Below are 63779 nucleotides of genomic sequence, written 5' to 3'. Positions count from 1 at the left end.
CACGGCGTTCTTCTTCTGCTTGTGTAATTCCGGTAGTGTAGAAACCCGTCACTACATTGAATACCTACAAAGAAGAGGGACTAATATTAATAGTAATATACAGTCTCTGATTAGTCTTCTGGTTTATTAGAAGTAAGAAGAGAAGTGACATTTGGACAAATGAAGGAGCACACGTGTTATTTAGCACTAGAGCCGACAGCCAGACAGAGTCGGGACAGACAGCTGACGGCAGAAATCACGGATTTTGTGGATTTTCCCAGATGTTTTCAAAGCGGTGCTGAAGTTGTCTGTTTTCTGCTTGACAGGTAAACTTTGTTTGTCAGACTTTAGCGATGCAAATGAAAACGGTTGGTTGCGAGCTTTAGCTAGAAGCTGGCCATAATCACAGAAAGCCCTGACATGTTTCCCCTGTCAGTGGTGTGAAATATGGATTAATTTCATGGCGCCTACTTATTCTCCAGCCTGTGGTTTGGCTTTGCCGGTTATGTTAGCGAGACAATCAGCTGATCAGTACCGTAACGTTAGCTTAGAGCATGGAAGCATCAGCCAGCTAAACTTTTATTGACCGGTAGAAAAACATTTATTGTTAGTTGGATTGGTTTATTCTCCAGCGCTGTGCTTTGGCTTGTGGTGTTATGTTAGTTGGATTAATTTCATGTATTTATCTCTCTCTTTCTCTCCAGCGCTCTGTTTTGGCTTTGTATGTTATGTTCGTGAGAATCAGCTGATCGTTAATTGGCAATAAAACGGCAGCTTCCAGCATCTAAGCTCAGATCAGCCAGCTAAAATTTTACTGTGCTGGTAGAAAAAATATGTAGTTATTCTCCAGCCTCTGTTATGGCTTTGTTACGTGGACAGAAATGTGCCGTTACCTTCCTGAGACGAACAGCTGATGAATATTATTGGTAATGAAACGGTAACAGCAGGGAAGCTCAGATCAGCAGCTAAACTTCACATTTTACTGCCCTGGTGGAAAACATGTATGTTGTTTTGTTTTGTGCTAATGGTGATGTATAACAAGACCTGTGCCTATCAAGTGACCAAAAATGAATACTTTCAGAATTTGCATTAAAAAAACTTAATGGATATTGCGTCCCACTGTGCACACAAAGATGTAATTTGTGCTTTCACATGCTAAATGCCCATTAAAACGTTGCACCGTTTTACCACAAGTTGAAATTATGGCTGTCAGTACTACTTTGTGTTTCTGTTGTATTTCAAAAAATTAAAAAAGACATTTTAGTAATATTTGCATGCTTATCTAATTAAGCAAAGTGAGAGGAGCCTTGATCCTCACCAGCCAATGCCTTTGTAAATTTCATATATTATGTGGTTTATAATGGACTGTGATGCAGAAACAGTGAAGCTTACATTGTCCTGGTATCTGTCAGGTCATACTTGATGCACTAGATGTGATAGTGTTTGAGAATTTCGTCATTTACTTTGGTATGTTAGTCCAGATGAGCCAACCCTCCCAAGTTGTAAAATAATGTATTACAGGAGAATGAGACATCATGTTGCACTTCATTTCTTCATGTGGCTGTTGTTTATTAAAGAAAAAGTAACAATAATATTCAAAAAACATATGGTTTTACATAACTTATATAATTTCTTAATATATCTAAAAGAAACCGAATTTCTTGACTGGCAATCTCTTTCATTTCATAATTGACATCTTTGTTCTGTCTGAGGCACCGTAGCTATGCTGCTCGCTTGGGGGGTGCAACTCGCAACCCTCACCACTAGAACTTACACACTGAACCTTTGAGGGCGTACAGCTGAAATAAGTTGAATAATCAAATTTTGATAATCAGTTAACCATATAGTAGCTTAAGTAACTTTTTAAGCAACAAACCTACGAGTCTACAGCTATATTAGCCATGTGAGGGTGACCTGAGTCATAATGGTGATTTGAGCTAAATTCTAACGTCAGCATGTTAACATGCCCACAAAGGCATTGCTAAACCACGTTGATGTTTAGCAGGTACAATATTCCCCATATTACTTTCACGTGTTAGCAGGCTAAAATTTGCTAGACAAAACACCAAGTACAGCTGAGGCAGATGATAACGTCATTAGTTCTTTAGTCACAGTACTGTACCAATTAAAACTTTGACCCGATGGTGGCACTAGATGAAAAGTGGAGGCGCCACCACAGTGATTACAATTCATCCAGAGGGGTCCATAAATGTTTCAATCAAATGTCATGGAAATCCGAGTTGTCAATACACTCCAACTACAGATGTGACGCTACAGTAAAAACCAGTGTATCACCACAGTCGTCAGGATTCATAATTTAGGGAACATTAATGTCTGTACAAGATTTCATCACAATCCATCTCTTTTGTTGAGACATGTGGTGCTGACTGAACTACTATGAAACTATATTCATTGATATTTACTAGAAACGATCATGGTGCACTACAAGTTTAGTGGCTGACAGGACAAGAAGAAACACTCTGTTCCCTGCAGTGATACAGGTACGTGACAGCCCTGTAGGTGTGTCTCATCCAGACACAAAGGTAAACTGACAGAATGTGGGACATTTTGTGAAGAAGGGAATGTTGTTTTCCTTCATCTCAGCTGAACCGACAATAAGTAAACAGAGGGGGAAAATGGGTGTTTTCTCTCCCCGTTCCAATTCTTTTTACGAGGAGTTTGAATTTCAGGCCCGGGGGTCGCGGCCCCTCCGTTCCAATCCCACTGAGAGGAGGTGGGGCGGGAAACCTGTCGCAGAGAATAAAAGGCCCGCCGGCTGAAGAGGTGCAGGCGTGCTCATACCCCTGTCTGCCGGACGAACAGGAACGACCGCCTCCAGCCGGCCAGCCAGCTGCGTCGGGGAGATCCCAGGTGGCAAATATCCTTCTTCTGCGGGGAGGGAGCATTCAATTCCACCCTGTGGAGGTCGGGAAATCTGTTGAGTCAGAGTAGCCAGAGCGAGGTGGTTTTGGTGACCAGTGAGGCGTGACTTGTGGGGGCCGAAAGTTTTTGGCACCCCATTAACAGCAGAATGGGACGGACCAGCAGCGCTTTAAGGGCCCTGAGCGTCTTGTCCTCTTTCACCCCACACCAATACTGACTTACAGCAGCCACAGCTGGACGGCCTTCTCTCGCTCGTTCTCAGCAACTCTTCTCTGGTTTATGTTGATGTTGCGGTGTGTGAAAGTCAGTGAAAGTTTCACGGCTGCAGCTGAACTGTGATTATTGTGCGTGTGCGTGCGCAGCAGGTCTCCAATGGGTCCCTCATGGCTACAGCAATGAAACAAGATCTGCCTCAGAGTAGAGCAGGTGAAGAGAAAGAAATACATGACACAGGAACAGGAACAGACTGCAAAACAGAAAGAATATGGGGGAGGAGAGAAGGAGGGGATGAGGAAAGTCTGGGAGAAAAGTGAGTCAGAGAGGGACACAGAGTGGGACAGACATAAACACACAAGAGAAGAGAAGAGTACATTAGGGAGGAAGTCCGGTGGATGGAGGATTGAAAAATGATTTCCTCTGGCTCTGCAGGTAGGAGATACAGAGCACAGAGCAGGAGAGGAAATCCCCTTCTCCACGCTCCTCAGTTCAATCACTCCTTCATCTTTAATGTGAGCGTCCTGCAGTTTGTAACCTCTGAAACACAGTAAGTGACACACAGACAGCATACTACCTGATGTACAGTGCATAACATGAAGCCTACTCAGCCATAAGTATACGGGCTGTGGCAAAAAAGGCCACACTGTGCTTTGAAAAGCCATCTGCAAAGACGCTCAGGCCACCCGCTCTCACATTTTGACAAAAGCAAGAATAAAAAGTAGTGTATGTCTGTTGAGATTAAACAGAAAGACTACATGAAAAATATTTACTAAATATTCTGAAAATACAGTGTACAGAAATATGTATATACCAAAAAACAAAACAAAAAAAACTGTTGAGCTGTTTGGGGGAAAATATATCCAGTTGCTCCACAAAAGCAGTTAAAAGATGCAAACATGCACAGGCAAATATCCATTAGAAACATATTTATTGAGTTGCAGAAAGCCATTTAGAAGAATATATAAAAAAGAAACAGTAACCGTTTTGATCACTTTAGATTCCCCTTGATGATGGTGCAATGAAAAAAAAAAAGGTCTATAAATATGATGATGAAAGCGAATACATTCAGCTTTAAGAGAACAAGACAGCAAAAGAGGCAATTTGGATCAATTCATTGAAACTCTTCCAGCATTTGTAAAAGTCTGAAATAACCCCCCCCACAAAAAAAATGAAAAACTAAGGATCTGCTTAGTCTCAAAGTCTTAAAGACAATACTGGTGTTTTGGCAGGTTTTATTTTAGCCCGCTGACTACAAATTGCACATATTCTACTTTATTAATGATCATTTTCCAAAACATACAATCCTTCAAGCAGCCGCTGGTTCAAATGATTTCAGTACGCTATCTTCATTTAGCCAAATCTAAGCTGTTTGTTATACATAATCTTTCACTGTCTCCTTCATTTTTTGTCAAGTCCCATTAATATGACATGGCCCTGCGGCCGTCAGCGAGGACAACTTACAATCTCTCCTTGCTAGTGCATTTCAAGCGTTAATGTTGAAGTGTGTGACCACTGGTTCAACCATGTAAAGCACTGTAACTTTTTAAGTGCTTCATAAATATAGTTTATTATTATTAAAGAGGTACTCCAGTTTAGCACTGCACTCAAAAGACAGATTTAAAAAGGAACGGTCATAATCGTAGCAGCAAAGAAAAAAGATATCCTGACCTTTAGTCTCTAGAATGGGTCAAGCTCCAAAAACAGATTTATTTGTTTTTTTTTTTTACAAAAGCTCCCTCCAGTAACACATAAGACATTACACAACTATTCAACTCAGTAGTACTCTTCGTGAGGAGTAAACTGAACTTTGTATGCAATTGGAGGAGTGCCCCTTTAATAGTAAGCTTCCAAAAACCACTGTATTGATTAGGAATGTTGCACATCAATGCAAGACAAACGATTAGCTACCATGGATGAAGCAAAGTGTTTTTGGTCACTTCTTGCATTTAATTTGTTGCCGTTTAGTAGCCAATAATTTAAATTGTGAAAAAATACAATTGTGGTGAATATGTAGTTTGGGCTAAAACTACCAGTATGGAGGCTTCAATACTTCCTCGACTGTTAGCATACACACATACACACTATACTATACCCCCCCACACACACACACGATTGGCTGCTGCTACTTTCCCATGTCAAACTCCTCGCTACAGTTTCCAGGTGATGAGGTGTAAGGCACCAAGAGCGCCTAATGATAGTGCAATGGTCAGCTGCTCATTGTATCTTCGCTCTCAGAAAAAAAGTCCCAAAAAGGGCAGAGTTTCTAAAAAGTGCTCCAGTCCTTCAAGCCCAGCGGAGCCACTCTGAGGGGACTGGGTAGGACATGCTGCTGTGTGAAAACCAATCAAAAAAGGAGCAATGTGACAGATCCAACAAGAGCAGCTTACTGACAGAGTGATGGAAGTGAACCTGTGTGTGTGTGTGTGTGTGTGTGTGTGTGTGTGTGTGTGTGTGTGTGTGTGTGTGTGTGTGTGTGTGTGTGTGTGTGTGTGTGTGTGTGTGTGTGTGTGTGTATTTATAAAAAAAATGTACAGTAAATATGCACTCCCAAAGAAGAATTATAAACAGAAAACAGATCTAAACCCCACTGAACTGTAAAAACAACAAAACCCTGCTTTGGTGAAGCAGAATTTAAATGTACCATCACTATTATAAAGCTGTTTATCGCATTAATTTGATAAAATGACAAAAAGCACACAGATGTGACATGTTGACACATCATTTTTTGAGGGAGAATACTGAAATACTGAGAGGCATGGGGCAGAACCATCTCTGCAAAGTGCAAAGGCCTGATCAGACCATGTAATATTATGTATGCATGTATGTATGTAATTTGACAATGAGCATTGCAATTATAACATCATAGAATATCTCAGTTTTAAGAAACTGTGAATGCGTCCATCGTAGAAAAGAGCACAACAGTATTGTGCTAACATAAGCTGCATTAAGGACAGAAACAACATTTAACATTAAGCCAATTAAAAAACAGATTGATCCTTCAATCCCACCACTGCTTCTGCCACAAACTTAAAAGATGATGCAGTGTCTGTAGAAAAACATGGTGGGGAATTTTGAAAAGAAACACAAATTCAAAATTTTTGTGTTTTCTCTTAACTGAACAGAAAGTAGGCTTGTGACCAAAACACTGGGACTTTGTAAAATAAATAATTAAAAGTAACCTAAAAACAACCAAAGAAACTATATATATATATATATATATATATATATATATATATATATGTGTGTGTGTATATATATATATTTATCATCTACGATCTGAGATTTCACCATTTACTGAAGAACAAGAACATCTGCAGCAACAGGTGGTTGGAAAAGGAGATCGGACATACAGAATCTACTCTCTTTCCCCAGTACAAGTTACTGTACGTCTATGCTGTAGCTGATGAAATGGTGAAGACAATACCATGATGTGAATCAACCGAGAGGAAGAAGAATTTACAAAGACACAAAGAGGTGGAAGAGAGAGGTCGGTGTCCGAATTTAACTTCTGGGCTCACCTGCCAGAAACACAACAACAACAAAAAAAAAAGACCAAATAAAAAGAATTAAGACCAACGAATCCACACACTTAACAAAATTCTGTTTAGTGTAGAGATTCTGATTACTAAAATTATCATTAAAAAGCTGAAAATTGAAAACATTTAAATAATTTATCTGTAAACTTGTTTGTTTTAATCTATTTGGTGACCTTTGGTTACATGGGGATAACTGACCACCAGATATCAGAAACACACAACCATTCTGTAGAGCCAGCTTAACAACACAACCTGGTTTATAGTCACTAATATAACTCCCTTACAGAAAAAAAACTGAGGAAATTGAAACAAAAGTCTATATATTACGACAACACTCGATTGTGAGTGTCTCAAAAGTGTTACCAGTCCGAGTGGCAGGTGACCCTCTTTATCTACTATCTGACTTGGCAGGTGTTCATTTTGGACCCTGGACAGATGTGAATGAATGGACAGAGGGAAGGTGGGGGATGGGGGCTGCTGCATCTTGTTAAAAAGCAATGTAGAAATCTTTGATATTAACACTGAGTAAAGTGAATACATTCAGGCAGCAAAAGGAGAGAACTGCTCCCCTGTACGAGGTACATTTGGCACTGCTAATAATCAGCCCATCCCCGCACACGTTCTGTTACCGTCCTCTCTTTATTCCTTTATGTCCCTTCATCAAGTTGGCCAGCAAGTTCAGCGAAATCCTGACATGTGTATGTCAACAGGGCGGTGGGGTGGGGGGTAAGCATTGATGCGTGGGGCTGAAGAGCTTTCCTCCGACCGCCTCTTGATAAGTCCTCCCCATGACCCCCCATCCCCTGCTTCGATCAGCTGGAATCTTTGGTTCTGAAGGCACATGTGTGCATCTCTCCACAGAAAACCTCCTGTATCTTTAAAAAAAAAAAAAAGATCTCCTTTGATATGAAAACCCCGACAGTGTTCAGGCCACCCGGAATCTAAGGGTTCTTTTCTATCCGTTTCCCAGCTTCCTGTTTTGTAGTCCTTTGGGAAACGCAGAAGGAGACTGTAGGTGGGAGTAAACTCAGATACCGTGGGTCAGGTCTGTGATGACGTTGGCCTTCACCAGCTTGCGGAGGAACTCCTTCTCCTTGGATATGTTGTGTGTCCATGACTGTGGGGGAATCGCAAGGAAAAAAACAAAAAAAACAAATAAGCCACAAGCATTATGAGAATACTTCTACATTTGCACTGCTACATAGACTTTTAGATGTTTAGGGTTTCCGTATTGTCTATATGTGTGGGTGTGCATATATGTGTAAAGTCACACTGGATCAGTTTTCCTCCCTGCTGTGCTATGAGGATTCTGTCAAGTGGGCCAACATGTAACCAGAGCCGGTGGTTCCTGTGTGGTGCTTTGGGATGCAGAGACTAAGGAACAGCCAGAGAGCAGATGAAGGAGGCAAAGGGTGGAGGAAGAAAGATACAAGAGGGAATAGGAGGAAGAAAAAAAATATGTGGAGAGCTACAGGAGGTTGGGCTGCATCTGCTCTATCCTGCTGGTTTAAGACTCTCCTACAGATTCTAGGCCAGTCTGGGTCGAGCTTCCTACCACTACGTAAAGGATCACGACAGGACCACAAGGAACAATAAGATACAGTTGTACTGGAATTACATAAGAAACAGGGCTGTAAATTTTTAAGTCCAACTGATACATCAGAAGCCTGCAAGTCTTTGAGATGACAGGCTGGTGTTTGTGTTTGATTAAGAGCTGAGCTAACTGGGCACACAGACACAATATAAACAACTGAGTGGTGGTAAATATAGATGGGTTTCTTGTATACAACACTACTGGTTGCGCACACAGTCAGGGGGCAAAAACGCTTTGGTAGCCGGTCAGAAGACTGTAGTCAACCACTGCAATCAACATAGATTTTGTAAGTAAGTAAGTTTGTAAGTTCTTGTTGACTCTATAATAAACTATAATTTCAGAGTTGGATCTGTTTGTGTTTCATTTGCATATTACTCTAACATGTGCGACTTTGTGGCGAGTTAACGGCACCGGACCGGATGTTGTTCAAGTCAGCTGCTAAAAGGAAGAATGGAGAAGGAGGGAGAGAGGTGTTCTTTCCATATCTGTAAGTATTGCCATTGTAACAGCAAAAATCTTTATTTAAATGTATGTGCAGAACAGTAACGTTAGTTCGATAGTCGACAGAGACTTGCTTTATTTTTTTTATTTCAGCCAGTGGCATTAAGAAATGTGATGTTTTGTAAAAACCATAGGCTACTCCTTGCTGCTGTTATGAATATGCTATTAAGTTAGTTCAAAAGTCAGAAAAGACTTGCTTTGTGTTTTATTATTTCTAAATATATCCGTAGCCTAAAGCCTTCTCTACAGCATCATCTAGTCTGAGAGGCTGCAGCGTTTTTTTTTAAGCTAATTGTTGACTCCTCAGGTTAATTATTGTTCCGGCAAAGTGGATTAATTTCTAAAATGAGCTGCTGAACAGGTTTTCCATCAATTTTAAGGATGGGATGGTGTGGGGGTTTGAGAGTAATTACTTAATGAGTAACACAGCCTAACTAATATTAGGGGGCTTTCACATCTGAAAGTCCACACCAAGGTCCGAACTAAAGTTCATGTTTTGATACATTCGGTTAGTTTTGGTTTGGTTTCATACTGCAATTCTGCGACCGCACTAAAGGACTTTACATGAAAGACTTGCGTCCTGTCATCACCATCTATGTGGGCTGTGTCTCCCTATACTTGACATTGATTGGTTTATTAAACAGTTCAGCTGGTATCTTTGACAAGAATGAGTGAATAAAAAATGAGCATGTGCATATTTGCCACTATATTATTATTATGGCATTACTATCTGCAGCACCAACTATACTGAAGGCTAGTTCAAATTCGCAATTAAACATCCTCATTGTGCGAACATTATTACGTTGCCGACAGGAAAAGAGGAGAAGACAGCAAGCAATCCTTCTGCACCTCCATTTAAGGAGAAACCAAAGATGTATGTTGCAGTGTGCTTCTATAGTCGCTGTCTGTTTGAAAAGATGAGCTGTCACGGGAGATTTATAATTGTGTGCTTATTTCAATGCATTTCCCCATGCATTTGTTTGTTTCCGGTTGATACGTCAACTGCCAAAGTTCCTGTAAACAGTCTGAAAGTCAGAACCATCCAAAAAATGCTTTCACACCAGAAACTAACCGAACCATGGTTCAGTTTGATCCGGACCGAGACTACCTCTTTTTGTCGGACCAAATTTCGTCTGTTTGGTCTGGACCGTGGTCCGTGGGAGGTTTCACACCTGCAATTTTGTTCAGACCAAACTGAAAAGTCTGAGGGTCCAGACCAAACGAGGTAGGTGTGAAAGCCCCCCTTTAGTTAGCCTACTTTTAAGAACCAATAATGTAATAAAGTAATGTTATTACTTTTTAAAGGAGTACTAAGTAAGAAGTAACTCATTACAATTTCTGAGTAATTTGAACACTGCTGCCGCATAAACTGATTTGCCGCAAAGAGAGATTATTCTGCTTTCTGCCCCCTAATTGCACACTGCACAGAAACCTGTCTATAGCTTACAAGTCCAGTACAGAAAGTGTTCTTGCTAGCAGTGATGTTGAAGAACAAGATCCATCCAAACTGTGTTATGATAGCATTTGCAGGTTTTAAGCTGTTCAATATGTTCATTCTGGCTAAGTAATTAGTTACTTGCTGGCATTCTAAGCGGAGTTTTCCCTGGTGAATGCTTGTTTGGTTGCTAGCAAGCTAAGGTGCAACACAAGACATGTCCTTTTTTAAAGGAGGAGGAGGATGCATTAGCTGGAAAGTTAATGTGGTTAGACATAAACTCTCAACAGCAGCTATGGCATAACACAAAAAGAGCCACAGACTGAATCGGCATCAGCCAATGACAGAACAGTGAAGACAGATCGCTTGTTGTACATGTGTTTAAAATGAAATGGCATGAAGAAAAATAGCATTCTGACAGTATATATTATATATATATATATATATATATATATATATATATATATATTATATATATATATATATATATATATATATATATATATATATATATATATATATATATATATATATATATATGCACAGATGGGTGGCACTCTGAAAATGTAAAATATTTATTTTTCCTCGTTTGGGTTCAGATACTTTCTACAAAACAGATCTGCATGCTGTAGCAGTAAAAACATATTTAATTTGAGCTGGACCTCAAGAGTGTGCATATAGCTGTAAATGCAACACTGACATATTATCACCTGTAAAGGTGTTATGTCTAACAGCTGCTTATTTACAGATTTAGCAGACACTGAGCAGACACAGTGCAACATTAACATTAATTTGGAGTCATGTTTCTGGTCTCCTCATTCACTCCGTTTAGCTCTGCTTTCCTCTCCACTACTGAGGGAAATCTCTGGCTGTTTAGCTGTGAAATGCTCCACTGTGTTCACCAGCTACTGTGTCTGTCTGCTGACTGGTGCTGAGCAGGTACCGTACGGTGGATTTATTAGAGCTTTTGCTGGTTGAAAACAGCAGTGAGAGTGAATCAAAACAGTAATGTTGGGGGCTGTAAAACCAAAACAATGAAAGGACACCGATAAAATGTTTGTGTGCTCGTCACTACGAGTGAGTCCTTCACATACAAGTAGCCTTTTGATCCATTGTTAATATAAACATATTGATCATAGCAGCTTTAACTAAATCAATGTCAATGAGTTTGTTTAGCTCTGAGATAACATAATTGAGGACAAAAATGAAGTGTTTCATACACCAGCAGGTGACCTCACTAGCACTACATTGCCTAAAGTGATGTACGTGACTTCAACTTCTATGTATCTTGTTTATCATGATTTCCGTTGCGCTTCAAAGCATCCATCCAGATAGAAAACAGGCTCTTCCTCCAAAGTAGTGGAATAATGCGCAGATAATTTCACGGTTCAGCGTTCGTGCGGTTCCAGAAAATCAAACAACCCCAGTGAGTGGCGGTGGTTAAATGTTCCAAACAAAAAAGCCAGAAGTATTCCCATTAATTAACCATGTGTGGCTGATGATTACAATGTTGATGAAGATGATGATAATAAATGCCAAAGGTTCACTGGGAGTTTAGACAAAGGTTATCATCATACTGAGCTCATGGTTTACACACATCAGCATACGAGTGACATCTTTGATTCCACTGGGTTTAAGTGTAAACACTGAGAGGAAGACGTGACGGATGGAGTGGAGAGAGATCCGTCATGAGGGCGTTTAGAAAATGATTGTTCAAACGATGCGCTAACAGTTAGCATGTTGATACAGACCGATGAAAGACCAGTGCCATTTCACTTTGGGGAATTTACAGATTTAACCTTTTGATATTTTCATTCTTCAGTTTTAGTTTTTATTTTCTTGATGAAGTTTTTACTCTGTTTCAGTGTGATTTCTTCTTTTTGTCATTTTGGTTCTGGTCTCAGTAAAGAATAAGGTGTATTAACCAGTCACTTAGATTTTAGAAATATATACAAAACTCCTGATCCAATAGAAACATTCTGAGTACTGAAAGGCATCAAAGCATATTTTAACTTCAGATACAGTTATAGACATAGAAAATACAATCAATGCCACAGCCACACTGCATTACATTTTTCCCCCTCACACCTTCACAGTTTTAACAGAACCAAAGAGCCCGCAACTAAACCTTCATATCTGAATAACCTCAACTGTCAGAGGACAAGTAGCTGATCAGCATGAGTCCTGAACAATATCCAATTAGAGCAACTCCACACATTTTGCCACAGTGTTCATCAAGCTCAAAACTGTCACATCTTTGGATGCAAATACAAAATGCTGAGAGCAGTTCAGTTCATGCACAATTCATGGACTAATATTACCATCAGACTACAGAGTGAATGCTTTGTAGTGAATGTGTTTTGGCCTTAGGCCAGTTTACCTCCTCCCTAACCCTCTTCCACAGGAGTGGTGGTCTCTCTCATCAGAGATTACAGTCATTTGTTTCTTCAATTATTCTTTAGTGGCCAGAGCGGTTAGGGGTAAGTCAGAAATTATTATTCTCCTTAGCACGGACAGATTGTCAGATTGTTTCATTTAAAAATCTGGACATTAAAAAGCACCTTTACAAATGTGCCTTTTACGTTTTGATAGGCTCTCAACAAAACCCACTGATGATTTTTGTAGGGCAATAAGGGATGTACTCAGATGTTCCATAACTGACCTCTTTAATAGCAGACATCTTGACATTCTCGTAGTAGTGCAGAGGTGCATAGGGTGTGCTCATGTCGTAGCCAAAACCAGCCACTGCCACCTCATCACAGTTGTGCAGTGCCATCGTTATAGCAACTGTTCCCAAAGTTGGAATGTTCTGCAGGAAAAAAACGAAATGCAGGGTGTCAGACTCTTTATTTATTTCAAAGACAGATTAATATGTATAAAAACCATGTGCAGTACTCAAATTTTTGAAAACAGTCATGGTTTTTGACACTCATATATTTGCTTCACTCCCTCCTTTGTACCTCTGTCTTTGTTCTGTTTCACTTCTGCTAACTGGCTTTGAGCACTTGGTGATTAACTATTACCTTTAAGACATGACCCCTGCAGACCCCTGCAGCGACACAGTGATCTACAGGGTTGAACTGTGCTTCCTAACTGCCTTGGGCTGCCAGAGATCTGGGGGGTACAGGGGCTGTGTGTGTGTGTGTGTGTGTGTGTGTGTGTGTGTGTGTGTTGTGGGAGAACAACAGAGAGGAAAAATAAAATACTATGTGTGTTGGGGGGGGGGACAGAAGAAAGAGTGGAGGGAGGCCCCATTTAAATCATTATCCTGATTTGCAGCCCTCAGGGTAGGTGGAGCTGAACCAGCAGCTGGTCAACCCCCTACTGCGTGTTCTAATACAGATTAATTTACACACACACACACACACACACACACCATAGACACTAGCATAACAAATAGACCACCTCATTAATTTCCACATACATAAACAGTGATGGTCTAGAAGAAAGACAGCAACGTGTTCTAGGGAAAGAATGTGCCAAATCATAAAACTCTGCAGCCCGTATTGTATGAGACAGCCAGACAAATGACCAGCGCGCGCACACACACACACACACACACACACACACACACACACACACACACGCCAGAAGCCCACATGTTGAACACATGTTGCAGAGCGGAGTTCATGCAGGGGTGTTCTGGTGGCCCCAGAGGGCAGAGTTGGGGTGATACACCCTCATGTCCTCTCCAATTGTAACTTCTTCCCCTCAACCAGGTACACATTCACAATAGTATTTGATTTCAAATGCTCCATGATCATTACTTATATCTTTCTGCTCTGTTCTCTAGCAGGTGGTCACCAACTAACTTTGTTTACTTTTTTCTCCCACAAAATGTTCAAACCTGATACAGCAGATGTCCAGGCAAACATGATTCTTGAGCGGAGTGCATACATCATACGTCTATGTTGAATAAAAACAAGACAGTGCTGAAGAATTCAGACTGGATCAGGGTTGCAGCAGGTATTTTTTAAAATTATTGCAATTTCAACAATGAGAAAAGCAAAAGGCCTTAAATGACTCCAAAGACAGCAGGTTACGTAACATTTGAATTTTTCTTCAATCAACTTTGTAAAAATCCAATTGCACAATGCAGGGCACAATACTGTTGGCTTCAGTGTAGTGGTACTGATATGGTTATTAAAGTTTGTCCTGTTTTATAATGATAGTGTTCCTGAATCCATATTTCCATGAAAATGTGCAAATTCCAGGCAAATTTACATAATATTGGCAAAAAAAAAAATCATGATGTTTGTGAAGTGTGTGCCTGCTTGTTGCTTACCCCTTTGCCCATTAGGCCATGGTTTAACGGCAGGCCTATGAACTGGAAGGCAGCCTCCTGGATAAAGAAGGGATTGAGGATTCTTATTTCTTTTGGCTCGCGAGGCAATTTGCGAGCCACCGGCTTCCAAAAACCCTGTGTGCCCCTCTAAGGTAATGGCAAGAAAATAAGACAGGAACGCAGACAAGAACAAGGGAGGAAAAACAGAAGATTAGTAATAGTGAATTGTAATGAAAACTGGACTGTTCACATGAAAACACCACAGAGTGAACAGCCACCTGTAATTTACCATCCCAACATCAAAGTGAGATTATCCTCTGTAACGCTGACATAAAACACAGAAGCCAACCAAAAGCCAGATCCCTACTAGCACTGATTAGGGAAATGCCTTTTCTGCCTTTAATGGATGAAGTCAGGGCGAGGGGCTCGCGGGACATCAGTAATTACAGCCCCTGGTAGAAGACTCAGGCAGTGAGTGGGGGGTGCAGCTGCCGTGGACAGCTTTATAGTCGTTTTATTCCAATGCACCTTAACACACATTAAGTTTTTCAGTGTAGTATTTCTCATGCAGAAAAACTTAATTTTACTGTTTTACTGCATATTTAAAAAAAACAACAACAAAAAAAAAACGTTAAAATCTGCTGCTATTGTGCCGTTAGGGAATCACAAACCCCATAATAGTCTCCCTTGTCCAGCATCCAAAGTTATATCTGGCATTTCAAAGGAAATGGTTCATTTCACACACTGACCTGAGGATGTTCTGCGAGACCTCCGTGTTTTTGACACATCATCATCAGCCGCTAGAACCTCCTGAATAATATTATGTAATGTAATGCACTTGCTCAACTCATTCATACCAACAGAATAGCCGCTGAATATTAGGTACCACTGGAAACGAAAGAGTTTCTGCATCAAACAAATGACTACCTAATTTTGATTTAACAACATCTGTTGACCAATCAGTCCTCTTTACAGCATTACTTCAAATGATAAACCAAACGAACGTGCAACAAACTAGCAGTGTGTGATTGACTTGCCTGACAGTGTGACTTCCTAATAGGCATGAAGCCAGCAGTCAGCAGATGTAAATTGAAATCACCTGTTCAAATAGTCAAGCCCCCGCCCCGGCCGCCTTTGATACAAGCAATGCATGACTGTGTGTGTGTGTGTGTGTTGGCAGAGGCAGTAGCAACAAATCCGCTGGCTTTGTGGCTTGAACAGTGGCGGCTCTTTTTGAACGTGAGCCCGGCTCTGTGCCGTCGGCAAGCTGCAACAGGAACAGCAGCTCATCTCTCCTGTCAACACAGCTTGTGTTTGCCAGGAATCTATTTAGCGGGGCTGTTTGGATGTGTGTGTGTCTGTGTACGCTGAATAAAGAGAGCGATGCAGTTTTTTCTTTATTTCTAGGAAGGAGAGAAGCTAATGACACATACAACGCACACCCCTTGCTTTACACAGCAATGACCCGACAAGTACATAAGACACAAATTTCATAGGGTGGGGATCCCTTTGAAGATATTCAAACAAGTACAGGTGGCTTTGAGAAATGTAAAAGCAATTAGTATGTAAGCATTCAGGACTGTCAGGGGGGAGGGGGTTGTGGGGGCTGTTATGATTTTGGGAATGTGGTAAGTTGCTTACGTTAAAAGGTCAACTCCTCAAACCTTCACCAGTTAAGATGGACAGAAGAGGTGAAAGTTAATAACACTCCACCCTCGTTTAGCTCTAAAACTACTCCGAAGGGGATGTAAAGTGACAGCAATGAAGACTCTGTGGGTTGCTACAGGGAATGAATATTAAAACATGCAATGGCTATACAAGGTAAGTTTCAATATGATTTCACCAAGCAAAACGTGTACATCATGAGCGATAGTTGTGAAAATGCATTTAGGACTGTTAAATAACTACACTGCAGAAGAAGTACTCAAACATCTATGTGAATGTGTACTAGTGTGTTAAGAGAAACACAGCTGAGCCAGTGGCATTTGACCATAGACAGAGCAGGAAGCTGCACTGTGGTCCTACGTTTAGTACTCAACCAAGACCTGACACACATGCTCTAAGGTGAACAGAAGTGTGTAGCTTTAGTGTTTGGGCTGTCACTGGGCTGTGGTCAGAGAGGAAATGGCTGCTTCCCCTCTGCGACAGCTTTATAGTTAAATTGGTCAGCATTATTAGATTTAAGTGTGCGCACAGGGCTGTGTACTCCAATAAAGCACCTGTTAAAACAACCATGAACCATGAGTTAATTGCTTGCAATGCAAGATCGTCTGTAGAGAGCTCAACTTTATCCATTCTTATGGTCAACATATTCTTGCACTTTATACATTCTACTGGCATCATCATGATTCTATCTGCAGGTGATGATTCTTTATTTGCACCAAGTTGGGAATTGGTACTTTTTAGAGTCTTCCAGCCAAGTCATCTTCAATAGTGATTATGCTGTACCAAGGGGGGTTGAAGAGCTATCTACACTGGAGAAGATTCCAAAATGTTCAGCACCACTGCTGCATCAAAGCACATAACCTTAAGCTTACAGGCTTAAAACAACTGCGCCTCAGAGAAGCTGAGGTTAAAACTGGTTGGTAAACACTGAGGGGCTTTAAAAGTGTAACGAAAGCCAAATTTGTATAATCTGCAGTAAAGCTGCTTCATATCTGAGGGGCCAGTGGTCACCTGCTACAATTAGCAGTAGAAGAACTAACTGAAGTAAACATGGTTTTCCAAACAAAGCAACAACTTGCACATGTAAATAACGTGCTAAAACATTGGTGAGTCTGAAAGAGGGAATACTGAAGAAGTATTTTTGTACAACATATTTACTGTACATGTAGAGAAGAGTGTAAAATTTCAATTCAAGTGTTATTGACACAAAAGGAGGTGCCGGTAATGTATCCCTGAGACTAGACTAATTCCATGAAAGCACTCAGTTTCTATGTCAGTGTTGTTAATTGCAACAGAAGCTTTGTAAAAGCTAAGTGTATTTGTCTTGTAATTTCACAGCTGTAGGAAAGTCAGAGCTATACAAGCCATCAACAAAAGGAGCTTAAAGCACAGGATTAAAGTGAGACAATGTCAGAGGGTAAGGAGAAGAACGATTGTAAAGCAAGACCAGTGTGGGATCAAACAGATGGAAAAAGCCATGAGGACAGAGATACATGGGGTTAAGAACAATGATAAAAATGAGTGCTAAAATGGAAAATGTACAGCATCTGAAAATGCAAAAATAACTTCCTTAGATCTCCCTCACGTATCTGCACTTTAGGCGCAGAAAATTTCCTGTACAAAACTACTAAAATATCAGTAAGGTTATATTATATATTGGTTAGTGGCGGTGAAGACTTAAATTAGGCTGGGCATAAACATGATGACCTGCATCCTTATCGCATAAATCTGAAAAAAATACACCTCAGTTGCACAAATGTAAAATGCCCAAATAAGAAACAGCTTGGTTTAGAGCCTGCATTTACGGTTTTCACTGTGGTTTGGTTTCAGCGTTGCCAATGAAACTTAACTCACCTTTAAACTTAAATTTTTCTCTGTAGTGAATGAAGCAGATGGCTTAGTTTATAGTTCCAGAGGGAGCGCAAATGTGGAGCACTGAACAGAACTGTAATATGAGGGAAAAGCAAAGAGTTTCACATCTGCTGGGTTAATAAAGATGGCTTTAAAGCCCTTTAATGTAAACAAACACAAACAAACCTCAGCTTTCTGTCGGCCACAGGTAGGAAAGCCAGACCATCATGTCACCAGATACATTGCGTGTCTAATTTCAAAGTTTTGACCTATTCTTGTGTATTCTCCAGAATAATCTCATAATATGGTTGGAATGAGACAGATGTCCTTTCCTTCCTTGATAAGCAGCTATCACACAACTTGGCTCTATCTGGGTTCTTCGGTCTGAGGATGTGGTTGTGTTTGACGATTATGGAGAGGACAACTCAAACGCGGTGGACTGAATTCCGGAAGGTAGACTTAGAGCAATTTAGAAACAAAAACGGCGGCTCTGAACTGCTAACAATCACAATTAAGGCTGTCTGGAGGTCATTAGCACTGTGTACATGTCGGACCTTAGAGTTTACAAGTTGCAGTGTCTCACCACATAAGTGTTCCACTGAGTTTTTCCAAAGTAGTTGGTAAATGATGAGGTGCACAGCAGGGGATTACTGTTTCTGAAATCCAGAGAGGTAAAATTCTGGAGAGCTTTGGTAATTTTATTCCCTTTTGTTAGCCAGGAATCTGAAGCATTCGTCAACTTGCTTTTGCTTTTCTTGACACATACCAAGACCTCTGCCCTCATTGAAGTCTCAGTGTTTTTTCTTTTTCTGGCCTCTCTTAGGTTATCCACTGTGTGAAACCCTCATCTGCACACTCCCATGACGGCAAACATGAAAACAGTGCCAGCACATGACAGCACTGTGACCCTAAAGACCTGTATGTGGAACATGGTCTCTGGGTAGAAACAGATTGCTGATTTGGCCCACTGGCAGGAACCTGCTGGTATCTGACTAAATTCTGGATGCCTATTATGACATGTCAAAGATCTTCTTAAACTTGCATAAGTACTTACTTACCAAACATCCATTGCATCTGAACTCAACAGTAAAGGAACCCAGAGTACAGGTCTGAGTGTTAATCATCACAGGCTAGGTAGGTGACTCATTTTTGAAACACAACCCTCATGGTAATCAGTGACATCCGGAACCTATGTTAGTCACTTGTTTACAAGTATGTAAATGTTTATGAATGCATGTATGCATGCTACTTTGGGCTTCTGCACAGATGTTTGGGCTTTAAAAAAAACTGCCATATAGCCACTATTACCGTCCCACAGTGAGTCCTCAGTGACAGAGTTACAATAAAGGTTTCAGGTTAAAATGACAAACTGAAAAACACAGGCCGTTACCCAGAGATTAACAATAGGAAATGCTTCATAACAATATTCTAGGAAGACTGTGTATATAATGTGAAAACAAAATTCGTCCATATATAGAACAATAAAGAATTAATCTGAAGGAGTTCATTTTGAAATTTGTCGATGAACTGAAGCTTTCTGGCATTGCCTCAGAGATGTGCAATGTTATTAAAATACTATAATCACCACAATATTTTGATACCTCTGATTAAGAGCGCCTGGCTGCATTTCTATTAAAGGAGAAGTGCTCTCTTCCTCAAATTGTCTCCATCCATCATTTATCTCTCTGGCATGTAGAGAGCAAGAAGAGCTCCTGTAAACAAACAGGAGAGATAGAACACCGACACTCCACCTTCGAACCCTGTGTTTACCACCGGCTGTATATCCTTCACTGGATCTGTTTGAAAATATCCCTGCATATACAAACAACTGCGGCTCTGTGTGTGCACGAACCGTCAGTGTGCGCCGTGCATGAGAGCAAAATCAAAAACTAGACATATGAGGGGAAAGAAAAAAGATTATATCCGGAGTTGTGGAAATCATGTTTGAGCACATTTGTAAACAGCGTGTAACTGTGCAATCAACCAGGCTGTTGTGTATGTGGGGGGTCAGACTTTATAGCAGAGTGACAGAGTCATAATCACACAGACCCGCGGTAATGAGGGATTAGGGAAGTAGGGAGGGTTGTGATGCTGCGGCGATGTAATTGTATATGTAGTAAAGGGCTTTCCTGATCTAGTGTCTGCAAGCCTAGGCTCTGATCAGGACCTAAGGTCCAGTTTGCAAATCTGGACTTGGTCTGATTTTTGCCCTAAAGTTTAGGAGTCTGTGTGTGTGTGACTGAGTGGGAGTTTATGAGTGTGTGTTTGTAAGAGTGTACAAAACACTAAATAACAGATTGGGAAATTGCCTCACTAATATGTATTCTGTTCCAAGCCATCCAAGACAGCGCTGTAGGCATTTGAAAAGCCACAATAGTGTAGGATAGTCGAGCACGCTGAAAACCGGCTGGATGAGTCACTTGCGGCTGCTGTGTACCACCCACTAACATTTCAAAGAAGAAGAAATACACTCGCTTTCATTACCGCAGAAGGAGAGTGAAAAGGTTTTGCATCCCTTCCAGCTGTGAGTGTGCAGGTTACACAAAGAAATCTCCCTGCTGCACCAACAGACGTAAAAGCTCCTTGTTCTAAGTCACATTACGGCTCCCTCTGGGATGGACTAAATGGACACAGCAAAAGGAGGGATACTTGCTGCAACTTGGTGAGGATTTCTTGCTGCATATCCTAAAGCAGTTTTTTCGAACCTTTTTTGTTCAAAGTTTTGTCCCCCACAGCCCTGTTCAGATTGGTTTAAGTGCCACTTTTATCATTCGCCTTTAACAGAAGGGTGGCTTTATGGTATTGTTCAAAGCAATTTTTTTGTAGTTTTAGCCAAGTACGATTGTCATTTGGAGGGACAGAAACTGGACGTTAACAATTTAGGCAGTCTTAATCAACTTTACTTGACTGGGGTTGGTGGCCTGTCTTGCACATTCTACCATAGTTGAAAAGATCTATAATTATCAGCATTACACAAATTTGTAATCTTACTGACTTCTCTCCTGAACACAAGTATGTGGATATAAATGATCAAATCATGTGGTATGTGTCTGTATACACATACCACAAAAATACCCAGCATCACTATCTAAACTAAATGTCTCTTGAGAGTTGTTTTCTATTGTTTAGATACCTGTTGTGTGGTAATAAGTGGAGTAGAAAAGAAAAGAGAACATTTATGAGTCACTGTGTTTAGAAATGTGTTTTCACAGAAGGCACATGTACATACACACATAAACACCTCTCAGTGTTTATGTTTCCACTGCATTAGTCTACGCTGGGTGTGAGTCAGATACAATGAAGCTAGGATAACAGTCTTTTAACAGGACTTCAGTTTCTTTCATGTTGACTTAAGACTTAAGTCCACTTTCCATAGTAAACAAATACTGTTGCCCCATGTGTTATTTTTTTTTATTTTTTATTTTTAAAAAGGTCATTGTTTCAGCCTTTGTCACTGCTTTGCGGCTTATGTAGCTTGTTAGGTGCTAACACACTATATTTCATGAGACAACAAATGATTTTGATTGTATCTTTTTGTATTCTACTGAACGGATCATTTTTATTCAGCAGGAATTCAGTAAAATAACAGCAGAGGGCAAGCTGTGAATAATAACAAGCATTTAAATTGGCACATAAATGCTTTTTTTAACTGACCAACACTGCCACTCAGACTAAAAATGGTTTGGAGTCTTTTGAAATTTAATCCAATTTATTACTGTTTTTTGTGCAAAATATGTGCGATATTATATGTACGTATGTAGGTATTATATGTATGTATACGATTTTGCTGGTTGTGCGATTATTAATTTCAGTAACTGCACAGGAAACATGTGCATAGATACACTGCAGATGCATTAAAGAGACAATCCATAGGTCAAATATGAGTCTACACATCTGTCAGGTCACTTCTTCCATATTATCATTAAGGCTCAGACCAAAGAGATTTTTTTTTGTTCCCTGATTTTTAACCCATGAGAAACATTCTTCCTTCCTTGGCAGATCAAAGAGGGCTGAGTCGGATGCCAGGGGCCAGATCAATTATCCCAGGCAGCCATTTCCACTGTCCTCTCCTTCTGACACACCAGAAAAATCTGGGCCCTATCAAAGGCTAAAGGGGCCAGCAGCCAGCCAGGCAAGCTATTTTCCTCCTTTTTACTTTGCTGTTACCTTCCACTGCTCATTTTCTTTTCCCCAGCTATTATCCCTTTAACCTATTTCACTTTATCCTTTAATCCAACTTCACACCATTGCTCAGTTTTAGCTTGCCAACGTATGCCTTTTCCATCCCCTATTATAACAGCGCTTTTCTCGTTATTTTTTTCCCCCATTCCCTCACTCATGACTGTGCTATTCTGACAAATGTCACCTTGTAAAACATCCAGCTGGCAGCTGCTCCCTCAAAATCTCACAGCTGTGCTGGGAAATAAAACAGGTTTCCCCAGTGCTGGGTCGCCACATTGGACAGAAGCATCCCTCACAAAGAATGATATTTAAAAAGAAAAGGTTTAGCCATTCGGCCTGTGTACAACCTATGCCTTTAATGATGCTGTGGTGAATGCTTTTGTTTAAAACTTATGTACAGTATATTTCATATAATTAACTAAATTTGCAATGTCCGACCTTCTAGTGTTATTTTACAATACACTGCGTTAAAGTTTAATCTGTGAAACGTATGTATAATTTAAATGTAGTAATCTTAAAGTGCTATATAAAATAAAATGAAAAGAAAATAGTTTTTAGAAATCTGTAGGAAAAGTAGGAAAGATTTTATGTAAATTGGCTAAAACACATAAAAACACTGGTATGGTAAATTGCGACAAGCTTTATTTTATTGACTCAATGAAAAGCTTTTACTAAGTACTCCCACTGTCCAGGAGTTGAATGGACAATGGGGAATCTCAAAGAGATACTACAGACTGTTCAACAAGAACAAAATGAAAGTGCTTATGAAAGCTTTTTTAGTGACAATGGATATAAAAAGGACATAAGAGCCATACAAAATGACTGCCTTCTGTAATACTTAGATAAGGAAAAGCCAGTTCCAGCATTCAGTCTGACCCTTGTGATTCAGAAGCCAATTCATAGCCTGTGTTTTAACCATGGCAATCATACGCTTCCGAAGGACACCCAAAAGATCTGTTATAAGGTCAATTCCAATTTATTAGTACGGCACCATCCTAACGTGTGAGAAAACAGTTAAAGAGGGAAGCAACATGATTCATGAGTAAGTGGAAACGTAGCATGAAGAAAATTCACTACCAGACAAAGAGGAAAAAAATAGTGTGTAGTTATTGTTTTTTTCCAACTGTCCTTTCGAAAATAAACATTCAAACTATCTAAAACATCCCCATTATATAATAGAGATTAATTTTGTCCTCTTAACCCGTTTATGAAAACGGCTTACACTTCCACATGAAGGAATGTACAGAATGTGATCAGAGGTTAGACGGCTATGTTCTGCTACAAAAACACATAACTCAGATATTCAGACACATTTAGACACTCAGATAGGTAAATATTCTCTGCAGTATAATTCAGTGGGTGCAGGAAGAGGAAGTGAGCCTGATGAAACACATGCTGAATACAATTGCTCTTTTCAGTATTTGGAAAAAAATGTGGCCATTTTTTTGTTTTTATAAATCAAAAAACGTGTTTCTCATTTTGAATTTTATTTGAACACCCACTTAAACGGTTTTAGATTTGTCAGGAAATCTGTTAGCTGTGAGTCACCATTGCTAGTTCTTTCAGGGTTGCGTGCGTGTTTAATATGTGCAAGAATTTCATTCTCATTCCTTAATGATTTCAAAAAAATATATATTTATGTATCCTTACCAGATTCTCCTTGAAGACCATCTGTCTGAGCCACTTGAAATCCAGAGGTTTGAAAGCAGAAAAAACAAACAGTGAGTTTTTTTCATAAAGTTCAGCCTTCTGGAAAGCTCCCTCTGGGTAGGTTATCCTCATGGTGGTTTTGGTCCCGACGTCTTTGACATAACCAGTTATTGGGGCCTCATTCAACCTGCCAGCACAAAATGGAATTTGAATGTTCCATCCTGTTTGTACTGTATTGCCTTTTACATTAAATTATTATATCTTTTACACAACACTGTTGTTTTGAGTGACAAAAATCTGACATTTATATTCAGTGTTTTATTTTTTAATGGCGTCATCTTACCTTACTATAACATCATAGTCATCTATACGGGAGCCCAGAGACTTGTTGGAGAGGATGCCCCCGTTGCCCACAATGATGCATCTTTTACACCTGAGACTACAGGGCAGGAGTTTCAGCAGTTGGTAAAATTAACAACTAATGGAAGGAAACAGGACTTCCTTTTGATGTTGGTGAGTAGCAATAATTACCTGTCCAGCTCCTTTCCAAGTCCATAATATTTTGTGGCAGTTAAAATACTGTCTATGATTCTTTCTGCGGAGGAAAAACAAAATAACCATGAGAGCACAATTAAAGATACATTACACTGCAGTACACAACATGATAAGGCTGAATGATTTTGAAATTGCGATTATTTTGACTGATATTAAAATATGATTTGCGATACTAGAGGGAATGATAATCATTTCATCATTATTCTCATTTTCATTGAAAAACATATTAATGTATTATGGTGTGATTTTTGCGGGGATTTGTACCAAAACAAGATGTTTTTGTAAGTCTCTAGAATATGATGTGTAGGACAGGACTCAATACACAATATTTAATTTAAAATGGTATTTTGACACACGCATCACCTTTATCAAATACTGCGCCTCCTGCAGTTTGAAAATTGCAGTAGGCAATTAGTTTAAAATTCGCTACATACATACGGTATCTCATAATGTGACAGTGGAAAATGCAGTACCATCGTCAGGTCAGTAACTTTAAGCGTTCACCCCTTATGGAGCAGTGCATCAGCTTAACATCACAGATGAAGGGATGTTCTCTAATAATGAAAATGAAATATTTATAAGTCATAACGGAGGGTGTTCCCTCTTGAAAAGATTAACAAGCTGCCAAGGACTTCAACATACATACACTAGAGATAAAGCAGTCTAGGTGGTCTTAAGACAGTCGGAGGAGAGAACACCTCTCTCTGTTTACTCAGTCACAGATAAGGAGTGACCAATCAGCCCCCAGAAATAGTGGCGATGGGATTATGGAGGGAAAAAAGCTGTTGTGTTCCTGAAAGGAGTGGATCTGGGAGATACAGACATACAGGGTTCAGGATGGTATGCGTGTGTATGTAGAAACTCTCCCATAAAAGCACTCAGAGAGGAATGCTGTTTTCAAACAAGCACATTCTCCTAGTTAAGTAGGCTCATCTCCCTGCGTGGCTAGCACCCCTCCGATCGCAGGGTGAGAAACTGGGATGTTTAGCCATAGCGCACATTCCTACCATGTTCTACGGGGCATTCTGCTGGAGTCAGTCTTCCAGGCCTTAGATGTTACATATATTTCTCTCTTCTCCTGACCATTTTTAGGCCTCTCATACTTGTAATACACCCGTCATAACATCCCAAATGTGCAGATTTCATAACAGTTGTTGCTATCTTTGATTCACATTTGTAGTAATGTGGAAGCACCATAGAAGGACTTCTTGGACTTAACTATTATGATGGCAGTTAATCAGCTTTCCCTTATTTGCATCCTGCCTGGGGGGAAAAAAGTCACATTGCTAAAAATGAGAGACATTTTCATTGCCCCTTCTACTTCACTTAATATAATCATCATATAGCACATAGTTTGCCAAGGGAGGGAGCAAGAGAAACAACAAAAGTGAGAGTAAAGTGAGAGTGAGAACAAGAGAGTTTAGACTGGGGCCTCAAAGCAGTTTGTAAGACATATTACAGCCCCATTCACCCTGGCTAACGATCCTAATGATTAACCTGCTGAGGAGAGGCGAGCAGAGCAACGGCCCATTGTTTGGATGTGGTGTCGATGTCTGGCGTCAAGCATCACCCCGAGCAGCATAAACACATGGCCAAGGACCACACCTGGATCCAAGCGGGTGAAAAGTGAAAAATCACAATGGGCAGGACTCTCTTCCAGAGGACGACATGGAAGCTAATTGTTATAAGTACCCGGGGTAAACACTTCAGCAAAGTATGTCTTATGGTAGAGCCAAAGACGGCCAAAGACGAATGGCTGTAGGTTCAGACAGTGGTCCAACATGGAACTCTTGAAATGACAAAAATCTTTGCTGGTAACATAGGGGAATGGCGGAAGAATCACATAACACATAAACAGACACATTGTTGGGAAGAGTGTAGCCTAAACAATATAGAGCATCATGTGACGAGAGAGTGCTGTTTATTAGGCCTGCACATTAGTAGGCTTTTGACTCAACATCAACTGCCATTGTAAAAAAGACAAAATGAGTATTTGATTGCAGTGTGATGACTAATTTATCAAGTATATTGAGTGAACAATCCTGAGAAATAGCTTTATGGCCCAAAGCGGTACCATATTTATTTCCATGTTGTAGACTGAGAGGTGTTCAAATCTTTGGCTGCTACGTCTTTCTGGCTCATAATGTACACACAGATATATCCACAGTGAAAACCCTATGGCACAGTGATAGAATTTATCAATCTTTATGGAAACAACTTCATTCATTTGCTTCACAATTCAGGAAGTTCAATCCTTAAAAAAAAAAAAAAAGGTTTTGCTGTGTTCTGTGTATTGTGCTTATGTGGTGCTAACTAGCAGTTTCATGAGCAGGACCACACATCAACCACATTCTCACCAGCATTGCCATAAATACCCATATGTCCCAACTCCTCCTCCCCGCCTCCTGATCTCCTTCTTCCTCTCTATGCCCGGGTGCTACGGCGGATTTCCCTATCGTAGTTTCCCCACAACTCTTCGAATGTCTATTCAGCAACTACACGCCTCATACATCTTTGTCGTTTCGATCATCAATAAATCACTTAATTGTACCTGCTGATTGTGTGGTCCTTGCTAGTGAAGAATGTACTCATACACTTGTGCACCTGTTCTTGTCTCATGTTACAAAGAAGACAAAGCAGTGAATTACCTCGAACATCAAGAGTGTGACCATGTGACTAAGGCAGAGCTAGTGTAAACATCACACTCTGATTGGGATCATAACTGCATTAACATAACCACACTTAATAACACATTAGCCTAATCACCACTCTAAATTAAGATATGATTTCAGTAAATATATGTAAACAACTGATAGTAGGAAATATCATATGAAGGCCTCTTTCAGTTTGCTAAATCCTTTTAGTCAGTACCTTTAAGGGTTAATTTTGAAAGCACTGTGCCATTCAGGGCAGTACTGTGATGTGTACTGGTTATTTAAAAAGTCAACATTATTTTACAGAGATACTTAAACGACTGTCTTGAGTACACTAAATTTGATGATGTTCTGCACATCTTCCAAATATAACAAACGACTGCTTCTCCTATTATCACAGGAGCTAAAGACAAATTATAAGAAGCTTGAAGATATTTAACACAGCAGCTGAAACAAGTCCACTCTAAAGTCGTCTCTTTAATGCACTGGGTCTTCCTGCCCAACAGGGTTCCCAAATAAAACACATGAAGCATTGTAAGGCTACAACTAACGGTTTATTTGAATTTCTTTTTTTGATGAATCATGATCAACATAAAATCTCAAACAATAGTGAAAAAATGCCAAGTCCAAGGTGACGTCTTCAAATGACTTGTTTTGCTTGACCAACACCCCAAAATCCAAAGACATTCAGTTTACAGTGAAGTAAGGCAAAGTCTGACAAATGTCAGTGGTGTTGCCTGTAAAACGATTGAAACGATTCATTATCTTATTTATTATGATTGAATAACCAATTAATCAACTTATTGTTTCAGTTCTGAGGAGTTTTCCTTCGCACCTTATATTGCAAAATTCACACACACTTTATAAACAGTTCAGTTTATTAACAAATTACTGTAGCTCATGTATATTCAACCTTACTGTAACAAAAAAAAACAGAAGGCTGATATAAACTCAACACTATTGAAGGAATTAAACATTGAAACGCTTTCATACAAAACATTTTTAAGAAGTGTTGATTTTCTCCAGATTTGTCATAGCTACCTTTTGAAAAATACCTCTTTAACTGTATAAGCCTCTGGCTTGATGAATATCATTTAAAAAAGCTTTACTTATTCAATTTGGACTGCAGAAAGATATAATTTCCAGAAAATAAAATTTCATTTACTGTGAGAATATCCAACAATAAATGCAAAACATAGCCTATTATTTAAATTGACCATTCAGTGGCTGACTGGCATCCTGCAGTGCTGAAAAATATGTTTTGTGTCTGAGGCCGAATCAACACAGCTTTACTGTTCTCAAGCTATGGTTGATGTGTGCCAAAGATACCTCTTGCCAGAATAAAAAGTAAAAATACAACTCCCGCCCACCACCACCTCTCTGTGTTCCTAATTTGGAATCCTTTGTGGCCTTCTATTCAAGATCCACACGTATCATCTCTCCACATGAGTACCATTAAAAAGGGAAACCCCACTGCATCACAGTCCGTGGAGAAAACAGAAACCAGGTGTGACACTCACACAGGGAGTGCTCTTTTGAAAGCGACTGTGTGTGTGTGTGTGTGTGTGTGTGTGTGTGTGTGTGTGTGTGTGTGTGTGTGTGTGTGTGTGTGTGTGTGTGTGTGTGTGTGTTTTCATATGACAGCAGAGATCTTGTAGGAGCACAAAGGTAACATTCACTGTACCTTCTGCTTGTAAGTATTGGAAAATATGTGATGTGATATGAGCATGTCACTGAAGCCAGGTTAATGTTATCTCTTCACTTCCCATGGAACCATTTACTGGTTTGATGTCTGAAGAGTTGGTGTGTGTTGAGGTCAGGGAACAAGGACAAGCACTGTGTGTGAAGGCATTCAAGTCGGAGGGTTGGGAGACTTGAGTTCCTCAGTCCCAAGATAGAACTCATCTAGCAAACAAATGAACTTCACTGATGAGGTTATTATGACAGCTTACAATGAATAGACTGTAAATACATGACCAGGAAATAGGGCTGGATGATTTCACCTAAAATCATAATCACGATTAAAATTTCTCCTCCATTACTATTATTTTGTTTTTTTTGCCCTCATATTTCACTGACAAGATTTGTACTGTAAATATGCTCAACTATTAAAGCTGGGGGGTTTTTTATTCACAGTTTCACAAATCCATTATATAAATGTTGATTAATAAGGTAATGTTGACGTGCACATTACAGACATGGTTCCCATATATTCGGCGCATCACCGCTGTGGAATTATGACCGCTGCTACTTTCACTCAGTTATTTAATATAAATGCGGAACAAATGATTTTCACCCGCACACTGTGTGAGCACGGTAAATCACGCTTTGCTAGCTTCCTCTCTTTATTTATCAAAGCACAGCTACGTGACAGGTGCTGTTATAAGAGCAGTGGATTTAGGTATTTTAACTGCAGTGCAATGTGTTTGCGTAGCGAGTGAGTGGACGAGCGAATGAGAGAGAGCGGCAGAAAGTGACGCTGAAAGCGAGCAAGTAATATGTTGTCAGTCTGGCAGTGCAGGTCACAGTGTGTCCGTTATTAAAAGTAGGTATGTTGTTTCTACAACTGCTGGAAAGTGCAGCCGGTTAGCGCTAGCCTCCCCGTGCTTCAGACTTCGGTCTGAAGGTTGAACCGGACTGGACAGGGCGGAGATGTGTTCGGGGCGTAACTGTGTTATCAAGCACGTAAAGTTTGGTGCAGGCCGGGACTCTTGTCAAACCTGTAAAATTTTGTACAGATCTGAGCATGTACAGTCAAGTTACAACAACTTCCTGTGTCATGGCGAAGCGTGGAACTTCGCCGCCACGCCACCGCCCGCCGTTAACTGCAAACTCAGACGTTTTACAACATCGCTTCATCAATTTGTTAAGGGTTTTCTGGGACAGTTTTGAAGTTGATATGTCCAACCTGCTAGGAGTAGTACATTACAACGTAAAACGTGTCATTTCCTGTTGCCAGAAGGTGGCGCTATGACTTTGAGACTTTAATGCTGCGCTGCGCTGCAGTGATGCATGCTGGACTTAAAACAAGCCATGCTGGTTAGAAATTGTGTCCGACTTTCGCCGGCGCTGCAAAACGACACCGTGTCACATGACATTAAAACCTTGTGTGAGCAAGGCGGCTGCAGGCGCCAAGTCCAGCGGCCGCAGTTGCTTTTCCCCAACTGCACTAGGTTGGAACCACACTATTGCCTGGTATCGCGGTATTTTTCTAAGCAAATGCCGCGAGATCAGTTATTGATCTCAGTTTACAGTAAGCTGATGCAGGTAGAATGTGTCCGACTTGACAGCGCCGTTTTTATACCCCGCCCTTGCAGTCACCTGCAGCTCACGTTAGACTATCAAGTCGGCAAAAGTCAGCCGCCGTCATCTCAAACGACACCTATTGGAATATGGATGTATTCAGGGTGAGACTCTTATTTACATTTACTCATTTAGCAGACGCTTTTATCCAAAGCGACTTACATTTGAGGAACAACATACAAGCATCAACAGAGCATCAAATACAGATCTACAACTGACAATACATACTAGTAAGAGCAGCAATAAATACTAGTAACAGCTCATAGTTCATATGACATCAGTGGGGTAAATACCTAGGGAAGGAAGTAAGAGTTAACAAAAAGTGCAATCAATACAAGATAATTGTAGGGGATAGAAGAAGAAGAGCGCAGGAAGTGCATGTTAGAGATTAGGAGTTAGAGGTGTTATAAGAGGAAGTGTTCTCAGAAGAGATGAGTTTTCAAGAGTTTCTTGAAGTTAGAGAGGGACGCCCCTGCTCTGATAGTGTGTGGTAGCTCGTTCCACCATCGTGGTGTCTTATTGTACATGTAAAAACTGGTGCAGATGTGAGCATGTGTACTGAAATTATAACTACTATGTTTCATGGCGAATAATCGTTTTTCAACAGCACGGGCAAATTGGTCGACTGGTAATAACTGTTTGCACAACCTTTAATTGTCAATGGGTTACGACAACGACAGCAGCTGTGATGCTTGTATCCCTAAAAACAAAAACAAACCCCCTTCAGTTTCAATAGGGACCTTGCACGTTTCGCACTCGGGCCCTAATTACCAGGGGCCGTTTCAGAGTATGTTAAGCCTGAGATGAGGGAAACTATGGGTTTTCTGTTTCAGAGAGCGAGATCATATAAACCCTATATCTGTAACTCCGGCAACCGAGGAGGCTAGGTTCACAGGATAAGTTGGAGAACCGTCAGTTTCTCTTTAACTCCCCTCCTGCGGAGCCTGAGGCGGCTGTCTGGCACAACGTTTAATTTCCCCTTACATACTGTCGATATCAAAGCACATATCTGAACGCATTTACATCTTTAAAAACTTTAACATCCCAGTTGGATAGGCTATTAGTTTTTCATCCAAGCCCTGAACGTGACCGCTTTTATGATACATCTGTCATCGATGTAGGGCCCATGGACAGATCTCCGCACATCGTGAATTAAAATCTGTGTCCATCTTTACCTATAACACTGTGATAGTTGCACTGAAAACACTGTGGGCTACATTACTGAAGTAATCGCTGTTTAAACTAATCTGTAACCTAGAAAACTGATCAATGAACACTTCTGAGTCAGAATGACTGTAGCAGCTGAAACTAAGTTTCAAGAGTTTTTCATTATTAGCTGCATACATTCTGAACGTGTTTTGACAGCATTAATAAAATACGAAATTAGCAAGGTTTTATTAATGTAAAATAGACGTCTAAAACTTTAGTCAGTTTGAACCCATAGACACATTTTCCATAGCAAAAAATAAAAAATGAATAGGCTAACCTACTGGGTGTGACTTTACAATCACAGGTTCATGAGTAAACTGCGTCTTTTATTTGATCTATAGCCTACCTACTTTCATAATCAGGTAGCCGATTACACCTTAATAAATATAGCCTTCCTATTTAAAATCAAATGTAATGGACTGCAGGAGAATTCCAGCACTTTATCATTCATTAAGGAAATTCCAATCTGGTAAATGATGAATGAGCAACGCAATATAAAAAAAAGTACCAATGTTAAAAGTATTGATCCTTCCTCCACTCCTGCGTTTTAGAGCCAATCATGGTCCGCGTTGGTATGCATTCACATTTCTAGCTCCACCCGATTAAAATGAAGGCTTTGCCTTTATTTATCCGTTGCCAACTAAGTCTGATCAGAATTTCTCACCTGAAGTAGTCAACTCAGAGCTCATGGATAAACTCAGAGTTTGTTAAGCCTGCTTTATGAAACAGGGCCCTGGATTAATGAACCGAAATAACCGACATGGGGAATTTACGTCGGTTACAGGCTCTGAATTTTAGTTTTGATTACTTTTCAATTAATTGTTCAGCCCTACTAGGAAATATAAATATGTTTTGACTTATCGGCAGGGTCCAATAAGAGTGTTATGAAGTTAAAAAGGGTTTGAGGCTGAAAACTGGCCACATGTAAAAATGTATTTAATGTACCATTTAGCAGGTTAGTTTCATGGCATTTTGCCACAGTAACACATTCTGCCTTGAGGAATTCCAGTTTTTGAATGACGTCCCCATGTTTAAAAATTTAAATACAGGATTATTTTGATCTTACACTCTCGCAAATCCTGCTTTCTGAAATATCCAGCTCCAAACAGGGACTGTTTTCAAAAACTGTTATAGTGATGGCTCTCAAAAAGCATTTCTTAAATGAGCTATGACTTTTGAAAATAAAACCCAGAAGCAGGGGTGAGTTCAATAGGTTAATTTTCAAATCTAGTATAAAATCCAAATTACTCAGGGAATCCTTTATTTGCAAGAAACGAAAGCCTAAAATTACAGCACAAAAGGTGGCACAAATGCATCACTGTTTAGCAACCTGGACCTGCAACCTGAAAATGAGATGAGCAGCAGAATATATGAAATGTTCATTAAGCATATCTGACACATTCAACGAACAGCTGCTTACTCCAAATACTAAAGGTCCTGATCCAGAGTCATTTAGTTGATCAGATTAAAATGTGAATATGATATCAAATCAAAGGTTAACTAGGAGATTCTTAAATTGATGTGAGGAGATCAAGTAAATAATTGAAACACACTCGTATCCAGTGGTGCTACAGAGTGAGGTGCTTTTTCACTCAAACAATCTCTGCAAAGAAAGGGGAGAGATAAAAGGTTTGATATGCGATTTTTAAGCATCAGCGATTTAAAAAAAGATCTAGGTATTTTACCAACCAGGACCAGATTCAAAATGGAACCAGTTATCCAGCCCTATCCATAAGTTAAACAACAGCTAACCATAGATGATGTGAGATAGAGATTAAGTAATTTATTTAATTAAAAAGGGTGCTGTTTAGCAATTCTCTGATGTTGGACTGTCCATAAATAAAATAGCAGGACAACATTCCCTGCTTGCACCACCATTTCATGATAGCATAAATTTGGCAAAGACTAAAGGTGACTAAATGTACAATGTGATGGATTACCTAACTCACTTTGTCTCAACTCAGGACAAAGGCAGAGTAACAAACCTGAGGCAGAGTATATTCTGCCAAAAACAGCAGCCTTGCAACAATGACAAATGGTGAAAAGTGCAAAGTGGCAGAACATTGGCATTCACTACCACTGAACCATCAGAGTGAAACCTTGATGAAGAAAAGAGCTTAAAAAGGTTGGTTTCATGCCTCTGCTCACATCCCTGATTTTTTCAGCAATTTTAAAAGGACCATTCTGAATATCAGGCTACAGAATAACTTGTTACATCACTGATGCCCCATGTAGTTGTCATATAAGCAGCCAACTGATGCCTGACGATTAGGTAAGACATTTGCACTTTTATTTCATAACCTATTCAGACCCGAGTTTAATGTCGTCAACTCAGAACAAAACTATAATCCTCTGGACAACATTGACTCAAATCCAAGCCTGATACCAATTCCGTCAGACCGTTTATTACGCCGAGATAAAAATACTGTACCATGCAGCTGCTGTCAAGCTCAAATACAGCATCTAAACCTCAGAGAAACAGTAGCACTGAAAACACAGACTCAGTGTCAGCAACAACACAAGCGTATCTACAGAGCAGAGCAAACATTTTCCTAGTATTTATGTTTTTATGGGCACCATCCATGAAGAAATTATTAAAGATGTCAGTAGTAGCAGGTAAGTGATGGAATGAACCTTTCTTACCTTGCGTTCTGAATCCAAAGGGAGGTAAGTAACTGTTGACTTTTCCTAGACGTCTGAAGTTCTGATCAAGAAACATGGGTGCTGGTTTTATGAACCTGCAATGAGGCACAGGAGAGAACAGAAGGAATAAGAGGGAGAAAATTTTGATCAGATGAGCACAAAGAACAAGAAAAAATGTCCCATGTTGTAATAATGACTTTTCTTAGTAGCCTATAGCCACTTTTGTAACAAACCCCATATGATTAAGAATGATTTATTTTGTTGTGTATTCCCTCACCACACCTTTTCTCTTCTCCATAGAGACCTTGTGACTTCCCATAATCCTTGCTCCACTTGGAATAGCAGTGTTAATGAACTCGGCAAGTTTAAGCTACAAAGTAATAACATTCACTTGTTCTACTGTTAAGCAAGTAACAGCATCCCTACGTCCCCTGTAAAAGCCCTCCAAAAGAATCAAAGCCTGCACACGTTAGCAAAGTAGCTATGAACTAAGCTGGTAATAAAAACTGAGAGGCAGCGGGAGACACGGAAGGCGGCTGCAGTGTGTAACCTAACAACATGACCTCTCCGCCGCGGCCTAAATCACAGATGACACACGGTTTTGATAAATCTGCTGAGACAGCATACTCATGCAAACATGCTTTCCCTCATAGGATCTGGGGAAAGACTGTTTCCACAAACTGAATTAGAGTGGAGGAAGTTGTTCTCACCGTTGCCCCAGTTTAAGGAAATACACACAATAAAAACAACAAGTATCCAGGAAATTCACACATATTTGAGCCTGACATACCCGTTTGCCCATGACAGAACAGACAAGCTAACCTACTCCAGCGAGCAGCAAGTCATCCTGCCACATTAAAAAAACAAATTGAGTTTGATATTGAAAAACACGTCCAGGCCCAATGTTTTTAATGCCCCATGAACTGCTACTTCCAGCATCGCCTCTTCCTTATCCTGTGTGCCTGTATAAGTGTGTGTGTGTGTGTGTGTGTGTGTGTGTGTGTGTGTGTGCGCGCGCGCATCCCTCGTTGATTAATTGCAGCTCTAAAATCAAAAGAAGCCATTTCCTCTTAGTCACGCCTGCGACCCGAGTGTGGCTTCAGGATGGATGTGTGTTTTCATGACCTGCTGTCAAGCCAGGCGGACACAAGAGGAGAGGGGGGCAACTGCTTTCGCTGTCTTTTTTCTGACAGTCACATGCATGGCGCTACATGCTTTTCCATGTCATACCTAAATGATCAATCAGGACACGCACCCACAGAAAAGACAGTGCCAAGCGCCTTGGAGAGATCTACTGAGCTTGTGTGAATTATGGTGTTAATAAAAGAAGACAGCTGCAGAGATTGTTGTCTCATTACCGGACACCAGACCACCAGCAATATGCTGAAGCATGATGCTGATGGGCGCCGCTCCCCTCACACACGTTCTTTCTCACCAGTGATATATTATGGCTCCCACAGCCTGACAGACTACACTAACTGGCAAAGGTATTTTAAACTGGAGCCACACTACCTTGTTTCTCAGCAGGAATTTTGGGATAGCTTGTTTCAATAACACTGCCATGGGTTCATAAGAAAAATGTGAAGCTCTGAGGCACAATGACCAAACATGGCCGACATTAATTGGAAGCCTTCCGGTTAGCTTGAACATCTTCCATGCACCCTAATCGGTCTTCGATACCCTTATTATCCTACAGTTTTAAAGCATGAAAGCAGAGGGACTCAAGAGGAGAGGCTGTTATGTATGACTCCCCTGGTCCTCACATCACCTGACGGGGGCTTACACACACACACACACACACACACACACACACACAGACTTCTGTCCTGCCAAAACAAATGGAGATTCATTAAACCCAAGACTCAAAATAACACAGGACCACTGCAAGTCACCAAGCCCTGACCGACAGTCACTGACATCCTGACAAAGCAGATCGACAGGGGGCTGCTTGTTGTTAAATAAAAAGTGAGGGCTCCCAAAACAGCCAATGTGCAGGGATGCATTGTACTCATTTCCTTTGCGAGGTCCATCTCTCACGTGGAAATATTTTCATAACCGCGCGGCTTCAAGTTCACTGCCAACACTTGATTTAGGGCTTCAATACAAACAGTTTTGGGTAAAGCGGAGAGGAGGGGAGGTGTGGAAAATAAATTGGATTCTGCAAGGCAGGGGCTTCAGAGAAGACAAACATGGAGGAAGCGGGAGATGATTAGAGGGAGAGCCACAGGACCTCACTACTCAAGGTTAAGTAGGTTTTCTCTAACAGCTGAACAGTAGGCCACACGTATTTAAACAAAATGCTAACAAGGACTTTCAAATTGATTTGTTTTTGGGTGGTAAACATTCAAAGCAGACCGAGCTAAAGAAAGAAGAGTTTACAAACAACATATTAATTGGTTGACTCCCTTTCACACTGGAAACGATTGATACTAACATACAATGCGATTGTATAGGTTCAACCCAACCATACACTTGCACTCGCGCATTCCAACAAACATGTACACACACACACACACACACACACACACACACACACACACACACACACACACACTCTAACGCAAAGTGTGGCGTTAATTGTGCTCATTGACCTGTGTGTGACTGGGCTGAAGGTGGTAGTAATCAGTGGGCTCCCGGAGGGGGTTCCGTGTTTTACAGAACTTTGATCCGACACGTGCGGCTGATTAGAGGAAGTCATTACAAGGGAGGACATGGTTAACACGTAGCCGCTCAGATAGGTAGAGAGCAGTTCCACGAAAACTGCTTCACCTCTCTTGTTAAGCAGCAGCGGAATTTATAGCTGATGATGTTGGTTTGTCAATTCATCCAACATAGGCTGTATATTTTATGCAATATGCTTTGGATATCTTCAATTAAACACTTCATTTTAAGTGGTTCCTTTATAAACAGAATACTAGGACACAATATCACACATGCCACTTAGAGTGGAAGGTTGGTAGCAGGATTGTGTAAAATAGTGAAAGTGAAATATGTGATTTTTTAAAAATACTGGAATTTATTGTTGAACTGGTATACTATAAACTTAATTGTGCATCGTGAGACAATAGATAATCTGGTTCCATTCTTGGAAATGGATTGGTAAATAACACCATAATAATCCCACAACTAGATGTTGAAGTGCCACCGGCTATTGTTCAGCAATGCTGCAAATTGCTCCTCTATTAGCTTAGCTCCAGGAATGCTGATAGGACAATGCCCTATAGATCGAGCTGAGATGGGCAGCAAATGGAGGCAAAGAGAAAAATCAAAAGAGCCAATGACATCAGAGAGGACCGTGGAGGACTGTGTGGGCTGGGTACCAGGAAGCGTGATGAGTCAGGACAGGAAGTCAGTTGGTGTCGTTCATAGAGAAAGCCTCTAAGGCTCTAGGATACGATAGGAGAAAGATGGGAGACCTTGTACTCGGGTGACAAAGGTTCTTTTGTGTAACAGGGGGATCACAAGGACACAGTCGTGGTTTTGTGGTGGGGGAGAAGATGATAGAAACATGATTGAAACTGGGGAAGATTGGATAGGAATGTGGGGGTTTCTCTGTTTCTGACTCAAACCCCTTAAGGCCAAGCTGGCTTGACGAGTGACATCATGCATCTCGGTATGTACCAGTGGCAGTTTTTGCTTTTCTCCTGCTGATATTCAATTTAAGTGATTCATTTGTGAAGCTCCTGATTGCGAAATGGTGTGTAAAAGAATGAAAGAGCAATGCTTCTCACTTAGGATAGATGTTGGTCATCTTGGCTGCTGCATATCCTGGCTTGCACTCCTCTTCGCTGAGGTTGTCATACTTGTATGCCAACTCTGGTGGCCTGTGCATTAATAAATCAGAGGGAGCGATTAATCAGACACATCATGATAACTAATTATCCATTATACTGACATATTTCCAAGCTTCAAAAACTGAGCTTGTCAAACAATTTGCTTGAAAGATAGGAGAAAAAGGGGTTGCGTAGGAAGTGAGAGAACTCAGGAACAGATCAGCATATCACCTGTGTGTGGCAAGACAAAGCAGAGGGGCCTTGTTCAAATAATCACACTGGCAGTGCTAAAACTAGAAGGTCCAGATTACTAGCATGATCATTAATAACCTGATGCATGCCATGAATCTAGTTCAAATAAACAGGGAAAATGGGAGAGAGGCCCAAGTCTTTGCACTACATGAGGCCTGAAAGTCAGAGATGGCAGGAGAAGGGGCTTGGACTCGGGCATGCATGTGCACAATTTCAAGCTCTTTTAGGCTAATATATTATATTTGAGTAAGCTAGATCACTTGCAGCTTTGCTTTAACTGGCCTCAAGATGATAAGCAATTTGGTGAGAATGAAATCTATCTTTTTCCATAAGCAGGACCACCAGCAGGAATAAATGATCCCAAGTCACAAAACAAATTAGTAGCTTTAAGATGAATTGCACTATTGTATGCATGTGCTCTAATGGAGTAATTAATGGCACTGAAGATATAATGTAAGGAGCTATATTAGACAAATTGAACCCATGTGAGAACCACCTTAAAGTGTGTGCTGACATAATGCTTACAGTGTGTGCACATAGTGTGGACAGACGCGCCCTGTGAGGGTGGTGATGGCAGCATATGATTATTGCCTATATTGTAGAGGCGAGGCTAGAGACCTTATCATGGCAGTTTAGAGCAAGAGTGTCAAACCAATTCAGGGAATTATACACATATCAGAAGACGCGCTGACATAATGACAGCTTTATAATGACTCAATGTAGCATGTTCTCACCCTGACAAACCACAGCCGCTCTGGAATCGATGGGAAAACAGACTACATTTCAATTCACACAATTCTCTTAATGTATTACTCAGACCACCAATCAATTCTGTGCATTTGTCATCAGGTTTTGGTTAGGACTCCAATGAGATGCTATGTGTTTGTTTAAAAAAAAAAAAAATCAAGTGAAGTTAATTGGTCAAAGGTTTACGTTTTCATGATTCCCCATTGATCAACCAGAACCTGTGTGAATAAGTATCAAGTGGAACATGCTGTAAAACATATCTAAACGAATGGAAGCAACGTCTAACTGGGAATTCAGCTGTTCAAATATAACAAAAAGGTAGAAATATCCCATGTCGTCCACAATGGGGAATTGAAAACACGTTTACTAGGAGAGATGTACTCACAGTTTTTTGTCCAGATTCAGGGAAAAGCCCTGTGTATCATACACTGGAAAAGAAAGACAAAAACAGAGATGGAAAACAATCTATTACTATGCAGGTCACAAAACATGTCAATAGAAAGTGTGGCATCTTTGGGGTTGAAACTTTAAATATTGGATTATTACCTCAGGTCATCCAATCTACTTAATTTCAACTATCAGCTCATTAGCTGTAGTTGTGAACAACCTGTGGATCTTTCACAAGAAAAACAATATGGCCAATGTAAACAAAAATAAGCATTAGGATTTGTGAAAAACAAGCGAGGTTAGGGAGAAGCCAGCCAAAACAATCTGTTGAGTTTATAAAATATATAAAAAGTTAGAAAAAAAAGTTAGAGATCACCTATGGACAACCACAAAGGCAGCCAATAGATGCCTGGTGAAGTGTTGAGGAAGAAGACAGAAGCACAGAAAACTAGGATATGGAAAAATGAGAACTTTATATCAATGATGTCATCTGAATATCTACTGTTGCCTTGGGTCTATAAAACTTAATATATAATTCTCATTTCTGTCTGTAAAATGCTGTGCTATGTTTAACATGAGCATTATTTGAAAGTATGAAGTGCGTGGTGTTACTCCTGTGGTTGCGGATCTGGTCTTCACAGAGAAGCTGAAGGAGAAAGATAAAGAAAAGGACAATGGGAATGCGTGACGGCTGGCTAGGGAAGGATCTAAGCACTGCCCCAGAGGATTTGCCATGGAAGCCAAGATGAGTGAATGTGAGTGTGCGTGTGCATTATGTTTCTGTTAAGAAGCATAAAGCAGCCAGGGGGACAAGTCGAGGCAACAGCTTGAGAGAAATTAAAGTGGCAGGGTCCTACCAGGAAGACAAATGCAGGTCTGTGGAACCTTACAGTATTGTGCACAAAAACTCCTGCTGACTGCTTCACTTGTTAAGTATCTGTTACTAAGCCATGACAAGAGGGGGCAGTGTTGTATCACACAGCAGCATCATGTGGCCAACAATGGCTGAACAGAGGTTTTCACTAGTTGTCATGTGTAGCAAATTCAATATTTTATGAACTTGTAACAACTTTAAAAACACGTTCCCGGTTAGTAACAGATCTGGTTGGACATTTGAAAGTGTTGTTAGCTTCCCAACCCAAATGTGGCTGCTGAAGGACTGCGGGGTTTTAAATGGTTCCATCTATTTGTTATTAATGGCAGAGGAATAGCAAGGATGGCTAGGGGTTCGTTCGGTGGGGCTGCAGATGTACCTGGTGTACCTACTATTCGTCCCACGTTGTTGTCTGTTTTCAACTCTGAAACACAAAATGGTCAGTTAGCACCGTTTGATGCCTGTCTGTTATGGCAGTATTGGACTTGAAAATGAAGCCAACTTCAAAATGTCAGACATTACAGAGTAAGAAGAGGAGAAGGAGGATAGGTTAGTAGCTTTAATCCCAGTAGGCAGAATGAAAGTCTCAATCTTTATTCAAAGACAGAAAGCCCAATGAAGTGGAAAATGAACTGCAAAAAGCCCCCATTGTGTTTTTGCGATTATTATGGCAGTGGCATACTGAAAGTTACCCATAAGGTCTGAATGAGTGAATGAGCACAAACACTGTTGGTAATAAAGTGAAAAAAAATTACGATAGGTAGATGAAAGTGGAAAGCATTCATTGTTGAGTTAGCAGAGATTTATATTTCAGGGGGGAAAGAAGTCAGCCCAGTTTAAAATCCCCCATTTCACAATAGTGTGACAGTCACCCAGTATAAAGGGGCAGAGTCTCAGTGCCTCTACCTGTAATTCTTTTCACTTCTGTCAGGACTACAGTTGTCTCTTCTGCAATCCTCTCTGAAAACAAAAGGGGGTTAAGACACTGAATCATCACTATAGAGCTGTGGAACCAACTATTAACCCAGGCAATAGCACTAAAATAAATAAATAAATAAATAAATAAATAAATAAATGTGGCTAGGTACAAAAACAGATAAACACAAGGCAGACACAGAAAGAAACCAAACATCAGAGGGTTGTAAAGCTGATCCTCCTATGTGTATCTACAGTCACAGAAGTGACATTCGGAGTACAGTAACAACACAGTATAAATGTTAAAGAATGACTTATTAGTGTCCAAGTCTGTCGTATTACAGAACAATGTGAAAGATTCTCACAATTTCTGTAAAAAGATGTGTTAACAGAAGTGACAGATCCACAGTAAATGGCTGTGGCCTACTCTGAACATGATTAAAGCCATGTTCATAATGCTTCCTCTTTCAAATTAATCAGTATAATTTGTTTAAAACACATAGATAAAGACTGAGGACTTTTAAATTAGAAGAAAGTTAGCTTTAAACAAAAACCCACATGGTGTTTTGGAGAAGAAATTGAAATTGTTGCTTCTATCAAAATAATCAGAGGACAGCTGCCATGTCATTCCATCCAAATGCCTATGATTAACATGACAGAACAACAAAGCTCTCTTCAAAACAAAACAAGAACAAGTGCTCCTTGTGACAAAGGACAGCAAATGTAAAAATGCTGTACAAAAATGTTATAATTGGCTACAAAGAAAATGCAGCCTCTCCATGTGAAGGCTTCTGGTAGATCAAATTCCCCAATTAGTAAACCTCAAACTCTGTGCCAAATGAAACTGTATAGGCGTATCACTGATGACCACTTCAGCTCCCCAAGACAAGAAGATGTTGAAAACCAAGCTGGGGTCAGGAACATTTGAAGCACACTCCTTGAGCAACTGCTGACCTTATCTATAGATTTATGAGTCTAGAAATATTCTAAATATACTTTAGACACGCACAGAGAATCATAAGTAAACAACTGGATTTATAGCATAAAAACAACATTTGCCATGAGCCATTTGAGTATTTTATTTAAGAAAAGCAGTTTAGGGGTGAAATCAACAACAATGTAATTTGTGGCTTGTTGGCTACCGTTGCAATATTAGCAGTTTTCACACAGTTTTTCAATTTCTACATCATTGATCACAAGGGTTTCTTCAGATTCAAAATTTGGTTTAAATTAGATTTAATGACAATTTATTAGTATCCACCTCTTCAGGGTTTCTAATTCCCCTTCATCTGTATCCAGAAATAACTGCACATTTTTCCCTGAGCAAAATAATTGTTTCATGAGTAAATATAACAATTTTCAGTACAAAGAGCTTTGGATCCAGAACAGAGCCTTGCGAAACTACACAAGTGACCTAAGCTCTGAAATTATGTATTTGAACATCTATTCTCAAAGTAGCTTCTCAACCAGGAAAATGGAATCAAACATTTTTTACACTGTATAATTTTTTATTGTCTATTGCAGCTGAAATATTCTCTACTTATTCCATTACCTCTAGTGATGTAGACCACTTAGCTAAAATTCCAAACCATCAGCACAGGAAACCTGTTGCTGCTCTGAACTCAAAAGAAAGTTGGCTGCATCTATATTATACAAAGTTTGAAGAGGACACGTCTTACACAAGAGTTTGCCCATTGATTTGAAACAGCTGCGTTACGCCATGTGACAGACTCCCAACAGAAAACAGTCTTGATGGTGTAATCTTGTCGGAGCCATGTGTAGAAGTGGTTAGATACAGTGCATGTTAAGCCACGTCCACTTTAAAAGGTAGATAAAAGATCTCCATCCACAATGCACTGAGAAAATGGTTTTAAAAACGCCTTGTCCAACCATATACAACCAATATACAATAAATTCCCCTTATGCTGCCAAGACTGTATATTCTAGGGCTGCAGCTAACGTTGATTGCAGCAGTCGAATTAATCGATGAATCGTTTCAGCCCTATTATATTTCCGTATATTTCCAAAATGCCATGACAACTAAGCAAACTCCATTTGTTGATGAAGGCCATGACATGTGGCTGCAAGTTCTGGAAAATGTCTAATCAGTGGACCCTGTTTAAAATTGTTCATTACAGCAATTATCTGGTAAGCATGATTGTCCTACTTTATTCATCAGTTTTAAACCTTACTTATAGAGTATGCTACATCAAAACACACAAATCAAGGCCAAAATAAATATTCAATAAAGCTGTCTCACAACATCAATACCGATCAATGACAACAGCGGTGACAAAACAAGCTGAAGGCTATTGAAAGTTTGCTTCATTAAAAACCCGATCATGTCTGGCAAACAGGCAACATCATCGCATTAGTTGTACTGTATTTCATCATAGCTGCACAGCCTTTAATTACAGTGTCAGAGTTGAACGTGACAGAAAATAAAACAGCCAGAGATACAAGTGGCAGCTAACAGGCCCTTGTGTGTCAGCCACAGCCATTCTTGACCATGATAACTGAGAGCATTGCTGGAGCAGCTATAAAGAGTCAAACATTCACTCCAGCTGACAGAAATGACAATGGTCACTCCAACGTAGCTTAGCAGGCAGAGAGTCACAAGACAGCATTAAACAAATGCCAAGGGAAATGCTGCATCTGGCCATTGGTTTAGTAATGGAAAACAATTCTACACAAATAACTACACTCATAACACAGTGGCTAAAGAAGAACAGGACCGGGCACAAATTTACACTACAGGAAGCCAGCTTGAAAATTTGACTAATACGAGTCTTTATTAATAAGGCTCATCCTTTTCATTTTGTCATCACTTTTCAATGGAGATAGGTCATGTGGATTTTGGTGGGTCTCAAACCTGCGTTTTGGAAGTAAAACAGAGACTTTTTGCTACGTTTGCACCTCCCGTCCAGACTAAAATGGCAAAAACGAAGACCTAAAACGGAGAAGTTTGGAAATGCTGCCGACCCAGTTTTGCGTTTCAAAACTCCGGAGGGAGTTTTAGTGAAGACGGGCCAAAATGGACGACTTTAGAAACGATGACGCAGCCGCTCAAGCTCGGCTCTCTGATTGGGTCTTATAAGTTATGCAAAGCAGAAACACAAGTTTTAGTTTTGGTATTTTTATTAAAATATTCTGTACCCAGTGCAAATAACACTTAGGCCTATCTGCCTACAATTGTAGGCTACTGTGCATATCACCGTTTCCTTTGAAACGACTCCCAGTCTGTTTTCCGCCACCACAGTACCGTGTTACATTCAGTAAAAGTCCCTGCTTGTTATTGGTGCATGCAAAAAAAAAAAAAATATTCTTTTGACATATTCTTTTGCAAAATCTTCTGTAACTACGGAATAGACCATCTGCTTCACGTTTACACCGGCACGCACATGCCCAGTGTACCTGAACAGGCACTAAATATGCGTTTTCAGACATTTTAATGTAGACGAGATCAACTCCGATACGCAGCTAAAACGCTTGTTTGGACAGAGATCGTATTTGTTTTAATTCTCCGTTTGTAAATTAAAACGGAGTAGTGTGGATGGGGCCAAACCCTATAAAACAAGAATTCATTGGTGCTATCAATCAAAGAATAACAGGTGGTAAAACAAGTACAGAACAACTACAAAGATGCTCTTAATGGCAGTGAACAGGACATAAGCCTTTGCATGTTCCATTTGTCTCAGTGGAGCAGTGAGTAAATCAAGAATGGGAAGAAGAGATTATCCAGATTTGATCCTCTCAGTGAGACCGCATAGCTTAGCTGACCAGGGCAGAGGGCAGGAGAGACCATCCACATGCTCATCTTTCCCTTTTGACCATCTTTAAGCCAAACATCTGGCACCACAGTAATGCAGAAAGCCAATATTTGTCACTGCAGCCAAAGCGGCTCTCCTTTTGCGTTTCTGCTTTGAAACACAGCTTGAGAAATCACTGGAATATGGATCACAGCCTAGGTCATCTGTTGATCAAGCATGCTGTCTGTGATGCAACATGGGATGTTTCAGAAATATAGAAACATTTCCATCCAATCTGCAGGTAAATGAAAGCCACCTATAGCAACGATAACATCTACAGATAAAAAAGTATATATATATATATATATATATATATATATATATATATATATATATATATATATATATATATATATATATATATATATATATATATATATATATATATATATATATATATATATATATATATATATATATATATATATATATATATATATATATATATATATATATATATATATATATATATATATATCCCTTTGACTGTGAGCCTGCTAATGAGTTAAAATACAGGGGGCATGGCAAGAAATTAAATTGTGGTATATGAAGAACTTGAGTAAAACTACTAACCTATTTCACAATGAAATAAGCAAACATTAGCAGCAAAGACTTATTTGACACACATTTATTTATACAGTCATATTACTGTTATTGTATGCTGTCCACATTATATTTTGATGCTTTGGCAACACTGTTCTCAAAACATTCATGCCAATAAAATAGATTTTTTTTTTATTGCATTACAGCGTATTCAGTTGGCTTCACAGCCCTTTCAGACTCAGATATGATTAGGTAATGTCTTTTGAATTTCACACAGTTCTTTCACGGTAGAGCTCAGTGTTCAAATAAGAGAGATAAAAAAAAATGCTTGCACCACTGGCACATAAGACAAGTAAAACTTTAAGTCCTATTTCTCCTCACAGTGGGGGCCACACTGGAGAAGAGTGACAAGTTGAGAAGAAAATAGGCTTTCTAAATGATTGACGTTATTAATGTTTATTGCCATGGCTTGACAGCTTCAGAAACCCCTCAGCTGTTTAAGCTCCAGCACATTTCCTCATCAGTTTCATAATTTACAACGTATATTCGCATATTTAGATGTTACAGATTTTAAAACATTTGAGGAGTGAGAGATGTGTCAGAATGGACCTTTTGACAAAAGAATCCTGATTATAGTAAAAGCAGAGGCAGATGCTGATAATCGGCACAGAGGATAGAGCGGTGTGAATTGACGGGCCCACAACAGACCATCAATCCCAGCTTTAACATGTCAACATGAATCAGCATACCACAAACATAACCTTCTACCTAAGATCACTGATGCATAAGACTGTACTCTTGCATCACACAAACAACAGTTGGGGAAAATGTGGATACGACAGGAATGGGCACATTCCTCTATCAGCCTATCCTGTCCCTCTGGGTAGGCTCTCAATCTGGTTCAAAACACTGACATTTGGGGTTTCTGTAGCAAAATGTAACTGAGAATGTTTCCCCTAGAAAATATACTCTGTACGGGGCACAGGCAAGGAAGTTTCAAAATTGTTAAAGAGAAATCTTCTAGCCCCATCTGCTGGATTTTGACAGCGGTTTCAGGCCACTCTCCCCAACATCAGCTCAATTCTGCAACATCACTTCTCTAAATACAGACTCAGAAACTCCAATCCAACTTTACAAGGAGGCATAGTCATACCCGGGTTTACCAGGGTAAAGTGGAAGACATGCCTCCTGGCAGGTGACAATTCAAAATATAAAAATATAATGAATATAATGCAGTAATCAGGAGCTTGTTGTTTTGGCTTAAGTTACTTTGTGGTCCAATGCACATTTGTTTCTTCTATACTTCAATTCCATTTCATGTTTTCTTATTGTGCATTGTTTCATTTGTTATTTAACAACCTTGCAAGCTGTTTTTCCCGGGAACATTTTTAACAAAAGCTTTTAAAAAGTGATGGAAACTTCTGATTCTGACATGTCCCCAGTTTAAATGACACATTTCTGGCAAGATTTTTCAATGTCCAGCCCCATCCAGGCTGTGATTGGACAGTTCATGAAAACTGACACTGACAAGCTACATTCTGCACACAGCTGATTGAAAGTGCAGGTGAGCAGGTGAGCGGCACATAGTGCCCAGAGAACCTGATATGGAGAGGGCAGAGGAGAGTACCGGCAGTTTGAGAAGTAACAGTACGCAAGAAAAAGTCCCGGTACGCCAACTTCAAGCACTGACAGTATATGAGTAAAAAAGCTGAGCTTGAGATGACAGACGTCACTGCAGCATGCTGACATGTCCCTTTTTGAAATGGCACAGGTTTTCTAACCTTTACAGTACTGGTTTAGCAGCAGTCGGAACAACAACTCAGAAGTCTGCAATACTGGAAATAGCTGTGAACATGTTTAAACGCTCTGAGTAATAAAGTACAGCACATCATCTTTGTAGCGTCCATTTAAAAAAACAAAAACAAAAAAAAACACACATTAGGACTTAAAGCTCAACACGCCAAAGTCGATAGATCAATTTCCCAACATGGGAAATGGGTTCATCCGAGGAGTATGTGAATGCAGCATGCGATACGCATATCCTGTGTGATACAGGTGAGACAAGACGACTGAAAACTAAAGGGGACAGAGCGTTTGCTGTCAGGGCCCAGAGGCTCTGGAACAGCCTGCCCGAGGAAATCAGGTCGGCTGAGTCAGTGAACTCTTTTAAGTCCCTTCTTAAAACATACTTTTATAGGAGAGCCTTTCCCGATCTTATTGGACTTTATTTTATCCCTTTTATTTTATTTTACTTATTTAATATTTATCTTAAACGTGTATTTTCGTCTTTTCAATGTTTTCTTGCTTTTATCTTGTATTGTTTTTGTATTATTGTCTTTTGGTTATTATTGTCTTTACAATTGTTAAAATACTTTGTAACTTGTTTTTGAAAAGTGCTCAACAAATAAAGATTATTATTAATAATAATATTATACCAGAAAGAGGAGCGTCTGCGTTTGACTGTATTGAAAATCACACCTTCAAGATATTATAATACCCTGATACCGCCACGCATACTTCTCCTCATGTTATATGTATTCTGTATTCATCAAAGTGTGGAAATCTCAAAATGCCATTTCATTCCATTTGCAAAAGTAGAAGAGAAAGTAAGTATGCTGTTTAACACATAGGTATAGTTAAAGTAGCCATGGTAGAGGGCTGTCAATAGATTTCCATCTGTGAGGCAATCCACATGGGCTGGTTTTAAGATGTCCAAGAATCAGATTAACTCTCCCCATAATATCTGGTGCTCTGGTAAAGTGAATGAAAAAGTTTTGAGACCCCAACACACAGTCTGACATACTAACGGTTCAAAAGAGAGCCTAAAAAATAAAATTTAAAATAGACAGCACAGAGAGGCAAATAGCAAAACAGAAACAGATTTCAAAACAGATAAAACACGTGTAGGTTTCAAAAGGACTATGGGTTATGACAGATGGATGATCAGGGGATGAATAAATGTAAAAATAGTCAACACAGGAAATGTTACTTACGAGGCGTCTGACCCCATACGTATAGATGTAGCTTCCAGGAGGCGTAGTAAATAAAGCCCAGTACCAGGATGAAGCACACAATAAACAGCAGCTTTTGTGTGTGCTTCATGGTATTCAGTCATTCACACGGCACAATCCAGGTCATCACCTGAAATGACAACAGGGGACAGGTACATAGTATTTACACATCCCAAAAGAGAAATTCACCTGTCAACAGCAAAGGAAACAAAAGCAAGGCGTAACTGTTAACAAACATTGACAGCAAAGAGAAACACACACGAAGGGAGGGCAGAAAATCTTCTCCCTTGGCTACATAAACCATCCTCTCTCCATGATGACTATTCAATCATGTCTGGAGGACAGTCTCCAAAGGCAATAAAAAGTACAACAAGAAAATGTTTTCAACAAGAAGCACTGCTGACTATAATTCTGTTTTTGTGATCATTAGGTTTTCTTGAAACAGTGGATATGACACTGAGCAATGATGACAGCGATACACACGGCTACTTATCAGTTGTCAAAGCATACGTTAAAAGGATCAGTGTGGCTATTCTGGGCTACTGTAGAAACATGACGGACTCTGTGGATGTGAAACACTGATGTATTATTAGATCTGGATACCTGACCCAAAGATGCAGTCTGTTCAGTCCAATGAGAATTGCTTGCCTGATGCATACAAAAAATCTAATCACAAAGACTTGGGGCAAAGTAGCCGGAGGACATCAAAAGGGAAAACCAGAAAATATTTGATAAAATATAATCCAGTTTCCCCAAAATCAGCTAATAAAATTATAATAATGTTGTGTTTTTGTACAGTAATCAGCGAGGCCCAGCGCTCTGGCGACGTCTATTGTTTTTCCGACCTAATTCTTGTCTCATCTGTGGTCTGAGAAACAGTAAATTTATCAAATGCAGGTTAAAAACAAAAACACTTTTGGTCTTTGCAAAAAGAAATGATGTACCTGTTCATTTGCATATATTGAATTAAGATCTGGTCACAAGTGGTCATTCGAGACGCATTCTAATCCCAGGTAAGAACTGATGTACTTGGAGCTTTCCACTTGTGATCTGATCCCCCAAGATGGGGGCCTCTGTTGTAGGGCTCTAATGTAATGAATACACAACTATTCTTATTGGTGAAAAGATGAAGGAGGTAATTATATACTAATAAAAAAAAACTATGAAAGTTATATTCAATTTCTGCCGTATTCTGCCAGTAGATCCTACTTAATCTTATACACTAGTCATTCTGTAAAACCAGTAGTGTTCCTACTAGCTTATAAGAAACCACACCCTCAGTGTTGCATTATGATTATTAATCTTAGCATGATCTACCACTGTCATTGACCCTGCTGTAACAAAAAATGTTGTGGAAAATGACGACAGATGTGTTTAAAAGATATAAATGCAACTCCATCTCTGGCTATTATGTTTCATCCTGAAAACTGCTAGACGGAAGTGGAAAGGAGGGTGGTCGGAGCAGAGTTGAGCTAAGATAAGAGTGTAATAGCCTACTTCTGCAAAACCATGCATTTCAAAATAGCAGTTGAGAGCAGCTCATAATCCTAACAATGTGTATATACTAATGGTTCCCTAAAATAAAAAGCAACCTGTTGATACGATATGGCTCAACTTACATAAAATACAACATATCAACCAATACTGCTATGGGTTAAATAAATAACATGCAAATTGTTAACACTAAAGTTACCAATACTTCACAAACTGCCAGGAGGTCAGATAAATCACTGTTATTGACAAGTTTTGAAAACCATTAATTCAAATGTGCAGCACATTCAACAGCATTAACTGTATATGTCCAGTGCAACTCTTGGAAGTCCAGTCAAAACATTTCAGATATCACATTTCTAGATTAACTGCCGAACAGTGTCCAACATTATGCAACTAAAATGGAACTTACATTCAGACAGGAAAAGAGCAAACAAAGTCATTCAGCGGGTGAAATAATGGTTAACCCTGACCTTCCAGTCCCACAGTGTGATGTTTTGAGGCACCACATCAAGGGGAAGCGGGTTCCAGTAGCAGCATTACACTCATTTGTTATGCACAGTTGCAAAGTTGTTGTATGTTCAGGACATGTCGAAGGTTAGGTGTCTAACTTTCACTTGCAAGCCGTGTAGCTTACATTACCCACGACTCGTTCACAACAAAGTTCAGAGGCCGTCATGGAAAAGTGGTCCCATGATTCAACGTTGTAACTAGCTCAGTCTCTCTATATAACAATGTGTACATAAAGATTACCTGTGAGTGTGTCATACTTTATAGGGTGTCGTTAACGCTGGAGTTGTAAAAGGAATCCACAGACAGAACTAACTTTCACCAGATATTTACAAACAAAGTAAAAACTGTTTGAAAGACGAATATCCACCAGCGGACCGTTAGCTTCGCTTAGCCATTCGCTAACAACGCTCCGTTGGCACAGTGGGGAATCTTGATCCAGGCAGGCCTGTAATGTAACAGCACAGCACTGGTTGGGAAATTGTGTGTCCAGACGTGGGCTTAGGCTTTGCAGCAAGCCCAAACAGTCCCTACATGTAGGATAAGTAATGGTATGTAAAAACACCGACTGTAAATTCTGATAAGCGAACAATGCCGAGGTAACGTTAATCCTACTGACTGGACCAACAGTTTGGGGGAAAGATCTACCACCACCGTCATTTTGGGGTAAAACACGGCGTAGCAGCGTCTCCTACACATTCCCTATTGAGTGAGTTAATTGTACACAGTACCTTTTCCTTTCCGCTGAATCCTCTGTACAGAAACAACACTGGCCTTAGGGTAAATAATGAATTGGTCGACAAAACGACCGTGTTCTCGCGCCCCTCCAAGCCATCGTAATGAAATCCGTGGAAGTATCCCAGCTCCGTGAGCACAAGACGACCTGTCTGACTGCGTGCTTCCCTACTGTCTCACGAGTTTTTGCTCGCTTTAATACTGGCCCAGTGAAGACGCATACCCTCCATCAGCCGTATCATCATCACCAGAAGCGCTAGTTCACTGATCTACAGCTACACAGCTCGTCTCCGTCACATGAGCACACGAGGGACCTCTGAAGAAGTATGCCGCTGTTTTCAACAGAGTTAAAGAGGAACCTTTTCATCTGTTTCTTCAGGCGGTGTTCGCGGCACGTCAGCTATTTACATCGCAATGTAGCTGGGTTTGCTTTTGCACGTATACAAGACACATCGACCCCCAACCAACTCCAACTCTTACCTTGCCCAGCAACAATAATAGAGATGCGATAACAAAGATCCCCACACTTTAATGGCATGTGTTTGTTCAGAGCTATTTTTGATTGATTGGTGCAGGGGAGGGCCATGTCTGTTGAAACCCAAAGATGGTGTAAAAGTAGTCCAGAAAATTTCCCTGGGGTGGCCAGATGGGGCCACTGAAAATTTCCCAAAGGTTTCCCAAAAGCCATAACTGAATTTCAGGAATTGTATTATGCAGTATATAGATTAGTTGAATACTACATAAAAATACGAGTTAAGGAATCACAGACTGAATTACTTTGGTTTCTTATTTTACAGTTAAAATTGTCTAATGTTCATGGACTAAAACCAGTTCAGTTAACATTCCATAAAAATCCTGTTATCTGTATGTGTTAGGCAATTAATTGTTCTTTAAATAGGCAAGTTAACCTTTTCCTTAAAAAAGACAAATACAGCTTTTATTTGTAGGAGTGCATTGATGGGGAGGAACAAAACATTTACTGGGAACAAGCCTACTCAAGATTAAAGACATCATGGAGCATAAATATTTTTCTTTAAATTCAAATTGAAATATACAACATGTGTCCTATAGAGTTGTGTAATTATTTGTTTACATACTAAGTTTGGTGTTATTCTTGTTACAAACAGCTAGGATAATTATTCTTGAAATACCCCACTTTTTAACAACCGATTTGACCAGTGTCATATTTATTTGTAAAACTGGTGGGGCACCAACCATTTTAAAACATAAATATCAGTAAAACTACAACACTCTCTCTTGCTTCTGTGTTTTTTAACATGTCAACAAACAGCATGGCTCCACAAAACACTTAACATGAGATAGTGAGAGAGATAGAGACAGAGAGAGAGAGAGAGGAGTGCATTGACACAACTTACTGTACCACTGTAATAAACCTAGATTAAGAATGCAATATTTAAGCAGACACAGCCAAGCTCAGAACAAATGAGCCTACAGGGCCATAAGCAAAGAGCAGTAAGCCCAACACCAATGAAGTCAACGACGCGCACAGACAAGGTTTTAGGGATCCAGTGCCTTTCTATAGCCGCTTTCCACAGAGATCCTGCAATCAAAACGGAAAGAATTTCCCCCAATATATATCCCATTCCAGCTCCGTACCTTTCATACAGCGCAGCGAGCCAGAAAACTGGCCTAATAATCCCAAATAATAAACCACTATGAAAGTGACTATATGACAACAACATCATGACAACAACAGTAATCCGTAGCCTAGTCTCAACCGATCCTGCACAACAATTTGCCCATGCAGGGACCAGTAGCAGAGTCAGGATGATAAAAGACACTTTCACACACTAGCTAAGGCCTCACGTGAGGAGAAAGTCGGCCCGGCGGTTTTTCCTCTGGGCAAACTTTTGGATGACTCAGACAGACTGCCAAGTAAGTAATTTTGAGCTCAGTTTCACAGCATCGTCCAGGTGACTCCCGCTGTTCTCATGATTTGCAATCCTCTCACTAAGATGAAGATGAAAACAGGTTGGTCTCCTTTGAAGCATAACGTTAACAGCCGGTCACACACCGCGCTGTCAGGGCTTCAGTGTTCATACCACGTTAGCTTGCTGTTAGCGATGGTGCTAACCTGTTGCTATCTGCTGACTATTAGCTCTCACACACAGTAAATAAACAAAACTGTGGAGCAGTGTGAAAAACTTATTATAAACTAGCCACGCTACTAACTGTTTCTGTAGATTAATTAAATTAGACTTTTCTTTCTTCTGCAGCTTGTCGCTGCCTCCATAGAAAACACACACATTTGGCACAACACCGGTGTACTCCGATCCGCTCTGCTTGTTAGTCCCCCCCCTTAACCAGTAACAATTTTAGGAGGCCTCTCCTAAAATAAACATCACAGTCGGTCACACCTCAGGGTCAGAGGTTACCCTCTTAAGTGACAGAGCCTAATCTGAGAACACTTGTATACTGCTATTCACCTTTTAACTCAAACCAAGATGTTACATAATATAAACAGTATTTTATGCATATGCTCCTTGCCAGGGGTGGCCACTGGGGTGGCCACCCATTTTCTTAGGGTGGCCGTGGCCCCCCCGGCCCTCCCCTGGTGGCGCCATTGTCTATAGTCTGATCAGTTCTCAGTAAAACAGGCTATGCCTTTGTGTGGACTAACTTGGCAGCAAATAGGCTATTTGAAGTAAAAACATTCCTCCAGACAGTCCTTCCTATCTAAAAACACAGGTCAGTATTTATCTAAATCCATATACAACACACCTTTAATATACCACCATCAAGTCTACCATCAGTGACTGACTGTCTTTTGTGACTGTGCACTGGTTTGGGGTGCTTTTTGTTTTAGCTCTAATTATGCCTTAAAGGACTATAAATAATCATTTCACAAGTGTACACCCCTTTGCTCCATGATTCAATCCAGTAGCTTCCAGGATGATGATATCTCTAGTAAAAGCCATAAGTACTCACCAAGCTGTGTGTCATAAGCTGTTTTGTCTACTGTATCCAAGGAGGCCATTTGTCATCATGAAGTCAGAGGACCAAGGTGATCAACTGGAAAAAAACTACAACCCATAAACCATAAACTGGAATTTGCCAAGTTAAACCACAATCTGCCATCACTGATATTATTTCAAAGGATAATAATATTGGTAGTCCTCTGCAATAAATATTTGCACATGAAATATGAGTTGATCCTGTGCACACATGGTGGAATACATGGTGGAATGTAACTTTACTACTGTACTTATTGAGGTAGGCCTAAATGTAGGCTACTTGAGTACTTCCATTTAATGCAACTTTATACTTCTACTCCACAACATTTCATGGGCAAATATTGTACTTTTTTACTTTAATTACTAGTTACATTTCATATTACAATTTTTAATTCCCTTTCTGTCCAGTAAAAAAAACATGTATCTCCAAATTTGGTGAATTAGAATTTTTCTGATGAACTGAATGATTAAATGTTCCTTTATGGGTTGAACAAATTAGCCTACATCTTACACGAAATAAACCATATTAAACAAAAAACTGGATTAGCTTGAAAATGAAAGCTGAAAACGGCTGTTGTTCTCAGTTCATGAAAAGTTAACTTCTTAGAGACATGTAATTCTCACAGAACAGCCATGATTTGATGCACTGCTGTAGATTACCTAACAGTATATTGATCATTCCCTCTTGAAGTGTGATAAACAAATGGTCCTTGTGCTAAAGGCCATGAAGGGCTGCCAGCTCAGCCGGACCTTTGAAAATAGCTAATAGTCATGGAACACAAGTCTTGTTTATTTGTGTGCGTGTGTGTGCGTGCGTGTGTGTGTCCATGTCTCGGTGTTTGCTTGTGTATGTATTTTATTTCTGACCCCATATGGAGAACAGTGGGTGAGCAGATTGTATTTCCTGCCTGATTTAATATTAATAGATCAGTATGTCCACTGTCACCCCCCACCCAGCTTCTTCAACCTTGGCTATCAGCCCAAAAACTACTTATGAATGATAGGAGACCTCAGGGAGCAAATAAGAAGCAAAGATCTGAGGGGAAAACTGAATTAACACAGTAACCTGAGCAGGTGTGAAACACTGGATCTGTAAAAATATTCCACTACAAGTAAAAGTCCAGGATTCAGAAGCTCACTTAAGTAAAAGTAGGCCTTTGTAAGTATTATCAGCAAAATGTAGCCTACCTAAAGTTCTAAAAGGAAAAAGGTTCCTTTCAGAGTTCACTATTAGGTGTGATGTTTTCATTAAAATTACTGCATTACTGCAATACTGCATTAATGTGTATGTTGCATTTTACTGCTGTAGTTATTAAAGTTGCGCTCTTTTTAAACAGAAAACAATGCAAGGAAGTGAAATATCCCATTGTCTAACCATGTCTGGGAAGTAGGGATGGGAGATGCCGTGCAGTCCTTTCTTCCATACATAAAACTTGGGTGGTTGCATCATTTCCAAACGTTTCATAGGCTATTTTGTTGTAACGTCTGTGTCACTAAACAGCACTATTTAACTGGCCCATGTCACAGGATTGTGGAAACTTGTGTGATGTGAGAACCGAGGGCTAAGCATTTTTAGCTTTATTTCAAACCTTCAACAAACCATAGGCCTACATAGAGATAAAGCATCAAGAAAACAAAAGGAAAATCAGTGTCAAGCAACCACGCAAAGTCACACACCTCTGCATCAAACTAGTGAGAGAAAGTCAGAGAGCAAATATAGCTTTTCGCCTGAAAAAAACAACAAGATTTGTGATAAGAAAGTGCATACTGGAAAGTGCAATAGTTGCTCTGGAAAAATCATGGCTTGTTTAAGAAGATGAAGAAATATTTAATTTATTTTATTAACATTATGAATCCAATTATTCTGAATTATTATTAATCTTATTATTGTATTGTATACTTGCTTTTGTAAAAAAAAAAAAAAAAAAAAAATGAATGGCCGGTATGTGTGCTGTGGTATACCAAGATGAAGCCACATCCAAAGTAGAAAATATAAAGAAATATAAAAGGAGTTTGGATATGGACAGTATTTTACAGTATTAAAAGAAGTGTAATGATAGTAGTGAATAAAAAGTAGTTGTAGCCTACTAATAAGTACTGGTAGTGTTGATGTGGAATGGATTACAAATTGAATCCTTATAAACTACAGTATTAGGACAGAGTAACCAAAATATCCAAGCAGAGACTATTGCACACTGAATATTAAAACAGAGAATATTGTACATTATTTATTAAAAAGGATAATGCAATGTATGTGAAGTATTGCACTACAAGGTCCAGGTAAATAACTTAGAGTCTGTGATTCTTGGAGGGAAAAGTTAAATAATTTGATGGCCACAGGCAGGAATGACTTCCTGTGGCACTCTGTGGTGCATTTTGGAGGGATGAGTCTTGCACTAATAGAGACATTATCAAAAGATGACATGTAGCATCCTCCTCTCTGACACCACTGACAGTCCAGTTCCACCTCCCCACCCCCAACATCACTGGCCTTGCAGATCAGTTTGTTGAGTCTGTTAGCGTCCGCTAACCTGCTGCCCCGGCAAACAACAGCAAAGAGTAAAGAGCTTTAGTATTCTCGGCTTAGTCAAGTTTATTATCAATGTACAGTAAACTGGACTGGGCCATTTTAATTAACAAGGGCAGTAGCCATATCATCAAGTCCATCACTGGATTTAGCATTTCATCTTTGAGTGTACTTAGGCAGTTTCCATTGTGCACAAGCTTCTAATTATAAGCTCAGTCCAGGAACAACAGATTAGTGGGTGGTGGAAACAGTAAAATGGTGTTAAGGAAAATGTAATTCCATTCATAGGCTTTTCTGAGGGCAATTTCTATCTTTCAGACCCTAATAACAGTGCGTAGTTTGCATTTAAGTGATAACACTGGAAGATAACAGCTTGCAAAAGGTCAACAGAGATTGTACGCTGGACTTGATGAAATCTGTTCCCGCATCTAACCCTTACTACTACTAAGACTGAGTAATAAATCTCTCTTTTAAGGGACTCAATCCTTTCACCACTGTTAAAATCTACGGCACATCATCTAAGTGAGCCATACCATTCACAAGATTTTTTTTATCCCCATCAAAAATATTATGTAGAATGTATTCACTAGTGAACAGAATAACTAATCTTTAAACAGACTATGTTTGATCACATCATCTCATTGAGTGAAATTCCTAGAGTCAGACTTTACTGTAGCAAAATGAATAATTGATTGTTGCATCATCTGAATCATAGATGAACTATCTGCTCAATGGTGTTGCTTTTGCTCTACTGGGCAGGCAGCAGGAAATAAACGTGCCAATGGGATATTAATAGATACCATACACACAAGGGCATTTTGTATCTCACTTCTTTTATTTATATACTAGGCACCATCTTGAATACAGCCATTGTCCAAAGACAAAGCCATGAATAGCTAAGTCTTCTTTTTCTTCAGTCAGAAGAAACAAAAGTGCATATTATTGTTTTAGTGCAATAATTAAGGTAAAGGCCTCTCAGACAAGAAAAAAAGTAGTTTCATTTTCTTTAATGACTGATATGTGTATCAATAACTTGCTCATAAGTTTGCATACCCTGGCAGAATTTTTTTAATTTTGGCATTAATTTTGAAAATGTGACTCATCATGCACAATAACTGTCTTTGATTCAGGGATAGTGATCATATGAAGACTTATCTTTTTACATATTTGTTTGGCTGCTTTTTAAACAATAATGATAACTGAAATCACCCAAATGGCCTGATCAAAAGTATATATACCCTGGAATGTCAGGGCTTGTTACAGACACACGCAGTGACACACACAAGTGAAAATGGCAATTAAAGGTTATTTCCCGCACCTGTGGCTTTGTAAATTGCAATTAGTGTTGTGTATAAATAGTCCATGAGTTTGTAAGATCTCATGTGGATGCACTGAGCAGGCTAGATACTGAGCCATGGGGAGCAGAAATGAACTGTCAAAAGACCTGCGTAACAAGGTATTGGAACTTCCTAAAGATGGGAAAGGATATAAAAAGATATCCAAAGCCTTGCAAATGCCAGTCAGTACTGTTCAATCACTTATTGAGAAGTGGAAAATTATTGGATCTCTTGATACCAAGCCAAGGTCAGGTAGATCAAGAAAGATTTCAGTGTGCAAAAGTGCAAGAAGAATTGTTCGGGATACAAAGAAGAACCCACAGGTAACATCAAGATAAATACAGGCTGCTCTGGAAAAAGATGGTGTGGTTGTTGCAAGGAGCACAATATGACGGTACTTGAACAAAAATGAGCTGCATGGTCGAGTTGTCAGAAAGAAGCCTTTTACTGCGCCAATGCCACAAAAAAATCCGGTTACAATATGCCCGAAAACACCTTGACATGCCTCACAGCTTCTGGCACACTGTAATTTGGAGTGACGAGACCAAAATACGCTTTATGGTGACAACAATAGGTGCTATGTTTGGAGAGGGGTCAACAATGACTATAGTGAACAGAATACCATCCCCACTGTGAAGCATGGTGGTGGCTCACTGATGTTTTGGGGGTGTGTGAGCTCTAACGGCACAGGGAATCATGTGAAAACTAATGGCAAGATGAATGCAGCATGTTATCAATAATTTGCATTATTCTGCACAGAAGCTGCGCATGGGACGGTCTTGAACTTTCCAGCATGATAACGACCCCAAGCACAAGGCCAAGTTAACCTTCCAGGGGTCACAGCAGAAAAAGGTGAAGGTTCTTGAGTGGCCATCACAGTCTCCTGACCTTAATGTCATCAAGCCACTCTGGGGAGATCTCAAACGTGCGGTTCATGCAAGATGACCAAAGACTTTGCGTGAACTGGAGGTATTTTGCCAAGATGAATGGGCAGCTCTACCACCTGCAAGAATTTGGGGCCTCATAGACAACTATTACAAAAGACTGCACACTGTCATAGATGCTAAAGGTGGCAATACACAGTATTAAGAACTAAGGGTATGTAGACTTTTGAACAGGGGTTTTACTACATTTTTTTCCTTTGTTGCCATGTTTTGTTGTTGAATCCCATAAGAGATGGGTTTTGCCTGCTCACTCATGTTTTCTTTACACATGGTATATATATATATATATATATATATATATTACCAATTCTTCAAGGGTATGCAAAGTTTTGAGCACAACTGTATTTGCTTGACCCCCATCACTGGAGTTTCATACCAGAGTAAGATAACAGATTAAATTCAAGTGTACGAGTCCCGAGTTTTATATTAGATTTGTTTTTCTGATTCACCATCTAGTTCATTGTAGCTTTAAACAACAAAATTTTTCTTTCTTCATTTATCAGAAAGATTTCATGATCTCACCCCGTCCAGGGATGAGATCGGCCTCGGGGGCTGCTGGCACTGCCTGCACTCTGGGGAGGGATGCCTCTGGCTGGGCTTCGGGAACCGTTGGCCTGGTTTTCCTGCGTTTTCGCTCCCTGGCGGCAGGGAGCTTCCCGGCACGGCTTTCTGCTGTTCTTCCTAGGGGCGGGGTACAGCTTCCCCCCGGGACATGCGGTCTGGGGTCCTTTGCGCTTTGGGGCGTCGCGGGGTGCCCTGGCTTCTGGTGTTGGGGGTCTCTGCGCGGGTTGATCCGGTTGCGGTTTGGAGGGCTGTGGTGGGATTGTTAGGCGATTGTCGATGCATCTTGATGCATTGTGCTTTTTCCCTGGGCAGGGTCTCTGAATGGCTGCTGGGCATTTAGTTTGTGCATTGGAGTCCGGGGGGAGGCATTTCCTCGTTGGCTTGGAGGGACCAGTTTGCGTCCCTGTTTTGCTTCGTTGGCTTCGGATCCATGCTTCCCCATTTCTCTGTCGGCCAGTTGTTGGACCCCTCTGGATACTGAGGTATATAGTTAGTTTTCGGGATGTGCAGTGTGGGTGAGGGGCAGGGCTGTGCTCCGGTTTGTTCTGGGCTTATGCCTGGAGTTCTCGGCCCTTGACGGGTGGGTGGGTTGGTATGCAAATGAGCTGGTTGATTTTGCCTCGTTGCTGGTTTGGCTGGTGTTACACGGCGGCCGCTGGGCGTGCTGGGCATGGGGGATGTCGTCTGGCACCGGCGGCCTTGGTTTTTTCTGGTGGTTGGGGGGGACGGTGGACTTTTATTGGCGGGTGCACGGTGATCTGTGCGGCGCGTTTGCTGCCGGGCTGGGACTTGCTGCTGGTGTTTCTCTCCGCTGGCTTTCGCTGTCGTGTTATTCCGCTTGCTCTCTCTGGTTTGCCCGACCTCGCACGCGGGATTCGCAGGGAGCTGCTGGGCATTGGGTGTCACCGTGCTTGCGCAGTGTGCGCGTTGGGCTCGTCACTTGTGCATTGGTGTTGATGATTGCGTGGCATTTGGGCGTTTTGGTTGTTCGCTGTGTTGCATCGCGGTGCATCTGAGAGTCTTTGTTTTTTTGATTGATTTTTAATTTTTTTTCTTTCTCCCACCCCTATTGGCTACTGGGGTTCTTGCCTGCCTGTTGCTGGGGTAGGTGTGGCACAGTCGTGGCTTCCGAATCTCACTAACAACTACATTCTCTAACAGGCTTATGCGCACACACATGTACACACACACATACAGACACATTCACCCACACGCACACAGACACAATCAGTCTCACACATAGACACAAACAAATTTAGGTTGTCCCTGGTAGAATTATTCCTGATGCTTTTCTTTCAGTTACTTATTTAAATTAATTGTTATTATTCCAGCTCTCGTGGCTGTGCTGTGTTGCTTATTTAGTGTGCTGGACTGTTTCTTGTTTTCATTTTTCTTACTATGTCAGCTGTTTATTGCTGCTGTTCGGCTGGTTGTCTTTTACTATTATTATTATTTTTATTGTTTGTTTTTGATTGTGTTTGTTTGTTGTTGTTTTTCTCCTCCCCAAGACCCCCCCTCTCTGTTCTATTGCAGGTTTCGTTGCTTTCCGCAATTGGTGTTTCCCACTGCTTTTCCCTTTTGTCCCCACCTTCATCCTCCTTCTCTTACAGGTCTTGTCCTTTCTATGTGCTGTCTGTTTGTGCCCCCCTATCCCCGTGTCTGCCCCCCTGTCCGGCGACAAATCAATACATAATTAAATAAATAATAAAACAGAGTATTTTAATGCTCTCTTGTTAAAGTAAAATCTGTCTGGCACAATATGGTATCCAGGTCATCATACTCTATACCAGGCTGCTGGGCAGGACAGGTTAAAACAAAAAAACTGAGTTGTTAACAGTCATAGATGTTCAGGATGAGTGATGTATAAATGTGCATCAAGATCTGGTATGAATTGGTTTTGAATCAGAAATTATGACTGACAAATTATTCTTAGATCATATCAGTTACCCAGTAAGTGTTTTCTCATTCATTATTGGAGTTTCATAACAATGTGAAGACAGATAACAGATTAAATTCAAGTGCACCACTCTCAAGTTTTATATTAGATTTGTTGTCCATCTAGTTAAAAATACGTGTTCATTGTAGGTCTGAACATAAAATGACCACAAACAATTTTCTTCATTTATCAGAAAGATTTCATGATCTTTTATTTCCCCCATTAACTTTTATTATGGATACAATTAAAGTCAGAGAGTCAAAACACTTAGCCTAATGAATCATGACCAAGCCTTTTTAATGTGGCAGTGTTTATGTACACGTCACTGCTGACTGGGTAACACCTTAGACACACTCACCAAACTACAGAGCCAGTTGCGCACTATTGCACACCACTTCGAGGAAATACGTCGTTCAACCCGGAATTGTGGCAAACAGGTGCACACCGTTTTGAGATTAAATGTGCCTCTGGCCTACTCTGCCCACACCTCACCTGCAACTCCATATACCACATACAGTAAACCTTTGTTCCTTGCCAGATAGTATGTTAAGTTGCTGTGTACTGTCCTGGGTTCCTGTTTCTGCCTGCATTACCTGCATTGTTACTTTGGATTCCTGTCTCCTCTTAACTGAATTTGCACCTTATTGGATTTTTTGTCTTGTGTTGCACTGGTCTCTGGTTATGACCTTTTCCTGCTTCACCATCCCCTAAATCCCTGTCCCTTGTTTTTTGCATATTAAATCCCTGAACTGCACCAGACCTGCCCCTCAATCGTCTGCTTTTAGGTCCTACCCATATATTCCTGTTATTTGCTTGCACCAGTCTTGACAAGCTAGCAAGAAAACTATTAAAGAAGTAAGGGAGAACAAAACAGGTAGGAAGCATGATGAATATTGTTTGTGTAAGGACAAGATTAAGCTCTTAACTTTTTTTTAGTTAGATTAGCTCTGAGCATTAAGTCTTGTTTGCAATCCAGAAGAAGGCTGTAATACGTTCCTTTACAGCCTTGCTATACGTAACAATCCACATAATCAGAACCATGAATTAAGTATTGAGATGAGATCAGTTACAGCAACAAGTGATATATAACAAAGTGAAATGTTACCAACAAACTCACATAACTAGACCATAACAAGAAGCTTTTGAAAAACTAGAAATAATTACAAATAGTAGCTAGTAAAAACCCAGCATCCCAGATGAGCAACACTGACCACGAGCTAGTGCTTACTGGCTAGTTTTTAATGTGCTGATGGCTAACTAACTACTGGCAAAAAACCGAATATTCATATTTCCCGTAATACGGAACTGTTCCTTTAATAAAACAGTTAGTAAAAATCCTGCAAACAGCTGGTAAGTTTTATCAAATAAATGTCTAATTATGAGCAAAGTGTACATCTTAAATCTGTAGAATATCTACTGAACTAAATTACTGGACATAAAATGTAGACTATACATGGCTTCCTCACTGACTGAGCTGCTGACAGAGTCACTACCTTCCTGGGGTGCACCAGGGAGCTTATTTTAAGCCCCTCTAGGCCAAGGTCATGGCACACAAATAATTCCTGTTTTTGTCTGAAGCCTCTATCTATCTTAGGAGACTAATGATATAAAAAAAAAAACTGGAAACAGAAAAACAAACATTACATCATGCTGTAAACTTTTTTTTTTGAATAATCTGTGAATCATTTGGGATTTGAAAATTTTCTTACACTCCTAATTTTTATCATATTTCACAGTGTAAGACTATCGGCATATGATCAGCTGAGCTGAAGATACAGCTTTTAGGTACAATTACTTTAAAAGAGATATTGCGCTGTAAAACATTTGCGTACAAATTTAAAACAACATGTTTTACAAAATCATTCTGACTAATGGAATATGTGGTTTATGGCGTTAAATTACCCCAAAAGTAGAATCAGACATTACCTCATCAGCTGTGGCTGTGAAGTCCTTAAGCCAGAGTATTCGTACAAAACAGACATGTACCGTACAAAACAGACATGTACCGCCTACTGACTGATTAAATGATCAAATGCTCGCATAGAGCAGAGGTAAGAGGAAACATGAAAGACACAATTTGATCAGGTCACTGTCCTTTTAGCGCACACTGCAAACACTAGCTAACCAATAACAGGGAGGATTTGAATGACAAAAAATGGTCCCATGGATGATCCCACTGGAATTTGGACACTTTGTATAATCACTGCCATATTTGTCAAAACAACAAGATTTTGTGAAAAACTCAAAATATTGGAAATATCTTTTTCTAGGGAATTAATCATATAAGACACTGCAAGACTGTAAAATG

General features: G+C 40.1%; 1 protein-coding gene across 6 annotated transcripts; it reads right to left on the bottom strand.

Moving 5' to 3' along the window:
- Positions 1-3989: 3989 nt before the first annotated feature.
- On the bottom strand, positions 3990-63553 carry st3gal3b (ST3 beta-galactoside alpha-2,3-sialyltransferase 3b). Of its 6 annotated transcripts, none has more exons than XM_038718329.1 (13): positions 63398-63553; positions 48435-48582; positions 41081-41134; positions 40554-40598; positions 39299-39341; positions 37873-37965; positions 34142-34236; positions 24309-24372; positions 24121-24216; positions 23778-23964; positions 14430-14576; positions 12807-12953; positions 3990-7731 (listed from the first exon to the last, which is right to left on the bottom strand). In XM_038718329.1, the coding sequence occupies exons 2-13, from the start codon at positions 48541-48543 to the stop codon at positions 7642-7644; spliced, it is 1170 nt and encodes a 389-aa protein (XP_038574257.1). In that variant the 5' UTR covers positions 48544-48582; positions 63398-63553; the 3' UTR covers positions 3990-7641. The 6 variants fall into 6 exon arrangements, with proteins under 6 accessions (XP_038574257.1, XP_038574259.1, XP_038574258.1 ...); XM_038718331.1 differs by lacking the exon at positions 63398-63553 and adding an exon at positions 51669-51688; XM_038718330.1 differs by lacking the exon at positions 63398-63553 and adding an exon at positions 51185-51494.
- Between the last annotated feature and the right edge of the window lie 226 nt (positions 63554-63779).

The sequence above is a fragment of the Micropterus salmoides genome, unplaced genomic scaffold (genome assembly GCF_014851395.1).
Source record: "Micropterus salmoides isolate LMB-PRFRI ecotype aquatic unplaced genomic scaffold, ASM1485139v1 Ms_hic_scaffold_14, whole genome shotgun sequence".
In the NCBI taxonomy this organism is placed as follows: domain Eukaryota; kingdom Metazoa; phylum Chordata; class Actinopteri; order Centrarchiformes; family Centrarchidae; genus Micropterus; species Micropterus salmoides.
Note: the sequence above shows the minus strand (reverse complement) of the source record. Positions and strands in the feature narration are given on the sequence as shown.

Excerpts from the sequence above, each read along its gene's own strand:
- st3gal3b (XM_038718329.1), bottom strand. The coding sequence starts at position 48,543 with ATGAAGCACACACAAAAGCTGCTGTTTATTGTGTGCTTCATCCTGGTA. Across the intron at positions 39,342-40,553 it reads ACGAATAGTAGGTACACCAG|TGTATGATACACAGGGCTTT; the intron begins GTACATCTGCAG and ends TTTCTTTTCCAG. Across the intron at positions 23,965-24,120 it reads GACTATGATGTTATAGTAAG|GTTGAATGAGGCCCCAATAA; the intron begins GTAAGATGACGC and ends TTGTGCTGGCAG.